This window comes from Sapajus apella, unplaced genomic scaffold (genome assembly GCF_009761245.1).
Source record: "Sapajus apella isolate SASKATOON/1434 unplaced genomic scaffold, GSC_monkey_1.0 scaffold43, whole genome shotgun sequence".
NCBI classification, from domain to species: domain Eukaryota; kingdom Metazoa; phylum Chordata; class Mammalia; order Primates; family Cebidae; genus Sapajus; species Sapajus apella.
The window spans coordinates 15,651,626-15,721,795 of record NW_022436983.1 but is presented as its reverse complement, the minus strand read 5'-3'; the positions used below and the strand labels follow the sequence as shown (position 1 = coordinate 15,721,795).

Here is a 70,170-nt window from a genome sequence, read left to right as displayed (position 1 = left end):
CTGAGGCAGGGGAATCCCTTGAACCTGGGAGGTGGAGGTTTCAGTGAGCCGAGATCATGCCATTGCACTCCAGCCTGGGCAACAAGAGTGAAACTCTGTCTCAAAAAGAAATAAAGAAAGAAAAGAAAATAAATAATAGCATTATGTCTGTTTCACACATGAGAAAACAGGCCCAGAAAGGGTGAGTGACTTGCCTAAAACCACACAGTTAAGAGCTGACTGGGTGTGGCCTGGAAACTGCACCTATCTAGCTCTGCGCCTACGTTCATTGTGCTGCTTGGGGTTAGCATTTGTGTCCTCAGATCTTGGGTCTCACTGGATCCTTCTGGCCTGGCCCTTTGAGACCCCACTATTTTTTTTATTGTGACAAAATATACATACCATACAACTGACCATTTTCACCATTTTAAGGTGCATTTCAGTGGCACTAAAAACATTCACATTGTTGTGCATCCATCATCACCATCCATCTCCAGAATCGCTATCATTTCATACTGAAACTCTATACCCTTTAAACTATAAGCCCTCCCACCACCCTGATAGCCACCATCTCATTCTATTCTAGGCACCTTTTTTTTCCCCTTCAGTTGTGTTCAGTGACATGATCTCAGCTCACTGCAAGCTATGCCTCCTGAGTTTAAGCGGTCCTCCTGCCTCAGTCTCTGGAGTAGCTGGGATTACAGGCACTCACCACCACACCCAGCTAATTTTTTATGTTTTTGGTTTCACCATGTTGGCCAGGCTGTTGAACTTTTGACCTCAAGTGACCCACCTGCCTTGGCCTCCCAAAGTGCTGGGATTACAGGTGTGAGCCACCGAGCCCGGTGGTACTTTGTATAAGTGAAATTATGCATCCTTTTGTGACTGGCTTACTTCACTTAGCATAAAGCCCTCAGGGCTCATCCATAGTACAGCATAGATTAGAATATCCTTCCTTTATAAAGCGGACTAATATTTCATTTTATGGACAGATCACATTTTATTCATCCATCCAGTGATGAACAGTTGGATTATTTCTACCTTTAGCCATTGTGAATAATGCTGCAATGTACATGGGTATACAAAGTCACTTCTTGAGACCTCCTTGGGGGCCACTCCCCAAGAGCTTTGCCAGGATCCACAGGTTCCAAACTGCCCATGATCCAGGAACCAGGGCCCGCCCAGCCCATCACCTGCCCAGCCCATCAGTGGCCGCCTTGCTTCCCCCGAGCTCTGTGCCTTTGCTTTCCCTGCCTGGTGTGTCTTTCCCCAGCATCATCCATCATCAAAGTTATTCACTCATCAAGGCTCATCTTGAATGTCCCCTGCCCCCACCCATAGCCTTCTCTTCCTTCCTGGTGCTGTCCCTACCCCTAGCCCCCACGTTCTGTCTCTGATTATTACCTCACTTAGGTGTCTGATTATTTTAAACCTTAGACTAGTGTTACCTGTGCCTGTCCCCTCTTCCAGAATAGGGAATTTCCTTCAGAATATTTTTGGGAGGACCGGGCCAGTGGCTCATGCCTGTAATCTCAGCATTTTGGGAGGCTGTGGTGGGAGGATCCCTTGAGGACAGAAATTTGAGACCAGCCTGAGCAACATAGCAAGACACCTGTCTCTTAAATAAGAATTAGCTGGGCCAGGAATGGTGGCTTATGCCTGTAATCCCAGCACTTTGGGAGGCCAAGGCAGGTGGATCATGAGGTCAGGAGTTCGAGACCAGCCTGGCCAACATGGCGAAACCCCGTCTTTACTAAAAATTCAAGATTATCTGGGTATGGTGAAACATACCTGTAATCCCAGCTACTCAGGAGGCTGAGGCAGGAAAATCACTTGAACACAGGAGGCAGAGGTTGCAGTGAGCCAAGATTGCACCATTGCTCCCCAGCCTGGGCAAAAAGAACAAAACCCCATCTCAAAAAAAAAAAAAAAGAAGAAGAATTATTATTAGCTGGGCATGGTGACGCATGCCTGTAGTCCTAGCTGCTCAGGAGGCTGAGGTGGGAGGATTGCATCAGGCCAGGAGTTTGTGGTTATAACGAGCTATGATCATTACTGTACTCCAGCCTGGGCAACAGAGTGAGACCCTGTCACTGAAGGAAAAAAAGAATATTGCTGAGGTGGGCTTCTCTTGAATATAAGGCAAAAATGAAAAAACTGAGGGTCCTCTTTCTTTGAAATACATCTATCTTAAGTGAATAAAACCGGTCCCTTGTGCCAGTGCAATGAATTAGAGGTAGTCTGGCTTCCTGAGTCTTGTTACACTTTCTTTTTCAAGTTAGATAAGACAGTCACTTGCTTCAGAGAAGCATCCTGAACAGGCTGGTTTCAAATCCCGGCCCTGCCCCTTCCTGGCTGTGTGGTACCAAGCAAGTTACTTTATTTCTCGGCACCTCAGTGTGCCCATCTATGAAATGGGCATAGTAATATAATCCACCTCACATGATTGTGACAAGAAGAATTGTTTGAACTTGGGAGGTAGAGGTTGCAGTGAGCTCAGTTCGCACCACTGCCCTCGAGCCTGGGCAACAGAGCGAGACTCCGTCTCATAAAAAAAAAAAAAAAAAAAAAATTGTAAAGAAGCTTCTCCAAATCAAGGCAAATCTAAGGGCACCAAAGTCCTGCTGGTGGGTGACTCACTCAAAGGTCCCTCCCACCATCCCGCAGACAGTGAAGTGGGTCTGAACATAGAGAGAGATGTTTATGGAGCAGGAAGAGGGCTGGCTAGGAGTTCCCTGCTCCCTCTGCAGCTCACATGCTGGCCTTGAGTGAGCCACCCCATCTTGGAGCCTCTGTTTCCCCATCATGGATGGCGCCATGCAGGGCCAGGCAGTTTTTTTAAAAAATTGCATCTTAATATTCACAACTTCCCTGCATGGTAAAGATCTCATTCCTGGTTAGGTAACATTGTTTGCCCTAGGCATTAGCATATGTGCTGTGTGGCCTTGAGCTGGTACCATTGCCTCTCTGAGCACCGGTTTCCACATCTGTAAAAGGGGAATGACACTCTCTCCCTCAAAGGCACTAAGTATCAGTAAACAATAAAAATCCAAGGAAGGGCCAGACGTGGTGGCTCACGCTTGTAATCCCAGCACTTTGGGAGGCAGAGGCGGGTGGAGGCACCATAGGTCAGGGGTTCGAGACCAGTCTGGCCAACATGGTGAAACCCATCTCTACTAACAAGACAAAAATTAGCCGGGCATGGTGGTACACGCCTGTAGTCCCAGTTACTTGGGAGGCTGAGGCAGGAGAATCCCTTGAACTAGGGAGGTAGAGGTTGCAATGAGCTGAGATCACACCACTGCACTCCAGCCTGGGTGACAGAGCAAGACTTTGTCTCAAATAAATATATAAAGTAAAAATCCAAGGAAGCCCTGTTGAGGTTTGAACCAAGGGCTGTCACACCTTCCCCTGCTACACACCAGGCTGCCCCTGTGGGTGGGGGGCTGGACAAAGCGATCTTCAAGAGTCTTTGCAGCCTGACTTGGACACTCCCAGGCCTTTGTCCAAGCCTCTGGATTCCTTGGAGCCCTCTGTCTGATTTCATTTGGACTGCTGCCTGATTTTACCTGAGGGCTGGTTTTGATGACACAGCAGCCCTTGATCCCCCAGTCCCATTTCCCAGAACCCAGGTGTGTGTGTGGGAGGTCTTCCTTGGCAATGAGGCAGCGGCCATGACTTCTTGTGGCTCTCAGCATCCGTGAGGGGGTAACTGGGGGCGCCACTCCGGAGCACCCTCCTTTGCTCCTCAGCAGGAGGGAGTGACCAGGTTATTTTTGTGATAAAAGTTTAATAAATCGAAAGACACGGTTTTCATTCAGTGGGTGATTAGCTGCTGCGGCTGCACTCCCTCCTAATTGTCTCTCTCACTCCAGACGGGCGGAGATCAATAGGAAGCGGCCGCTGTGCGGTGAAAGTCACAATTAATTAATTGCCGGGCGTGCGTGTGTCTCCATCTCTGTCACATCAAAGGGCCTGGGGCGGCAGCTGCCCAAGTCTCGGCTCTGCTGGGCCGGCCCAGCCCAGAGCCCCAGATGCGTGTGACCACGAGCCACAAAGCATGCTTCCTGCCTCTCTCTCTGGCAGCAGGAGGCTTCTAGAGAAGGGGCCCCCTGAGACCTCAAGCTCATCATCATCCCGCCACCCGCAAATGCCCACCATAGCATCCCTCCCTTGGATACCCATCCCTGGTCCTCTGGCTTCCCTTTGCCTGCTCAGTCTATTCTCTTCCCTGCAACTTGGGCTGAATCCTGGTCAGAATAGTGGTTACCTCTGCTAGCAGAAGGGAGGTAGTGACTGGGACGGGGAACGTTGTAGGGTGCTGGAGATGCTGGACACTTTTTATTCAGGTGATGGTTTCATGGGTGTATACCTGTGTCATAAGCCATTTTGCTGTACACTCAAGATGAATGCAAAGAATCACACATACATGCAGCACCCCTCCCCATTCCACAGTAACCACTTCCGTTCATGTGCCAGGCATGGAGGCATCAGGATGACGAGGATTGCATGGCCAGTGAGTGATGAAACCACCGCCCATCCTTAAATGTCTCTTCCCTAATCTTCACCATCAGCCTTGGAGATAGGTAGCATTATTTCCATTTTACAGATGGAAAAACAGAGACACAGAGAGGGGCTGGGAAGGAACAAAGATGGGGAGAGGGGAGAAGAGGGTGGAGGGTGATGGGGAAAGCGGGAGGGAAGGGCTTGTGTATGTCGAGGACTCGTGCACCAGGCGTGAACCTGAAGCTCTGCATACCTCCACCTCTCCACGAAGGTGGAGCCATGCGTCCCATTTCACAGACGGGGAAGCTGAGGCTCAAAGAGGTGCAGTCCCTTGTCTAAGGCCACACTGTCCGGGAGAGAGGGGCCGCGTCTGGGGTTGCCTCACTCCAACGTCCATCTGAGGGGAGAAGGAGGAAGAGTGGGAGGACAGAGAGAAGACAGAAAAAGATGCTGGGGGTGAGAGGAGGCCCAAGGTGGAATGAGCGAGCCTAGCAAGGTGTGAGCATGAAGCAGGTGCTGCTGCGAGGCACCAGCATGTGGGTGCCCACACACGTGCACACACACTTCAACACTTTCGCTCCTTTCCAACCTTTGCAGAGGGCTTCCTGCTGCCTCACGGGGGGCCGCATGTTCAGCTTCTCCTCACCTGCCTCCAAGGTTTGCTGTGCCCCACATACTGCCTGGCACAGAGATGGGGCTTGGCACATGGACTGGGAGCTGGGCAGGGCCATGCTGGACTCCAGCCACTCGGCCCCCTGCTCAAGGCCCCTGGCTGTGCAGGTGAAGCCTGCTTTAGGAAGGATCAGGCTGGCCTGTCCCGGACCCCAGCCAATGCTCCATTGCCCTCCCTTGGCTCCCCTAAGCGGGCTCCTTTGCCCCATTGGAGCTCACAGGTTGACAAATATTGTAACAGCTTCCTGCTGGTGGGGGAGGCGGTACCCGTCCTTCGGTCTGCTGTTTCTCAGTGAGAACACCGCAGTGAGTCCAGCCTCCCGCTCCTGGCTGGTCGTCAGGGGAGGCCACCTCCATGCTCCCACCAGCGTTGCCGCCTGTCACTGTGCCTTTGAAGTGGTGCCTGATTTTCCAGTCTGTCTGAAGTTGCTTGCTGTTTATGCAGCAGCTGGTCCAGCAAGTCTCCCCGCCGGGCCTTTCCATGACGGTGCCAGCCGCTGGGGACTCGGGGAGACAGCCACCGGGCCTCCGGGGGGATAATGGGAAGAAGCCGAGATGCCATTTCTGTCTTCAGGGTCTTCTAGACCGAGTTTGCTTATTTTTTGCTTAAAAGGATAAAAAAAAAAAGAGTTTCTACGAACCCCAATGTGCTATTTCTCTTCAAAGAAAAAGGAAAAAAGATTTAAAACAAAATAAAAACACACACAAAAAACCAGGAGTCAAAGGTAAAACTCTTACATTTCTTTGAACATTTTTATGGCTGTGACTGCTGCTTGGCAGAAGGCGCTAGACTGGGAATGCTTCTGCAGATGCTAATGTGCTGTGTGACCTTGGGCGAGTCACTGCGCTCTCTGACTCTCTGCTTGTCAGATCCCCGGATGAGGGTTCAGCAGGTTCTGCCCCACGCCACACCGTGGGACTTTCTCACAGGCTGTGCTGTGTGCTTCTCCCGAGACTCAAGCCCAGAAAATCAGAGTTGGGAGGTGGAGGGGCCTCTGGGAATCAGTGAGCAGGATGGTCCCTTTCAGACATGGATGCGTGAAATCTCCATTGTGAGGATGTCACAGCTGAGGGTCAGAGGGGTTAAGTGAGTAGCCTAGGGTCACACAGCAAGAGAGGCCATGATAGAAGCAGGATTGTTGAATCTGTGTCTTCTGCCTCTGCAGCCAGGGCTTCTTCTGCCTCATTAAGCTGCAGGAGGAAGTTCCCAGAAAGCAGGGGCCACCTTTACATAACTTACATTTTTCAATAGAGACGTTGAGGAGCGGAGTTTAAGGGTGAAGCCTCAGAGGTCAGAGAGAACTCGGTCCTGCAGCTGCTACTCGGTTCACGTGACTGCAGGCACTTGATTTCACGTCCCTGAGCCTCAGTTTCCCTAACTGTAAAATGGGGCAGTTCCTCCTGCCTCCCCCATGCATAGCTGTGAGGATGAAGGAGAGGACACAGGTGAGGCGCTCAGCTCACAGTCTGGCACCTGTGAGCCTTCCATCAATGCCAGCAGCCCCTCCTGCACGCCTTCAGCCTGGGGCAGGAGCCTTATCTGTTTCCTTTGTCAAACTCTTGGGGTAGGAGAGCACCCTGGACTGTTCTCCCAGGCCTGGCTGTCACATCACCACTGTCACCCCACAGCCCCTCCCACCAGCCCCTTCCTGGGAAAGACAGGCAGCCTCCAGCAGGATGTGCAGGCAATGTCAACCTCATCTCGCCCAGAGGCCACTGCTGATGCTGATGAGACCCCCGGCGGGCAGGGCAGGCAGCCAGCAGCTCGGGGCTTGGCCTTGTGCCCACTGGGCCTGGCCTTTCTTGGTCTCCCTGTCACAACACTGGGTCCAGCCTGGGGAGGTGACCCCACAGGTTGCTTGGGTCACCTGCCTGGCTGGGAAGCTGTCAGTCTAGGGGCTGGCCTTAGAGGGAGCTGGCGGGCAGGCAGGTGCGGGGCCAGGTTCCAGCTAGCAGTGCAGAGGGCAGGTGCCTCGTGGGCATGGGCTCAGGCCTCGGATGCAGATTGAACTGGGCTGGAAGCCTGGCTCTGGCTCTCTGTGTGACCTGGGGCAATTTAAGTTGCCTCTCTAGAGGAACGTTCTTCAGCTGGAAACGTTCCCAGGGTAAATGCTCTCCCAACAGAATCGCTGGAAAAACTGGAACAATGGCAGTTGGTGACACACAGAGTAGAAGCTTAATGAATGGGAGATGCTACTTATTGTGTTGTGTCCCCGCCCTCTCAGGTGGGCAAGAGATTCATTCACTCAGTCAGTCATTCATTTATTCAACAAGACAGTTTTGCACACTGACTATAGTTTGCCAGACCAGTTCTAGGCACTGGGGAGAAAACTGTGAACAAAGAGACAAGGATCCTTGCCTTCGTGGAGTTGACATTCTAGTGCGGGAGGAATGGGGGGATGGAAGGGGAGGCTGCTGGAAATCAGAGGTCCAAGGAGGACAAAGAATGTGGTGGGGGCACAGTAGAAAGAACACAGAAGACCTGCGTTCAAAGCCTGGCTCAACCGCTAACATGCTGTGTGACCTTGGGCAAGCACTTCCCCTCTCTGGCCTTCAGTTTTCACATTTGCAAAAGGGGGTTCATCATCCTGCCCCACATCACCGAGAAGCAAGTCTCCAATGAGGGCAGTCTTGGAAAGCCATCAGGAGGATGGGTTCCTCAGCCTGCCCTGCTCCCCTCCCCTGATAATCGCAGCTAGGCACCTAGTTAAGGAGCAGGGTGTGACCCTCAGCTTTTCTTCAGGCCATGGGCCCCAGCCCAGCATACCCTGAAGCCACAAACCTGAAAGTGGCCACTCCACCATTTGAAGTCTGGCGCTCACCTGAGGTGAATGCAGGAGCTCTGCCAGCTTCTCCAGCTTTATGCCCTCTGGACTAAGACCCCCTCCTTGAGATCCTGTTTCTCCCAGTCACCCCCTAGGTGGAATTCTGGGGATCTGGGTAGCTTTACAGCTGGAGAAGACCAGCGTTCATTCATTCATTCATTCATCCATCGTCAATCAGTTGGTCAGTCAACAAACACTCGCCTAACATTTACCAGATGGCAATGCCATGCTAGGCACAGGGTATCGGAGTGTGTCAATTTCTTCAGCAAACACTGAGCACCTCCTCTGTTCTGGGTTCCATACCTGGCACTGGGGATAAAGTGATTAATTGATTTATTAAATGTTTAGAGGCACCTACCACATACACTGTGCTGAGTGTCAAAGAAATATGGAGGCCTTACTCTGTGCCAAGCACTATGAAGGGCGCAGGGAACAGAGTCACCGGCTCCCTGAGTGCGATGGCTGAGCCAGGCACCATGCCTGGAGAGCAGTGGCTGGCATTTTGTATGCGGACATGAAACCCGGAGTCTCCCTGTGGCTAATGAATCATCGAGCTTCACAAGAGAAGCATGAACGGACCCCCTCGTCCATGAATTTACTAATTGAGCTCCTCGAACTCAGACATTAACCTGCATTACCATAAATACTGCAGAGAACAGCCGCTCTCAACTGCTGCTCGGTGGTAATGGAGAAAATCAGTCGAGGGATAAAACTGAAATGGAAACAGAAAACCTGATTTTCACCATTAATTTAAACCTTGTCTCCCCCAAATATCTTCAGCTAACTCTTTCTCTAACGCTCCAGGGCTGGAGAGAGGAGCATGGGGATGGCGGCTGGGAGAAGGGAGAGGCTTGGCCATGGAGGCTGGGGAGTGTGAACTGGGACAGGGGCTGGGGGTAGGAATGGACCTGCTCTGCCTCACTGGGGGCAGCCAGCCCTGGCCCATGGCCTAAAGGATTGGCCTTGGTGATGAATGAACTCAGTGCCATACATAGAGAGAAATGGGCAGAGAGCTGGGGATAGCAAGGGCCAAGAGTGGGGACAGAGAGACGAGGACGCAAGAAGTGGTTGGACAGGCAGACAGGGAGCTAAAGGGACTGACCGACTGCCAGATAGACAGAGGAAAACAGACAGACAAACAGAATGACAGATGGACAGCCAGCCTGACCCACAAGAAGCCCGATGACCCATGGGCGGACTGACAGAATAATGGGCAGACAGATGGGCCCAGTGACAATCCAAGCAGCAGGTCCAGGGAGAGGCAGGCAGCCAGACTGTCCATTGAGAGGAGTATTGCATGGGCTAACACCAGGCAGCAGGGACTGGAGGCCGGAGCTGGGGACAGAGGCTGAGGTCACCGAGCCCTCCCTAGGTAGGTTACCGGGAGGAGACCCGGCAGATGGCTTCACGTTTCATGTTAAGCTCCTTGCGTGACGAGACTGGCATGCGGGGTGCTCCCCTGGGCTCCAGGCTTCCTGGCTTCTTCCCCCTCCTCCTCCTCCCCCTCATAGCCACGTGCATGATCTGGCACGCAAAGCAAGGAGGCTTGGAGCAGCCGTAACGTCTGCTCCATGGTTGGGCAGTTGGGGCACTGCCTGAATCTCTATGCAGGCCCAGTTGTCTGTTGGGGGCTCAGACCCAGTTCAGGGTCCTAGCCCTGAGGACTTGGACTTGGGGGGTTGGGAAGGCCTAAAGGGAGCCTGCTGGGCTCCTGCCACATCCCTCTGCCTCATTCATCTGTTCCATCTGTCCCTGGCCACAACGCTGCGTGGTAGACTATGTTATTGCCCCATTTAACAGAGCAGCAAACTGAGGCTCAGGGAGAGGATGCAGTTGGGGCAAGAACTCTCAGCATCAGGGAGGTAGAATCTTTCTGCTTGGGGGCCGGGCTGCTCACAGGAAGCTCACGTGTGCTCTGCCCTTCCGTAGCTGATGTGGCTGCTAAGTCCAGTGTTGTTTGGCAGGGCAGTGACTATGCCGGACCCTGGAATTCCCTGTAGGAAACCTACCAGCTCTCAGATGACAGTGCCAGCTTATTCAGTGGTCCAGGTGCCTCTGGCCTCCATCGGGAACTGTCATCTGTCTCTTATTTGGTCACAAAGTCAGGTGAGGCAAACCCCCAACAGCTGAAGCTCGAATCCCTATGGCTGACTGCCCCCTCCCAGCCCTGACACCAACTTGACAGGTGGGGAGGAATTTGGGGCTTCCCTGAGGAGTAAATGGGGCCTCAGGGCCAATCACCTTGATTTTCATCAATTTCTCTCTTTGGTTGTGAGTCATCAAAACTCAGGACAAGAAATACTTCCATTCGTCAAGATAACCACAGCTCTGGTGGGAGTGGCAGCAGCAGCGGTCATTTATTGGGTATTAACCAGGAAGAGGTAAATGCGTTTCAAGCCCCAGACACATCAGCTCACAGCTCACAGAGACTCTGTGAAGCAGGCATCTGCCCCATTTTACTGGAGTGGAAGCTGAAGCCTCCCTGGCTTCTCTAAAGTATCTTGGTGAGAGGCAGAGCCGGGATCTAGACTCCAGTCTGATTCTAAAGCCTGGGCTCATTCTGTTGCCCCAGGCTGTCTCAGAAATGGTTCAGGAGCTTAGCGGGGCTTCTGAGAGCTGTGGCTGGGCCATGGGGAGGGAGGGAGGAGGGGAAGGTGGTGGCAGATGGTGGATGGGGCGGGTCAGAGAACCCACAGAGCCAGGAGGCAGGTGGCCTTAGTGACTTACAGGCAGCGGATTCCAAGCCCTGGACTGCTGCAGGTGAGAGACACCATCCCATCCCTCATGAAAGAAACATCAGTGTTAATCGGATCAGGCCCCACACCCTGAGCTGGGTGCCTCATTCATTTTTCATTTATTTCTTCCTTAAAACTCAACCCAAGGGGAGAAGGAGGGGAGGGAGCTGAGAGAAGGCTGTGGGGGAGGCGTAGAAATGCTCTGCCTTCCGAATTGGCTCAGGGAGTCTTTGTAGCACAGAGGTTAACAGCACAGGTGTGGAGCCAGACACACCTGAATATGATCCCGGCCCAATTACCTCCTAACTTTGTGATCTTGAACAAGTTGCCTTTCTTCTCCGAGCCTCAGTTTCCTCATTTGTATCATAGGGCTAATAATACATATGCCTGTGGGTTATGGCTGGCACTTAATACGTGTTTAATAAAAGGCAGTCATTGTGCCTAAGAGCTGGTCTGCTGCCACGAGAACCCTAGAAAAATAATGTTTTGTCTTTCTCACTGTCAGGAAGCTCACTTCTTTCAGAGGCAAAAATGATTGCTTGTTGAAGAACTATGAGGGGAAGAAAGGTTTTCTTACATGGAGCTGAAATCTGTCTTCCTGAAGCATCCACCATCTGGTTCTGCAAAGAACTAGCCTGGGTTCCTTTCTCAGGAGAGGTTCCAAGGGACCTGAGGACAGACAGTGTTTACTGATGCTCCTGCATCCTTACCAGGGTCTTGCCACCATCTCCCCATGCCATGGAGTCCAGACCCTCCTCCACCATGGTTTCCTCCCCTGGACACACCCAAGGCCCTGTTCTTTCCCTTCAGCTCAGGCCAGTAAATATCACAGCCAATTCCTGGGTTACATCAGCCTCACCCTGCTCCTGAGAAGCTGTGTAAGAGGTGTTCAGACCACAAGAGAGGCAAGGCTCTAGATGTGCTGGGCCAGCATAGAACATGGTGGGAAAATTGTGACTCTCTGCTCCAAATAATCCAGCCCCAGGCCGTGGGTACTCCTTGGGAACAATGTTCGCAGCCTCTCCAAGTCAAGAAGTAGCCGATCCCAGACCAGGACCCAGAGGCAAGAGCCAGCGGATGCAGCTTCAGCACCAAGGACAGTTCAGCCATGCTCTGCGTCTGCGTGTGTTCTGCAGGGTTGGAGGCTAAGGGAGGTCAAGGAAGATGGTGGCCGCATCCTCAGAGAGTTGATGATGAGCTGGCAGCCCAGGTTTTGTGGTTACAGAATGGGAGTGCCGGCTAACTGCTAAATGAGTGACTGATGGTTTCAGCCAGGACAAAACTAAGGAAAAATTATGGCACAAAACTCAGAAAATTAGGGAATCTTCAGAGAAAGCAATTTGGACTTGAAGTTGATGGCAAAGTCTTAACTTATCTGAGCCTCAGTTTCCCCAGCTGTGAAATGGGGAGAGAGATATACAGTGTATATATAGTATATCTAACGTGCCTGGTGCATAATGCTTCTGAGAGTTGGCTTTTCCTGAGGATATAGCCAGGAGTGTCTGCTTGGCTGGGAGGGACACTGGGAAGCTCCTAAAGGAAACCTATGAAGCAGGACTCTGGGGCTCTGCTGAGTGTCTGCAACTGGACACCCCATGTCCAGTCTGTCCTGGAGAAGATTCTTGCATGGAGGCAAAATGATTCCTATTCTGAGCATCTCAACAGACATAAAATTCTCCTGGGAACAAGACGGGTGTGGGGAGGGAGGAATCAGAGGTGACCATGCTGGCTTGGCATGTACACACACACACACACACACACACAGATCCCTGTACACACAGGCATACCACTCACACACCCAGTCACACCCTGCCCCATGTCACAGTCACGGAAACACATGTACGCCAAGCACACACACACACAATCATGTATATAATACTATACCTATACCAATCACACACACACACTTGTGTGGTTTCTTTTTTCTTTTCTTTTCTTTTTTTTTTTTTGAGGCAGGGTATCATCCAGGCTGGTCATTTTTTAAATTATTTTTTTGTAGAGACTGGCTAGGTCTCACCATGTTGTCCAGGCTGGTTTTGAACTCCTAGGCCCAAGTGGCCTTCCTGCCTGAGCCTCCTGAGTGGCTGGGATTACAAGCATATGCCACCACACCCAGCCCATTTGTATATTTTACATACTTTAGTCACTGGATTTTACACACAGACACACCCATGATCAACCACTCTGATGCTCACAGCATACACTTAACCATCACAGCCATACTCATATGGACACATGCATACATGGTGGTACACCCACAGTCATATACACACGTAGAGATAATCCCACATGTACCCCTTGCACAGTCACCACGACATGCACAAAAACGTCACAACCCCTCCTAGTCATCTACTCACATCTAAGCACAAATCCATAACAGTGAGATGGGGTTTGGTGACTCACACCTGTAATTGCAGCACTTTGGGAGGCTGAGGCAGGAGGATCACTTGAAGCCAGGAGTTTGAGACCAGACTGGACAATGTGGTGAGACACAGTTTCTACAAAAAATAATTTAAAAAAAGTAGCCAGGCATGGTAGTGTGTTCCTGTAGTCCTGACTACCTAGGAAGCTGAGGCAAGAGGATGGCTTGAGACAAGGAGTTTGAGGCTGCAGTGAGCTGTGATGGCACCACTGCACTTCAGCCTGAGTGATAGAGCAAAATGCTGTCTGAAAAAAAAGAAAAAGAAAGAAGGAAGGAAGGAAAAGAGAGAGAGAAGTGAGAGAGAGAGAAAAGAAGAAGGAAGGGAGGAAAGAAAAGAGAGACAGAGAGAGGGAGGCAGGGAGGAAGGAAGGAAGGAAGGAAGGAAGGAAGGAAGGAAGAAAAGCTGGCCTAGGATGCCCTCCCCCAGGAGAAACTGGAAGACAGAGTCGAGTGTGACCTGCTGGTTGACTGGGTGACTCCTGAACTTAGGACAGGGCTCACATCCTCAAGCCTCCTCCCAGCCCCAGTACACACCAGCACTGCCCCTCCCTGAGGGAGTCATGCTAACCTGGGTTTAGATTCTGATTCTCACTCACCTGCTGTGAGACATGGAGCAAGTTACATAACCTCTCTGTGCCTCAGTTTCCTTCCTGGTGAGAAAGGGATGGTAATAGAAACACCCTCCTAAAGTTGCTATGAGGACTGAAAAGCACAGCGCACAGAAAGCCCTTGGCACTGTGTCTGGCACAGGATAAAAGCTCAGTGAATAGCAACTCCCTATCATTAGTGACAATCAGGGCAATCAGCCGCCCACAGAGGCTCCTGCTGGAGCCCATGAACACAGCCTTCCCTCTGAAGCCCCTCTCATGTGAGTGTGTGGGGGGGATTATTACTTTTAGCATCTGAAGGAGGTGTCTGCTTGGGAGGGAAGGGGCTGCATCTGAGCACCCCTCTGATCTCCACCCTGGCCTCACCCGTGGGTCACCTTGGCTGTGTGTCTACGAACTTCTCTCCTGATCCTTTCAACTTCCTTCACCTGAGTCTGTGTTCCCCAGCCACACCCATTCCCCACCGAAGGCCCCGGGGCACCTTCTCCTTCCTTGGGTTCTGCCACCTCAAAGCAGAAAGGTGGCTTTCTGGTTGATTTTGGTTGATTTTTCACTGGATGCTGAAACCTGCATTCTTGGTATTCAGAGAGAAGTTTCGCACTAATCTCCCCACTCTGAATGCTCATCACATATCTCTTAAAGCCACAGGAGCTCCCCCCGTCCCCATCTTTTATTCATCACCTTCCACCATCCCCAACACCGAAGACATGGAAATGCAAACCCTCTGAGGACTGCAAATTCCATGCCAGCCGCTGACCCTTCCCCAGCCACACAGCGTGGGGGAGCTGGAGGGTCCTACGGAGGTGCTTGGGCCTTGGGGATGGAGTGAGAGGGGTGGCCAGCCCTGGGTCATGGCCACCACCCCCGGGTGGAGTGAGCGACAGAGGAGCCACGCTGGGGCTGGGACTCAACTACTTGGGCTGCCCGCCTCCTATTCGCAGACTCCTCCATGCTTGCCAGCAGCTTTGCTCTCAGCCCCTTCATAGAGAAAGCCAATCACCCCCCTCCAGAAATAGTGACAAACACCAGGCCCTGTCCCCTGCGTGCTGTCCTCACATTATCCTTTAATCCTCATGGTGAGGCTGTGGTGTTGATGGAAGCGGTGGTCCCATGTTACAGAGGACGAAATGGGGCTCAAAGACTTCCTCAAGGTCACACAAAAGGGAAGGATGAGGAAACTGGCCCTGCTTTAGGGCAGATCCTTGGGGCCCCAGAAAGGGCAATTTGCCTGTGCATGTATCATTCACTGAAATCGTACCATGTGGCCCTCCCCCTGGGCTAGGAACTGGGGTTCTCTAACTAAGTGGAGACAGTTCTGGCCTTAATCCATTCAAAATGAAAGTGAGAGATCAATTGCAGTGGAACGTAAGTGCTTCAGTGGGGGCAGCCCCAGAATCTGTGGGATCTCAGAGAAGGGAGGTGTCTAACCTCAATTTAGGAGAAGGGAGCCAGAGCACGAGATCATCAATGTGAGTTGAAATTGGCCAGGGGCAGAAGAGAGAGGAAGAACATTCCTCTGGTAGAAAACAGACACGACACAGCCATGGGAGAGGAATGAGAGTAATGCTGGGCCTGCAGGTGTTTTCTCCCGGCTGGAGGTTTTCTGTGGGCTTGCTGGAGAGTAAGGACAGGAGGCAAAGCCAGAGATATGGGTGGGGCCAGATTAAAAAAAAAAAAAAGGTATGCTGGGGCCAGACACCCTGGCTCATACCTGTAATCCCCAAACTTTGGGAGGCTGAGGTGGGTGGATCGCTTGAGCTCAGGAGTTCACGGACAGCCTGGGCAACATAGTGAAACCCCATCTCTACAAAAAAATACAAAATTAGCCAGGTGTGGTGGCATGTGCCTGTGGTCCCGGCTACTTGAGAGGCTGAGGGGGAAAGATTGATTGGGCTTGGGAGGTCCGTTCAGACTGCAGTGAGTTGAGATCATGCCACGCTGGGTGACAGAGATCTTGTCTCTAAATAAAGAAAAGAAGGATGCTAGTGAGGGGGAGGATGGTTGGAGATTGGAGAGGCTGGCAGTACAGATGACAGCGGGATTGGAGGCTGGAGGAGGATTCTCAATGTTATTATAAACTTTATAGGAAGCTTTTGCAGGATTGTAATCCAGAATGTAGCAAGATTTGGTTTATGTTTTTAAAAGATCCCTTTGGCTGCTTGTGGAGAACTGATTATGGGGGCCAGAGAGGAAGTGGAGAGGATATTGATGAGGCTTCTCGGTCGCTGAGGGAAGAGGAGGTGGCAGCAGGGCCAGGGGCAGGTGAAGATGGCTAAGCTCGGTGTACATTTGGGGGAGAGAGCTGACCAGATCTTCTGGTCTGTTGCAGCACAACAAGCCCCTGCCACCGGGGTCCAGGACCCTGGACAGCGCCAGCCCTCGCCACAGCCCAAAAGGGCCGGTTCTTCGAACCTCCCCATCCCACCATCTCCCCACTTCTCCACCCTCATTTATGAGACCCCAAGTTTCCTGAGGGCAGTCTGCAGAACTCCTCCCTCCCTTGTAGGTGTTTAAAAATCATTTATTTTTAAGAGAAGTTTTAGGTTCACTGCAAAATTTACCAGAAAGTACAGAGACTTTTCATATACCCCTGCCCCATTTGTGCCTTTTAAACACTCTTATTTAAAACTACAGGCCATTTTGGCTGGACACAGTGGCTTATACCTGTAATCCCAGCACTTTGGGAGGCCAAGGTGGGCGGATCACGAGGTCAGGAGTTTGAGACCAGTCTTGCCAACATAGTGAAACCCCATCTCTACTAAAACAAACAAACAAACAAACAAACAAATTAGCTGGGTGTGGTGGTGGGCACCTGTAATCCCAGCCACTCGGGAGGCTGAGGCAGGAGAATTGCTTGAACCCAGGAGGCGAAGGTTGCAGTGAGCCGAGATCATACCACTGTACTCCAGCCCAGGTGACAGTGAGAGACTCTGTCTCAAAAATAAAAATAAAAATAAAATTATAGGCCATTTCAACCTATGAGATAATTGGGAAATAAAGTAACAGACACACATTAAAATTAAATGGATATTAACATTTTGCCATATTTGCTTCAGTGTCCTCTATTTTTACAAAAGAACTACCAATGAAAGACAGATACAGTTGTGCTGGCCTGGTGTTTACCCACTTTGTGCATATTTTTGTGCTGTCATTACCCAGCTATGCATTCAAAACCTGTGTTTTCAATTCTTACACATAGTTTTTAAAGTTTACATAAATGGTGTAAACCTGTGGAGATTCCTTTGCCATTTATTTTTTCACTCCATGCTGTTTGGAAACTTATCCCTATTGATGGATGCTGATCCAGTTTGTTCATTTGAACTGTGGTCGATTATTTTATTGTACTTTTAAAGTAGTTTATTTTTCTGTCTTCCTGCTGAGAGGCAGTTAGCCTCCTCTCTGACTTTCTATTACATACTAAGGTGCAATAAATATCCGTGGACATGTATGCTTCTGCATATGAGGGTGCTTCTCTGGGATATGGTGGGAAACACTGCTGGTGTCCCACTCGGATGCCTTTTGCTTGTAGGTGTTCCCACCCCCCAGCTGTGAGTATTGATGCTAAGGGCTCAGAGCTGCTCCCTTCTTAGGAACTTCCTTACCCACACTTGCACCCCTTCCCCATCCTCCCCATGGGGTGGTCATCGCTGGGGACTGAGTGACATGGGGGTAAAAAATAATGGCTCCCAGCTGGGCACAGTGGCTCACGCCTGTAATCCCAGCACTTTGGGAGGCCGAGGCAGGTGGATCACCTGAGGTCAGGAGTTCAAGACCAACCTGGCTAACATGGTGAAACCCCGTTTCTACTAAAAATACAAAAAATTAGCTGGGCATGGTGGCGCGCTCCTGTAGCACCTGTAATCCCAGCTACTTGGGAGGCTGAAGCAGGAGCACTGCTTGAACCCGGGAGACGGAGGTTGCAGTGAGCCAGGATTGTGCCACTGCACCCCACCTTGGGCAACAAGAGCAAAAGTCCTTCTCAAAAAAAAAGAAAATATATATATATATTTATTTATATATACATATATATATTGGCTCCCTTGTCTTGAGGTAGACCAACTCGGTGCTGTCACTCATGCCCCAGAGCTCCCATGAGATCAGATTGAAGCTAATCTCCAACCGAGAACATATCACTGCCTAGCGCTTCCGCCCTATCTGCCATCCCATCTCCCTTTCACCTAAGAGCTCTGCCTCAATAAATCACTGCACAAGAATCCCTGACTCAGGCCCCGATTAGGAAACTTAAGAGGCATACATTAGTGGCGGAGTTGGCTGGATCACAGATTTGCTCATCTTCAAGTTTATCAAGCATTTTCAAATTGCTCTCCAAAGTAGCTATGCAAATTTAAATTTCCACCAGCAGTTTATAAACATTGGTATTTCCCCCATATCATCATCGATACTCACGTGACACACTCATTTTGCCAATCAGATTGGTGTAATGAGTCATCTCATTATTGTTTCAATTTGCATTTCCAGGTTTGCTAGTGATGTTGAGACTCTTTTATATCATGTTTGGCCTTTCAGATTTCTTCCTCTGGTATTTGTTTACATCTTTTGTCCATTTTCCTATCGCTCTGGAATGTTTTGGTAGATTGACTCTCTGGAACTTTTTATTTTTTTAATTTAATTAAATTAATTTATTTATTTTGAGATGGAGTCTTGCTCTTGTCGCCCAGGCTGGAGTGCAATGGCATAATCTCGACTTACCGCAACCTCTGCCTCCCAGGTTCAAGTGATTCTCCTGACAGCTTCCCGAGTAGCTGGGATTACAGGCATCCATCACCACGCCCAGCTAATTTTTGTATTTTTAGTAGAGACAGGGTTTTGCCATTTTGGCCGGGCTGGTCTCAAACTCCTGACCTCATGATCCACCTGCCTCGGCCTCCCAAAGTGCTGGGATTACAGGCATGAGCCACAATGCCTGGCCTGGAGTTTTTTAAACAAATTCTTTTGGAAACGAATTGTCCCTTGGTTATATGGGTTGCCTTCTCCCAGCCAGTGGCTTTAACAAATCTATTCCTCATTTGTCACACAGAAGTTCTTGATTGTAATACGATTTATCATTAAAAAAGTCATTTATGCTTTTGTGTTTTGTTTAGTTTCTACTCTAAGATCATAAAGTTACTTTCCTCTGTTTTCTTTTGAAATGTTTTATAGTGTGCTTTTCACATTTAGGACTTTAACCAACCTGGAACTTATTTTGTGAGTGGTGTGAGCAGGGATTCAATGTTATATTTTCCAATAGGGGCACACTTGTCCAACATCATCTGTTAGCTAGACCATTTTACCCTTTGCCGTGTTTCACACTCTCCTATATATTTGGATCTGTCCCTAAGCATTATTCTCTGCTCTATTATCTGTAGATCTATTCCTGGGATCAAATCACACTATTTTAATTATTAGAGCTTCATAGTACCTATTGACATCAGCTAGGGTGAGGTTCCCTGTCTCTTCCTCTTCGTTTTTCAAAACTGTCTTGGCTATTCTGGGTTCTTTGTTATTCCATGTTCATTTGGGGATGACTCTGTCAAGTTGCTGGGAGAACCCCATTGCAATTTTTATTGGAAATAAAATGTATAGGTTAAACTGGAAGGGCAGAGCCAGCATTGTGGAAGTGAGGCTTCCCATCCATGAACACGGTTTGTTTCTGCTCTGGCTGTGTTCTTCCTCTCCTCTGCATTCCATGCCTTGCACAAAGGGCTGCTTAGGAAATCAGCCTCGAAAGCCTTCTCATTCTTCAGTTCTCAACTGAAATGCTTCCTCCTCCAGTAAGTCCTCCATGACAGACCTGCCTGTCGCGGCTCTCTCTGACTCTCAGGAACCCTTTGGTGTGCTTCATTTTTTGGACACTTAGCATGTTGGATCTAACTGAGGGAGCCCCTTTTGGGCAGTCTGTAGCTCCCCCCCATTTCTGAGCTTCTGAGGACAAGGGCTGCATCTCATTGTCTTTGTACCCTCAGTGGCACCCAGCATAGAGCATGTGTTGATTAGGATCGGATGATTGGATCCTATCATCCAATAGGATGTTAGGAAACAACTGTTTCCTATGAGTTGATTCCTCATAGGAAACAACTGTTTTTGTGGGGAGAGGGCCTGGAGCTTAGTTTGGAGTGTCAGGGGAAACATAGTTGGCTTGAAATCAGGCAAATTTAGCTCTATGTGGTGGCTCTGCCATGTGGGACATTGGCCGCTCCAAGCAAGCTTTTGCCCAAGTGGCAGATAATACTCTCAATCTCACAGGGCTGTTGTGATTTTGAGTGGGACAATTCAGGAAATGCAGGGTAGGTATTTTCTGCCTGTTCCCACTTCCCCGTTTGAGGACAGTTTAGGAGTGAAGGCCTTCTCTGAGCTGGAGATCATGTACCCCTCATCGCTAAGACCCTGGGGGCAGCTTCCCTAAATGTCTGAGCCATTGGTGCAAAGGGATGCTGTCGGCATCTGCTCTGCCTCTGTTTGTCTCCTGCCCAGAACCCCGGCTGCTGTTCCCCCTCCCCATGAGCAAAGAGAGTCCTCAGCTCCCTGTCCCACTATGGAAGAAGCTCGCACCCTGTTTTCCCTGTTCTACCTCCCCGCACCCAGCTCTCCCAGTGGCCCCCCTTGGTCCTGAGGAAGTTGTTCCCAGGAATGTCCCTTCCCTGTGTACTCCTCTTCTGGGGCTGGGGATCCTTCTCCCCCAAGAGAACTCAAGGGCAATGCCAACTGGGAGGGACTGGACTCTAGGGTTAAGTGCCACATGCGCCTCTTGGAGGAGAGAATTTGGAGCCTCTGGGGTGTTTCCTAGCTGAGCCTGGGCTTTGGGGAGCGAAAAATCTAGGTTCTGATTCATCCCCCTGTCTGTCCTTGGCTTCAGGCAGGTTGGCTGAACCAGGACTCAGCGTCCCCATATGTACAATGCATGCACTAATCCTGCCTCCCCAGACAGATGAGAAAACCGGAGGGGAGAAACATGGATGGATGCAAACAGTAGGTACTCAGTATGAGGTTGGTCCTTCCCCAGTAGGAGAAGTCAAGGTTGTAGAGATGGAGAAAAACTGGGGAACACAGGCAAAGATGAGGCAGAATTTATTCTCATTGTGGGTTAGGTCAAGAGTCAGGATGGAGACCACAGAGAGGCCGATCCCTGGGACCCTGAGAGGGACTCCATGCTGGAGGCAGGGGCCACACTTTTGTAAGTGCCAGGCCCACAGTGCCCCCATGACTGTGAGGATCCAGAGCCCAGAAACCGGGTAAGAGTGGGGTGGGGTGGGGGTGGGGAGGAAGACAGGATCCCCCCCCAGATCGTGTTCTGACCATGTTTCCGACTTCCATAGGAAGGAAGAACAGCTCGGCTATATAGTAATATAATATATAGAGGTGTAGCGAGCTGGCCACGGCACCTGGACGGGGCTGAGGCTCCCCGAATTATTGCAGGAGGGAGAGGGGGCTCAGTGCTGGTGTCCCCGCAGGATAGCTGTGCTGGCTATGGGGAGGGGGGACAGGGCTGGGGAGCTGGGCTCGCCCCTCCCTCTGGGGCTGGCAGGGGGCACACAGTGGGGTTCCTGCTACCCTGCCTGCTAAACGGCCCCTGGGATGGGGCTTTCTCACCCTGGTGCTTTTTATGTGCTTTGAAGACCATTTTTGCATTGTCAGGAGTGAGGAAAAAATATTCTGACATGGTAGAAAAGAGATATTTACATACCCTGGTGGGCCGTAAGGGGAGGTCAGTGTGAGGGGAGGGGCTTCCAGGGCACCTCCACCCCCAGCACCCATGTGGAATGGTGCATGGGGACAAGAGCCTTGGTGGGAGGTGGAGCCCCAACTCTGACACTTGGTTGCTGTGTGACCTGGGACAGGGCATCCCCCCCTCTCTCCAGGCCTCGATCTCCCCACATGCTACAGGAAGGGGTGGACTGGGGGCTGAGAAGCTACGATCCTCTGGTCCCTGATCCTAGGCCTGGGGACAAGGGGCAGGTGTCAGGGCTGGGAAGTGAAAGGTTCGAGAAAGGACTTCGAGTGAGGAGACCTGGGCCGTGGAGGAAAGGCATCAGAGGCTAGAGGGGGCTGCTGAGTCCCTGACCCTGGCCAGGCAGCCAAGCCCAGCTGCGGGCCTCTTGTGTGTTCTGCCATGATGCGTCCATGAAGGCAGCCCATGGGACTGGCTGGGGACCCTGTTTTCCTGTTGAAGCAGTGGTGGGAGCTGAGTGGAGGCTGCAGGTGGCCTCCTCAGCTGGAGGGAGGACCCAGACCTGAGATACAGCCAGGGTGGGCTCACCCAGGCGGAGACAAGGGTGGGCCTGGTGCTGGTGCAGTTCAGAAGGGGCTCCTGGCTCCAGCCTCCAGGCATAAGGGGATGTAGGGATGAGCCTCTCCCCCGTTCCTGTGGGTGCTGGACCTGGCGGTGTCACACTGAGTTCCCTGCTCACAAACTTGTGACACACCTCCTCATTCATGACACATCATCCACTGTCACCCACATGTGCCTGCAGCCCTCACAGAGAAGCACACGCTCCTAACATGCACATGTCCATGTGGAGACTCGAGGCAGACACACATGATCACACATTGTTCACATGGGCCCCTATGACCTTGTGAGAACACCACACACACACACACACACACACACACACACACACACACGCACGCAGGCCAGTGATGTCCCTGTTGGTCTCTGTGGCATGGGGGCCCCCGGCTCTGGAAAAGACAAGGCACCTGCCCTGGGGGACAGGTGTCCTGGCCAGGCTGGCCACCAAAGACCCCTTTCCAGGCGCCTGACCCCTGATAACTCCAGGTCCTGCGGCAGAGCCTTCAGCCCCGCTAGCGCCCAAGAGGAGGGCAGAGGCCTGGGGCCGACCTGCCTGCTGCCAGCCCTGCACATCCTCTGCCACTGGCATGACCTGGGGCGGGCTTGGTGGCTGCCTGGGCCCTGCCGGCTGCATGTCAGAGGTGCCGGCGGGGCCCCTGGGTGCTGGTTAGCTGGGCCCGCATCGTCTGAATGCTGCCCAGGATCTTCTTCTGGTGGCCCATGAGGGTGATGCCCAGGGCACGCACGTCCCTGTGAAGGAAGGGTGCTGCTGGCCAGCTGGGTCTGGGACGCCAGGAGCTGCGCATGCAACCAGGGCTATGACTGTCCCTGCAGCCTCCCTGGCAGCCCTGCCTCTGGCTCCCCGACCCTGCACCCACCCACCCGCATGGGCCCCCAGTCCCACCCATCACTCACTGGGCGTTCATGCGTAGCACCATGCCCAGAGAGGAGTAGCCGCCCGCAGCAAAGTGGTCTCGGTACCGGCCCATGCGGATGGAGTCCAGCCAGTCCCCCACGGTGAGGCCTCCACCGCCACCACCACTGCCACCTCGGAGGTCAAAGCAGCTCCGGGCAAAGGCAGGGGGTGGGCACCTGAGGCACAGGGGCCTGTGGTAAGTGGCCTGCTGGGTCTGCAGTCACCCTCAGCCTCCATATTGGCTCAGCAGTGGGCAGAGGGTTCAGGAGGCTGGACCCCTGGAAGAAGCAGGCTGAGGAAGGGACCAGGCAGGGCAGGGGTTGGGGACCCAGGCTGGGTCTGCTCCAGGGGTCAGGGATGAACTGTCCCTGAGACGGGCCTGCGGCGATGCTGGGAGGCAGCCAGGCCTCAATGGAGCTGGGTGGGCGCCAGGCACCTGCTGACAGTGGCGGTGGCTCTGAGGCTCTCGGGGCTGCGGATCAGCGCGTCGAGGACACTGACGATCTGGGAGAAGCGAGGCCGCTGCGCCCGGTCCTTGTGCCAGCAGTCAAGCATGAGCTGGTGCAGGGCCCGGGGACAGCCCATGGGCGCAGGCAGGCGGTACCCCTCCTCTACAGAGCTGATGACCTGCAGGGGATGCGGCGCTGGGCTCAGCTGTTCCTCCCCCAACCCTGAGACCCCACCGTCTGAGGCCATTCCCACCGGGGCCCCGCACTCACATCCCGGTTGGTCATGTTCCAGTAGGGCCGCTCCCCGTAGGCCAGCACCTCCCACATGACCACGCCGAAGCTCCACACGTCGCTGGCTGAGGAGAAGGTGCGGAAGGCAATGGCCTCTGGGGCCGTCCAGCGGATGGGGATCTTCCCGCCCTGCGATGGACACACAAGCGTCCAGGGGCTGCCCAGGCCTGGCAGGGAGTCCCCCGAGCCCTCCAAGTCAGAGAGCAGAAGCCCGGGGTCCCATTTCCCAGTCCAGAGGGGCAACACAGCCCCTACCTTCCCAGAGCGCCTGTCCTGAGGGAGGGCCCTTGAGAGCCGCTGTGAAGAGGGAGGAAGGAGCGAGGGCGCCGGACACAGCAGGTACTCTGCCAGCACCAGTCACATGCCGAGGGGCCTCAGGGACACGGCCTCGTCACTTTCCAACTCTTCCTCTTCCTTCTCTTCCCCCGCTTCCTTCTCCTTTCTCCTCCCTGCCCTTCTTTTCTTCCTCCCTTCTTTCCCTCCTTCCTTCTGCCCTTCTTTCCTCCCTTCCCTTCTTCCTCCCTTTCTTCCTTTCCTCCCTCCTTCCTTCCTTTTCTCCTTCCTTTCTTCCTTTCTCCCTCCCTCTCTCCCTCCCTTCCTCCCCCACTTCTTCCCTCCTTCTTCCCCTTCCCTCCTTCCTTCCCTGTCCCTCATTTCCTCCTTCCTTTCCTTTTCCTTCCTTCCTTCCTCCTTCCCTTCCTCCTCTCTCCCTTTCTTCCTCCTTCCTTCCTTTTTCCCTCCTTCCTTCCCTCCCTTTTTCCCTCCTTCCTTCCCTCCCTTTTTCCCTCTGTCTTTCCTTCCCTTCCTTCCTTCCCTTCCTTCCTCTCCTCTCTCCTCCCCTCCCCTCTTCTTTCCTCCTTTCCTCTTTCCCTCCCCCTCCCTCCCTCCCTTCCTCTCCCCTTTCCCTCCCTCCTTCCATCCTTCCCTAGCTCCATCCTTCCTTCTCTCCTATCTACTTCCCTCCTTCCTTCTTCCCTCCCTCTCTCCTCCCTTCCTTCTTCCCGCCCTCCTTCCCTCCTTCCCTTCCTTCCTTCCTGCCTTCCTTCCCCCCGCCTCCTTTCTTCCCTCCCTCTCTGCACTCAATCCCTCACTCCCTTCCTTCCTTCTTTCATTGTCACAGGACCTTCCTCTATTCAAAACCTTACTCAGAGGCTATGGGACAGAGGCTAAGGGAGGGGTCCTGTTGGAGCTGGGGTGGAAATTGCCCCCCTGCGCACTCAGCTCCTGCCTTTAAGGCTGCTCCTAAGGCACCTCTAGAGAAGCCCAAATCTCCACAGAACACATTTGAAAACAGCTGGTGTTCAGGCAAACTCTAGAGACAGATGTGGAGTCTGGCTGCGATTCAGGTAGATTCCCACCCTCCTGAAGTCTCCTGGTGAGCGAGTAAGTGGCCGTGGGGACCAGCCCTGGGGTCTCCCTGGTCCTCTCAGTGACAGAGGAAAGGCAGGCAAGGCTGTTCCCATTTCCCAGGAAAAGGAACTGGCGTGAAGAGGAGAAACAGGGTGTGCCCCAGGTTGGGGGCCACCCGGAAACCGCCAACTTCATTCAACTACGTGCAGAAGAGCTGTCGGGCCCTGGGTGCCCCTGGCGCCCCTCCCCGCCCCTCCATCTAGCGGGAAAGAGTGTGGGCTACGCACCGTGGTGGTGTAGGCAGCATCGGGGTCGTCCTCCAGCACCCGTGAGAGCCCGAAGTCTGACACCTTGCAGACCAGGTTGCTGTCCACCAGGACATTGCGGGCGGCCAGGTCTCGGTGGACGTAGCCCAGGTCTGAGAGGTAATGCATGCCGGCACCCACGCCTCTGAGCATGCCCAGCAGCTGCATGATGCTGAACTGCCCGTCGTGGGTCTGCAGGGGGACATGGCTTGGGTTTCAGGAAGGCCCCGCGAGGCGCCTGGTCCGTGAACAGGAACCCCTCCCATCTGCATGATGCTCTCGAGTTGAGACGCAAGTTGCAATTTACCAAGAGCTTCACTGCTTCTGAAGTACCTTGCAGTTAAGGGTAAGTCTCACGGTCTCATTTACCCTCACAGCGACCCTGCCAGGTAGGTGGGGCTGCAATGACTGCTTAACCATTTTGCGGAATGAGAGATGGAGGCCCAGAGAGGTTAAGCTCTGTGCCTAAGGGCACCCAGCAAAGAAACAGCAGGGTAGGAGCTGGGAATCCAGCTGTCTCCCCCACAGCCAGCATGCCCCCCAACTGGGTGGGGCCTGGATTCCCACAGGAGCACCCCCTCAGCTTGTGTGCAGGGCAGCAGGACCCCGTGGAACAAAGGGACTTTCATGAGATTGGGGCGGAAAGGCAGTTTGATTGGCCGATCTTAAAGACCTCCTCCCTACACCTGCCTCTGGTCCCCCAGGCCTGCTGTGATGTCCAAGCCAGGGAGAGGGGCTAGAGGGCTTCGCACTATCTCCCAGCACCCAAACTGGACCCCCTCCCCAAGCCATGCAAGAGGTGGGGGCAGGACACACCCTCAGGAAGGCATCCAGAGAACCGTTCTCCATGTACTCCGTCACGATCATCGCCAGGCGGCCTGGGGCAGGCGGTGGGGAGAGGGTGGCTCTTGGTTTGGGGCTCAGGGTTGCTGACCAGAGACCCCAGAAGCATACCGCCATCCCAGGGCCTGTGCCGGCACTGGAAGCCCCAGGGTGCCTCGGGTTTCCACTGGGGTCTCAGGCTCTGAGCACCCCGAGTCATTTGGGGACCTGAGCCAACAGGACAGGGTCAGGCGGGGCAGAGCAGGATGGATGAGGGGACAGACGCAGAGGCCTGTCCAGGCAGGAGGGGCACTGCAGGGTGAGGCTGTCCCTGCCTGGCACCTACCTCGGGTGACGACACCCTCGAGGCGGATGATGTTGGGGTGGTCGAATTGCCCCATGATGGATGCCTCGCTCAGGAAGTCCCGCCGCTGTCTCTCGGTGTAGCCGGCTTTGAGGGCCTTAATTGCCACGGGCACATCCCGCTGCCCTGGCACCCGCAGCCTCCCATAGCAGACTTCCCCCGACTCTCCTGCAGACCCCCGAGAGGGGCAGGCGGGGGAGGTCAGTGGGACCCTCAGACTCCCCCAGCCTCCCAGGCTCTTGTACCCCCTGGGCCTGCCAGGCCCCTGGGTCACACTCTTCCTTTGCCCTGGGTAACCCCGCCACCACCTTGCCCGTGCTGTCTCTGCCCTCACAACCCCCGAGACTTACCAGAGCCGATGATTTTCTCAATGTGGATCCTGGAGGCCTCGATCTCCCGGGTGAAACTGCGGCCCGCCCGGCCTGGCTCCTCGTAGGTGTGGGGTTCCGCATAGAACTGGGGCTCTGGGAGCTTTCCCGGGGGGTGGTGCAGGGGCAGGAAGACAGGTGGGGGTGCTGAGGGGCGGGAGAAGAGCCTTCAGTGGGGTCCAGGAGGGATTTCTCTCTGCCGGCATTCCCTGGGCCTGGGATGGGTCTGAGGTGGGGGGAAGGGTGTCTCTGGCAATCTCTGGATGTGGTAGCAAACAGCATGCACCCCATGAGTGCTTCCCAAGTGGAAGTGGGGTCTCCATGGAGTCGCTCTGGAGTTTCTATGGGATTTTGGAGTCTCCAGTGAGTTCTGGGCATGTCTGTCCTTTTCTGGGGTCACTGTTACAGTCCTTGAGATCTTTCTAAATTGTTCTGGGGTAGGGGTGTAGCTAAAATAAGTTTTTGCCACAAGGGTCAACTTTGATTCATTGAAAATAGTTTCTGGCCGGACACAGTGGCTCATGCCTAGAATCCCAGCATTTTGGGAGGCCGAGGCGGGCAGATCACTTGAGGTCAGAAGTTGGAGACCAGCCTGGCCAACATGGTGAAACCCCATCTGTACTGAAAATACAAAAATCAGCTGGGCATGGAGGCGCATGCCTGTAGTCCCAGCTACTGGGGAGGCTGAGGCAGGAGAATTTCTTGAACTCCGGAGGCAGAGGTTGCAGTGAGCTGATACTGAGCCACTGCACTCCAGCCTGGGTGACAGAGTGAGACTCCATCTCAGGAAAAATAAATAAATAAATTTTAAAAAATAGTTAAGGAGGAATCCCAGGCTGCACCCGGGCCTGGTGTGAATCAGCAACATGCTTGAAGCTGCTGTCTGCCATGGGCACAGGAGTGGGGCGTGGAGGAAGGTGGCCCCAGATGTGCCTTGTTTCCTGGGATCTCTACAGGATCCTGAAAATCCCTCCATAGTAGGGGCTCTTGTCCGAGAGTGTATGAACCTTCCCGCCAAAATCATATACAGATGTGCGCCCTTCCTCGGAGAGAGGGTCTCTAGCATCCTGAATGGAGTCTGACAGTCCCAGACGGGTGAGCGGCACTGCCCTCTGGGGCACCAGGTCTCTGTGACATCCTGGAGTCTGTGTCTGGGGCTCTGGTCTCTTCAATGGGCACCTTCCTCCTTCCCACCTGCGACACCCCAGTCTCACACTGGGTCCCCCTGCGACCCTCCCTCTGCCCCAGGCCTCTGGGCCCTGCACTCACCCTGTCCATTCTGATAGTGCATCTTCTCCTCGTCCGAGTCCTGGAAGGCCTTGCTGTAGCCACAGTGCCTGCGGAGGAGGGCACCGCCCTCCCTGAGGTCAGGCCATCCCTAGCCCGGACCTGACCCCAACCAGGGGACAAGTCATGGCATCTCTTTTCATGCCCCTTCTCCTGACAAGTCAGTTCCTGCTCCTTACAAAGTCTGCAGGGGAGAGTCCTTGAGCTCAGGCTCTCCACTCAACTAACTGTGACAGCTATGATGGTCACAAGCACGGTGGGATCCTCAAAATGTTCTCAAGTCCACCTGATCCTCTTGGCAAAGTCTACGATGCTGCTAGCCCCGTGTTATGTGAAAGCACCCTGGGTGGGGGCGTTGGGAGATGAGGCTTCTGCAACCAACTCCACTGGGAGACCTTGGCAAGCCCCTCCCTTTCTCTCCATCAGTTAATGATCCTTACAATTCTCAGTGTCTGGGATCGGAAGCCCACAGACTATCCTGCCTCCACCTCCCTCCGGAAGGGAGTGGAGAGGAGAAGGTAACTGAGAGTATGAGCTTTAGTTTGACAGACCAAGGCTCACGTCCCAGCTCCGGCAACTATCAGCTGTGTGATTTTGGCAAGAAGCCTAACCTCTCTGATCCCCAATTTACTCACCTGCAAAGTGAGGTCAGTATCTCTACATCACTGGCATGTCATTGGGTTAAATGAGATGATGTGTTTGTAAGTGAGCCAGCCCCAGACACATGGGGACCACTGGTTCGGTGGGGCCGGGAGCAGGCGGGAGGCACGGTGCTTGAGAGGAGGGGCTGGGGGCGGCTAGGCCAGACCACCCACCTCTTCTTGCAGATGAGCAGGAGCAGAAGCACCACCAGTCCCGTGATGAGCGTCAGGCAGATCCAGACAATGGTCCTGGTGTCATAGCGGGGCCCTGCAGGGAAAGCCAAAGTCAGGGGACCAGACTCTCAGCCCCGACCTTGGGCCCAGGGCTCTGGCAGCCTGTGGAGCCTCCCTGGCTGGGACCCTGGGGCCAGTGGGGAGGCAGCCCAGAGTCAGTCAGGGTGTAGGCCAGCTCCTCCTCTGCTCCCACCCCACCCTCTGCTAAGCTTCCTCTTCAAGCCCTTGAGACCTGGCTGCCGGCTTCCTAATGCTGGTGCTGCTGCTTCCTGGGACTGCGGGACAGGGGGAGAGTCGCATGTCCTCTGAGCCAATAAACCCTTGTCCTTCCTGCTACCCTGACAGTGATTTACCCCTCAGTAAACCCTGCCCTCGTCCCTTCCAGGGAGACCCCAGCACTATCTTCAGTTTTCAGAGGGAAAGCTGAGGCTCAGAGAACTCGAGGAATTGACTTGAGGCCACACAGTAAATAGGATGGAGGGCTCAGGATTCCCATCCGGGTGGTCTCGAGGGGGTGCCAGGCCTATGAGCACCAGAGGCACTCAGACGCCAGGGAGTCAGACGCCCAGGGAGTGCCAGGTGGGCGGTCACGAGCTCTGCCCTAGCTCCCCCTCGCGGCAGTTGCTCAGATGGGAGACCTGACTCAGGCTGGAGATTGGCGCAGGAGGAGAGTGAAAGGGACAGCCTCAAAGTCAGAGGGTCCCAAATGTGGCAGTGCCTGGGGATCACCGAGGGCGTGTGAAAACTCAAATGGCTGGGCCCCACCGCAGGGTTTCTGAAGGGCTGGGGTAAGGATTGGGAATTCGAATTTTTGTTAAGTGCCCAGGTGAGGCTGATGCTGCTTGTCCCAGACCCTGACACTGATCTCAGTACCAGCCCGTGTGTGTGTGTGTGTGTGTGTGTGTGTGTGTGCGCGCGCGTGTGAGAAGCGGGGCTATCACCAGCTCTGCCACCTTAGGCAAGCAACCATCCTTCTCTGAGCCTGTTTTTCACCTGTGAAAATGCCGACAGAGGCCAGGTGCGGTGGTTCATGCCTATAATCCCAGCACGTTGGGAGGCCAAGGCAGGCAGATCACCTGAGGTCAGGAGTTCAAAACCAGCCTGCTCAACATGGTGAAACCCCATTTCTATTAAATACACAAAAATCAGGCAACGCGCAGTGGCTCACGCCTGTAATCCTAGCACTTTGGGAGGCTGAGGCGAGTGGATCACAAGGTCAGGAGAGTGGATCACAAGGTCAGGGGTTCGAGACCAGCCTGGCCAAGATGGTGAAACCCCATCTCTACTAAAAATACAAAAATTAGCCAGCCACAGTGGCAGGTGCCTGTAATCCCAGCTATTCAGGAGGCTGAGTCAGGAAAATCGCTTGAACCCAGGAGGCAGAGGTTGCAGTGAGCAGAGATTATGCCACTACACTCCAGCCTGGGCAACGGAGCAAGACTCTATCTAAAAAAAAAATTAGTCAGGTGTGGTGTTTTGAACCTGTCATCCCAGCTACTCTGGAGGCTGAGGCAGAAGGAATCCCTTGAACCCGGGAGGCAGAAGCTACAGTGAGCCAAGATCACACCACTGCACTCCAGCCAGAGTGGCAGAGTGAAACTCCACCTCAAAAAAAAATAAGAAAGAAAGAAAGAAAAAGAAAAAACTCCAACGGCACCACTCGGCAGGGCAAGGAAACAGAAGCCCTGCATTGGCACCAGCTCAGCCTGCACTAGCTTTCTCCTCGGCCACCTCCCCCTCCAGCCCGGAGTCCTGGTGCCTGGGCTACTCTGCGCCCAAACCCTCCCACTCCCTGCACTCACGGGGTTTCCCAGTCTCCACCTCCATGGCCTGGCTGAAGCGGCCGCAGCCCGCCGAGGTGCGAGCTCGGACCTGGAACACGTAGCGCGTGCCCGGCTTCAGGCCGGAGACGGTGGCTCTGGTGGTGACGGCCTTGAGGGTGGAGTAGCTCTGCATCTCCTTGTCCTGCCACGGGATGCTGGTCAGTGGGCCCTGCCCCGCTGGCCCAGCCCCTCCCGCCGCGTCCTGCCCTCGGTACCTTCTCGTAGTACTTGATCTCATACTCCAGGATGATGCCGTTGGGCTGCTCGGGCTCCTGCCACAGCAGCGAGACGCTGGTCTGCCCCGCCCGCTCCTGTCGGATCACCACCACCTGGGACGGGGCTGGGGCGGCCGAACCCGTCAGAAGCGCCAACGGGAGACAAGGCATGGCCTCTCTCCCACCCCTGCCCAGGCTCCACCCTGGGATCCTGGTTCCAGCCCTGCTCAGCTTCCACACGGCCCTGCCCCAGCCCCAAGACAGCCAGCATCCTCCAGTTCTCCCCAACAAATCGCTGGTGGCCACTTGGGGTCAGTCCCCTGGGGTCAGCGTGGCCTGGCTTGGTCTGGGATGCTGGGGATGGCTTGGCCAAGAAGAGGTCTGAGCCTCCTTCCCCAACCCAGGACCCAGTGTGGACCAGCTGCCTGGGAGAGCTTGAGGAAGGTGGAAAGGTCAGGAGAAATAAGTGTGGGAAGAATGGAGGAACTGGCCCCTCACTGCCTGGGTTTGGGGGGCGTAGCTGGGACAGCTCTGGATGCTGAGGGAAGGGGATGAGCTGCGCTCCAAGTATTCTCCCAGTCACACTTGGTCGCCCACCCATCCCACCCACTTCTGACGGAGTCACCCACGCCTTTCTTCATGCAGCCCTCTCTCCTGGCTCAGGTGCCGTCAGCCCGGAGGGGAGTGTGCTGGGAGCCGTCAGACACAGCCAAAGCCAAACAGAGGGAACTGCCCTGTCCCCCCTGCCCCTCCAGCCCTCAGGCCTCCTCCTCCCCTCTGCTCACCCTGAGTTCTGACTCTCTGCCCCACGTGACCAAGTCTCCCGTCATGTCTGGGCATCCCCAGCACAACTGGATCTCCCTGAGGGCAGGGACTGCACACACTAGGTGCCCAATAAATGCTACTGAGTCTGGCATGAGAAATTAAGCAGCAGCTCCAGAGTTGAACTGGAAGGGTGTGGTCCGGAGAAAACCCGTCAGTCTGGGAGCCAGGCGTGGGTTCGGGACTCGGCCCCCTCCCTTGCTAGCTGGGACCCTGGGTAAGTCACGTGCTGTCTGTGGACACCAGATCCCCTTTTATTAAGTGAAGCTAGTAAGCACTACCTGCCAGGGAGAGGGAAGGATGCGATGAGGCCACTGTTTGCAAGGGACACACATGTTGTGTCTCTTAAAAACCAAGGCAGGAGGTGCTGTGGGATGGGGGCAGACAGAGTGAGACCAGGGCTCACAGCGGGAGGAGAATGGGCTTTGCGTCCAGAAGGGCTCCAGGGAGGAGTTGGTTATAGAGGAGAGGCGATGGTAAGGGAGAAGGGCTGAGGCGCAGGCAGGAGCGGGTGGTCTTTGAGCACAGTCCTCATTTTCTCAGAGCTGTTGCTTAATCCTCTAGGCTCCTGAGGGCCTATCATATGCTGGGCACTGGACTAGGAGCCAGGAACACTGCAGTGCCCAAGGCAGCCCTCTAGGAGCTTCTGTCCCAGGGAGGAAGACAGGGAGTCCAATAAACAGGAGAACGGGGGCTTTTCTGATGCTGGGAAAGGCAGGAAGAGGGTGCTGTGATGGAGAAGGGCTCCGCAGGGCCTGGAAGGCACTGGGCTGTTTCAGTGGGGGTGGTTGGGGGAGCTTCCAGGACACAGGAGCCAGGCATGGGAATGTCAGGGGAAGAGCGAGTCATTCCGAAGAAGCCAGGCCACCGCCTAGCAGCAGGGAAGGACCCAGCGTGTTCGAGAAGGAGCACCAGAGGCCAGCGTGGCCAGAAGAGAGTGAGCCAGGGAGAGAGGTGCTCTGGAGAGCCGGGCAGTGGCGAAGCCATGTGGGTCCACACTGGGCCTGAGAGTGTCTGAATTGCATGTCACTCCACCTGGGCTGTGAAGGGCTTTGAGGATATCTTGATCTCACATATTTTCATTAAAAAAGTTTTTGGGGGGCTGAGCACAGTGGCTCATGCCTGTAATCCCAGGACTTTGGGAGGCTGAGGCAGGAGGGTCACTTGAGCCCAGAAATTTCAGATCAGCCTGGGCAATATAGGGAGACCCCATTTCTACAAAAATGAAAAAATCAGCTGGGCATGGGGGTGTGTGCCTTAGGTCGGCTACTTGGGGGGCTGAGGTGGGAGGATCACTTGGACTCTGGAGGTCAAGACTGCAGCAAGCCGTGATTGTGCCACTGCACTCCAGCATGGGTGACAGAGTGAGACATCAACTCAAAAAAAAAAAGGTTTTTTTGTAGAGATGGGTCTTGCCATGTTGCCTAAGCTGGTCTCAAACTCCTGGCCTCAAGCGATCCTCCTGCCTTGGCCTCCCAAAATGCTGGGATTATAGGCATGAGACACCGCGCCAGGCCCTCACTTCTATCTGTAAAGCTCACTCAGGAGTGCTTCGAGACCATCTCATGGGGGTTAGGCAATAGGGGCTCCCAGGTGCATGGATGTGACATGCACGAGCATCAAGAATGACAGCTTGGGTTTGGGAGCACCATGTCCTAGGGTGGGGCAGGGTTGTTTGTTTTTCACACGTCAGCATGGAGACGGGAGTGGGCAGCTGGGTCCCAGGGGAGAGGTCTGCGCTGGTGACGCGAGTTGGGGGTTGTCAGCACTAAGGTGGAATTCAAAGTTGTGACCCCTGATATAGCCCCCCAGAAAAGATGGACCTGGGTACACAGGACATTCCCAGGGACCCATGACCTTTAGAGTCCATTTAGAGGAGGTGAGGCTACAAAGATGGAGAGGAACAGGCCACGCAGGTCCATGGGAAGTGGGGTGGGCTGGGACACAGAAGCAAGAGAAAAGTGTTCCCAGGAGGAGGAAATGAAAGGGCGAGAGGCGCTCATGGATGTGGCCACATGAGGGTGCTGATTTCTGGGGAGAGGCAAGGAAAGACACGGAGAAGGCCCAGAGCAGAGAGAAAGTAGATCTGCCAGGCTCGGGCAGAAAGGTTCTTGTAGGAAGAGAAACGGTCTGGTGGCCGGAAGGGAAGTTCTAGGGAGGGGTTTAGTTTGCTCTTTGTCCTGCCAGGGCCCTCAGGTGGCTAGAGACTGGTGGGCCAGGGCTGGGCTCTACCACGGGGCACGTAGGTCACTCTCTGTGTTGCCAGCACCTGGTGCCTTGCTTGGCATTTAGTGGGTGCTCTATGAGGGCTGTGGAATGAGGGAATCTTCTGAAGGGATGAATGGCCGGCAGCAGGGAGCGGTGTGCCCAGAATTAAGAGTTGGGGCAACCTGCTCCTCTTGGGAATGACACAGACCTGGGTTTGAGCCCTGCCTCTGCCACTTCCTTTGTCAGGTGGCTCTGGGTGGGTCTCCCCGCCGCCGTTTTTTTTTTTTTTTTTTTTTTTTTTTTTTCTTTTTTGAGATGGAGTCTCTCTCTGTCACCAGGCTGGAGTGCAGTGGTACGATCTTGGTTCACTGTAACCTCCACCTCCCGGGTTCAAGCGATTCTCCTACTTCAGCCTCCCGAGTAGCTGGGACTACAGGTGCCTGCCACCACACCCAGCTAATTTTTATATTTTTAGTAGAGACAGGATTTCACCATGTTGGCCAGGACGGTCTCGATCTCTTGACCTCGTGATCTGCCAGCCTCAGCCTCCCAAAGTGCTGGGATTACAGGCGTGAGCCACCGTGCCTGGCCTCAGACCTGTCTCTTCCTCTGTAACATGGTAGGGGTGGTGTCTGTGGGACCAGGGCTGCATGGTTTGGGGAGGAGACGGTGGGTGGGGGCCGAGGATCCTGGGCACAGGTGAGGGTGGCTGCTAACAGGATGGGCTCTTGGGTCAGGCTGTTACTTGACAGGCAGGATCCTCCAGAGTTTGGGAAGAAAGAGGTTCCAGGGGGTGAATTCAGCCCACCAACTGGCCAGAAACAGAGAGAGAAATGACTGTGGTCCAAGCCAGTGCAGCCAAGTCTATCCCAGGGGCAGCTGTAGCAGCTGTTCTGGAAAATGATCATCAGAGTGATTTTGTTTTTTAATGACATTTATTGAGCATTTACCACGGGCCAGGTGCTGGGCTAAGCAATTTCATTCCTCTCATTTAAGCCTCCTGAGAGGACCTCAGGCAGGTACTATTATTCCCATTGCACCAGGGAGGAAACAGAGGCGCAGAGAGGGAAAGTTCTGGAACCCAGGCTTACGACGGCCACACCAGCCTGCCTCTGAGCTTTTGGGATTTCTCTTACTTATAGAACGTGTTCCACTTTTCTAAGGGCCTGAAGAGCCTCCAGCTCTGGGTCCTGGTGAGGAGGAGGGCAGGGCCAGAGAGGCAGGCACTTGCCTAAAGTTCCACAGCACGTCCCTGGCAGAGCTCTGATCCCTGGATGGGCCTGGGGCAGGGAAAGCTGGGGGACTGGGAAGCTGTGGGATGGAGCTTCTCCGCCTACCTGCCTGGTTCGTGGTGATGTTGACCACGGCGGCCCGGCGGGGCTCAGGGCTCAGGTCAGACACGCCATTGACGGCCTCGATCCAGAAGGAGTAGTTCATGTGGGCCAGCAGGTTGGCCACCAGCAGGCTGGCCTGCACCAGGCTTGTCTGCTGGGGCACAAAGCGGGTGCCGCTCCCGCACGCCTCGCAGCGGCTGAGTGCCCAGGGGCAGCGGCGGCACACGGCGTTGTAGGTGATGTCACTGCGGCCACCTGGGTCCAGGGGAGGGGCCCACTCCAGAGTCACTGATGTCCCATTCACACTGGAGATGAGGTTCACGGGTGCCGAGGGTGGCCCTGAGGGCAGAGGATGACAGATGGGGCAGAGGCTGTTTATTTGGGCTGTCCTGTCTTCCTATCATCAGACCTGGGGAAGGGAAGGTCTCCCCATCATATTTAGGGCTCCTTAAGGATAAGGTCATATCTATTCCATCCTCTGGAGCCTCCCCGAGGGCAGAGGTTATGCCTCTGCCATCAGACTGGGACCACAGTGTCAGGGTCTGGGCACAGAACCCTGGGACCCTGTCCTACCAGCCCATCAGGACCACCGTAATCCCAGGGTCTGGGTGTCCCAGAGCTCACCTGGAGCCAGAGAGACTGCACAGTCCCAGGGGCACCCACAGCAGCCACCCCATGTGTAAGCAACCCAGGTATTTGCAGCCACATCCATTCCTTGACCCCTTGGTGCCGGATCTGATGTAAAATGCCACTGAGCACGCACGGTGGAACTAAGTGGAGGCCTCCGGAAGCCCACCATGTATCCCCATGGCTGTGTGCGCCGAGCAACCCCTCCCCCACCCCTGGCATGGGAGCCTCTGTCCCAGCAACACAGACTTTGGAGAGAGAGGGGTGACCCCTTGGTTGAGTAGACCATGATGTGGGGCTGGTGGCCAGGGGTCTGGGATGGAGATTTGAGCCAGGAGGGCATGGGGGTCTGTGGGGACTCCTGGCCTCAAAATTCCAGCTCTCGGAATCCTAGGCAGAGAATCTTAGATTTTCAGAAAATAGAATTGTAAGATCTTGGAACAGAATCGTACAATCTGAAGAGAAGAGAGCTTTAACATTTGAAGGGTACAGAATACTAAAGGCTTAGTCTTTATGATCTTAAGCTTTCCAGAACCTAAAGTGAGCTATGGGGTTGGAAAGAAACCAGGGTTCAGCTAGCTTCACGCCGAGTGTCCGTGACCTGGAGCCGGACTCGCCTTGCCTGAGGAGCCCACGCTGGTACCACGTCACATCCGGCCACCTTTTCTGCCCCAACAGGTCCCACATGGGGAACATGCTCAGATCTGGGTGGGGCAGTGGAGGAGGGTGGACACGTGCGTGTCTGTGCAGAAGCATGTAGGCATGGTGTATCTGGGCCCTCACCTGCCATGTGCAGCGAGGCTGGGGCTGGGTGGTGATGGATGCATGGGAGTGGGAGGCGGGGGCGAGGCTTGGGCAGATTCAGAGCAAAATCAGGACAGTCTGAAGTGCCTTTTGCCCCACCATATGAGCCCAGGGTTGTTAACTGGCTGGGCTGAGCGGGCTGTGGTCTCTGCCCAGGCCTGGGATGGGAGTGTGAGTGGCCCATCGGGACAGATGAGAGGAGAGAACCCAGGCGCTGCATCAGCAGAAGGTAGGACAGTCACGCAGCCCTGCAGTCACAAGCGCAGAATCCCTCACCTACCTTCAGGTACGTAGGGCACGTGCACGCGCGGCCGCACCCTCTCCAGGCACATGCATCCCTGCAGGGCCAGGTGTGCACATGGGCACACACATGTGCTAAGCTCACAAGACACCCTCGTTCAAGCTTTACAAGGACTTCTGAGTCCCCTTCAGGTACCCAGATGTACACACACACCCACACACACACACCCCTCCTCCTAAGAATCCTTAATATATGTGACGAATCCTTTATATACGTGAGCTCAAGTACACATCGCACATTTACACGAAGGCATCCAAACATGATACAGGCATCGTCTGTAAGAGCAGCTGCCCACACAGACACACGAAGCCACACACTCACTGCAGGGGTCCCATGGCACACACAGAATCAGACATGCCAACTCCATGTGCACACACACACACCATACACACTGAAGGCAGCTCCCAGTATTCAGCAGTTCCAGCAAGTTCATCAAAGATGATGGTGACGGAGGGGTGGCTGCTCTAACCCCCACCCTCTCTGCACAAGTGAGCACCCTAACCTGCCCACCTGGTGAAGACATCGGCATCACCGCTAGATCAGATGATGATGAAAACTGCCCACTATGGAGAGGGATGTGAGGCCAGCTCCATTCTGCCCTCCAGGGCAGGTGACACATGACAGAGACCGTGAGCCCAGAGAGGTCTAGATCTCACCATGGAGGGGTTGGAGTCACCCCCCGCCGACCCAAGACTGACCTCAGGTGGCTCTGCTGGTCCACCTACCCCTGCTCCACCAGCAGAAAACTGGCTCTCTGAGTCCTGCAGGACAAAGCACAGGGGACTGGCCCAGTCTTGGGCTCAAGGGTGCTGCCATCTGGGAGTGGTACTTACGGGTGCAGGCTGAGGACGGCGGGTCCAGGGCTGCGCGGTAGTAGCTGAGGTCACAGCGGCAGGCTTGGGCGGCTGGGGCTGCAGAGTGGCTGTGGGGAGGACAGCGGGCACATAGCTGGTCCCCAGGGGCTGACTTGTAGAAGCCCAGCTCGCAGGCTGTGGAGGAGAAGCGGCTGCACGTGAGCCAGCGGGAACACCCTGGCAGGCCTTGGGGACAGCTCACACTGTGGCCCTCAGCTTCCTGGGTGGTCCCCTGGAGGGACAGAGGTGCATATCTTTAGCTGTCCAGTGCCGCCCTCATTTGCAGGTGGCAGAACTGAAGTGTACAGGGGGACTGCATCTCACAGCGTTGCATAGCGGGTCTAGGCTGAGCTGAACTTAAGACCCTGACGTGGGAGTCCCAGCCTCAAAGTCAGCCCCACCCCCGAGCTTCTCCAAATTTCCTGCCCTCCTCCCAGGCCCTGTCTCCAGCTTTAGGGGTGGAGATGCTGTCTTTCTTCTGCCCTTCATGGGACACTGGTCCTTAGGCAGGACACCAGCCTAGGGGACAGGGCCCTGGGGCTGAGGATCAAATGCCCAGGAGTGACTTGGGTGGGATTAGGAAGCAGGCCAGGGATGGGGATGCTAGGAAGGCAACTGGAAAGGGGGCCCAGGTGGTAAGACCCTGGCTTCCTAAACACGGGCAGACACGGAGTCACCTCCATAAAAGCACAGATTCCTGGCCCCACCTCAGACAGCTGGGTTAGAAGAGCCAGGGCCAGTACCTTGGGATCTGTTTTACAAGCTCCCTGAGGGAGGCGGACTATCCAAGAAGTGCAGGCTCCTCCCCTCCTGGGCCCACGCTGTCACTGTCACTGTCACTGTGGCTGAGACTGCCCCTCTCCAGCCTCTGCCACATCCTATCTCGCCTGTCACCCACAGCAGCCTTCAGACTCAGCCTTCAGCTCTGCCTCCCCACCCCAGCTGCCTGCGTGATCGTGCCTTCAGTCAACCACTGGTCATGAGTGGGACTCCAGACCAGGGCTGTTTGGGCCTCGGAGGGCTGCGAACCAGAGCCTCTGGCTCATAGCTGTGATCACCATTAGGAGAGAGGGACAGAATAAGGGGGCTAAGGTGGTGGAAGGGTAAATGGTGGGAGGAGCTACTTCCCGGAAGAGGGGATATTTGAGTTATGGCCTGAAGAATAAGAATGGGTCGGCCAGGCATGGTGGCTCACACATGTAATCCCAGCACTTTGGGAGACCGAGGCGGGTGGATCACGAGGTCAAGAGATCGAGACCATCCTGGCCAACATGGTGAAACCCCGTCTCTACTAAAAAATACAAAAATTAGCTGGGCATGGTGGTGCACGCCTGTAGTTCCAGCTACTCGGGAGGCTGAGGCAGGAGAATTGCTTGAACCTGGGAGGCAGAGGTTGCAGTGAGCCGAGATCGCACCACTGCACTCCAGCCTGGTGCCTGGCGACAGAGCAAAAGAAAAAAAAAGAACAGGTCAACTGTGCAGGGAGGGGAATATCCTAGCTTAAGGGAATCTCTCAAACGCACATCTCACTCAGTCACTGCCTGTTTCACGCCTCACAGGCTCCCGAGGGCTTAGACAATGCAACCTGGCATTCAAATCCCTCCCTGCCCAATCAAAACCCACTGGCAGCCTCCTTTAGTGCTGCCCCTCACTCCCATCCTTAGGCCAAAGTAAAGCACCGCCCGATGACCACCCCAGCAGGCTGATTCCTGCCTCGGGGCCTTTGCACATGCTGCACCCTCTTCCTGGGATGCCTTTTCTCCTTTGTCCACCTAAGGAACTCCTTTTTTAAGGTTCATTTTGACTGTCCCTTCTGGACCTCGAGACACACACACACACACAAACACACACACACACACACACACACACACACACACACACACACACATACAGAAACGACCATTCCCCGCCAGGCTTCTGCAGCCCCTGCTTGGCCTTACCACCTGCAACGCTATGGCTGTACTGGCTTATCTGTGTCTGACTCTCCTTCCAGACTGGCAGGCCCTTGTAGGCAGATCCTGTGAACAGAGTAGGGCTGCCTTCCTCATCTCAACATCCCAGAACCTGTCCAGTGCCGGCCTCGGCAAATGCTGTTAAACCCCAGGCAGCAGTTTTCCAGTTGAGTGGATCCCACCATTATCTGCTCTGGGCAGAGACCCCAGAGGTTTGAGTGGACCAAATGCCACCCTGCCAGGCAGCTCCCGGCTCTGTCCGTGGAACTGAAGTCCTTTGCAACAGGGGCCACCGGGAAGCTCACTGCGGTTCTCTCGCCACTAAATCCTGTTCTGGAAAACTCGGTGCCTGAGAGAAGCTTCATTTACAAAGACATCACGCCACTGCAGAGCATTTCTTCTCTAGATGTTGATCATATCTCTATTATAAAAGCTAAAACCGGGTTGATTTGTAAAATTCTACAAACTTGAGAGAAAACCTGGAGTCAGGAGACATGGTAACACCCTGAAGTTGCTTCATATTCTAGAAGGCTGCAGAACCAGAAAGGGCTTGTAAGTTGCATGGTTGGGGGAAACACACCCCAGTCTTGCAACATCTTTCCTTCCCCTCCAGAGGACCCCAAGAGGGCTCAGGCCTGCCCGGGGGCTGAGCTCAGGGCTCGGAGCCTGGCATCATTGGGAGTCTTGATTGACACACTGTGATATTGCCTCCTCTTCCCAGAAGCCTCCCAGGAGGCTCAGTCCTGGGGCACAGCCTGGGGCTCAGGCTCCTTCTGAGCCCCGGGGGCCGCCGGGGGTGGCATCATCAGAAGAGGGCTTTGCATTTTGTCAGCAGATATTTGTTGAACCTGTTGTTAAACCGAATGGCAGTAATCCTCCCTGTAATGATCCGATCCACAGCGATTAGCATCTCGGAGACCGTGTGCTTCTTCCCTCTCTCATTTATTCCTTTCTCCAACATTTATTGAGCTTCTACTATGGACCCAAGAGAAGTAAGAGCTGGGCCTGCGCTCAGGGAGCTTCCAGGGCATTGGGAGACAGACAGGCAAGGTCTCACGGTGTGATGCGGGGCCTGAGGGAAGCCCGCATGGTGGCCTGCCCTGCAAGTCTCTGAGCCGCTCCAGCCAGGGCTCACCTGGTCCTCATCAGGCCTGAGCAGCAGCTTGACTGCGGTGCCTGGGTTCCTGTCCTCACCTAACCGTCTTTGTCTGAGCTCGGTGACATCAGGCAAGTTGCTGGAAGTCAGTTTCCTCATCTGTAAGGTGGAGATCATAATTCTACCTGCCTTAGAGGGCGATGGAGAGGATGACATGAGCGAAGACGCGTAAATCCAGGCCAGGGCAGTGCCCTGCACTTATAACAATTCGATGTAGTTGGAATTCTTATAATTGTCGCCAGAAGAGGAAACAGAGGCTCAGGGAGGCTGAGTGCCTTGCCCCAGGTTCCCAGTGGAGCTGGGACATGTGGCCAGGCTGGGGAGCCCCCGGAGCTGTGGCCTTCCCCGTCCCCATCAGCACTGTCCCAGAGCTGAGAGATGGCGGTGCCACTGTGGCTCACCCGTTGGCAGTTCTCACACGCTCGGCTAATACCCATATGGCTATAACGTGTCAAGGCCAGATTAATCCATGCAATGAAAATAAAATAATCTTTAATAAGAATACTAATCACCAGGCCTCAGGGAGCCCCGAGACCTGGAGGCTGGGCCGGGAATTAATGGCTAAGACAGATGGAGCGGCTCTGGGCTGGGGCCCGGCCCTGCCTGTCGACCCAGGGTGCTTCCGGAGCCTGCGTCCGCCTGGGTATCGGGCCTCGAGCCAGGAAGGGCTCCTGCCCCTGCCGAGGGCACCTTGCCCAGGCCGCCTGTCAGGCCAGCAGCTTCCTGCGGCCCTGGCCACCTCTCTGCTCTCCCCCGAAAGGAGCTGGAGATTTGACAAATAAGGTGCCCACCGTGGAAAGCCAAAGGAAATTAATTCTAAATCAGATTTTAAACACAGTCAGGAAGGCAGAAGAGCTCCCGTTCCTGCTCCCCTCCAAAATGAGACTGATATTTATAGAAAGATGATTAGGGCTTCAAAGCGTGATTTATACGCTGCGTCCAGGTGACAAGAAGGACAGCAACCAGGACTTCAGGCTCTGGGCTGCTGCTCCACTGGGTGGTGCACTGAGAGGCCCTTTGCCTTTCTGGGGTGAACCGGGGTGTGTTGGGTATGCTGGGAAGTGCAGCCTGGCGTGGGGAGGTCACTGGGTCAGGAGCTGTGGAGTGTGGGAGCTTTCTCTGGGCAGGGAGTCAGGAGATGTGAGATTCTATCAACCACCCCTCGCTATGTGCCCTGGGGTTAGTCGCTTCACTTCTCGGAGCCTCCAGTTCCCCAATGGTAAACTGGACAAGCCCCACATGGCTCTGACATTTTTCCATGGGTCTCTGAGGCCTAAGTACAATCTAAGCAAGGCCTCTAAAGAGCCATGTGACCTGGTGGGTCCCTTTTCCTGGGCTATGCTGTCTTCTGCAAAATCAGATGCTGCCCGGCCACCTTCTGAGAGCAAAACCCAAGGCAGGAAGGGCGGCTGTCGAAAGGGGTCTGACCCATGCTGTGGGTCTCAGGCTCCCGGCCCCTGCTCCTGTCACTAGAAGGACAAGGCTCAGGGCTAGGTGAGCTGGGCCTACCCACCCCCCGCCCCGCCAACTCTGTGCCTTTCCTCTCTTTAACTGCTTGCTGAGAGAATAGCCCAAAAGGGATCAGGATGTCCTCAAACCAGGCAGGGGCCCCTGGACCTCAGCAGGTCTCCTGAAGACCCCCTCAGGCTGGGCAGGGGCAGCCCTATTGCAGAAAACATCTGAGAGGTAGAGCAGGAAAGGCACCCCACTTTACTCCCAGCCCCTCCTTTGCCCCAGGCCATCCACCAAGGGGCCGGGCAGCTCCAAAGAGGTCAAGGGCTTCTCCAGGGGTGGGAAGGGGGCCAGGCGGGGCTCTTGGGGCTGGCTCCCATTTGTGAAGGGCCTTAGTTTGGGACCCATGCTGCCCTTCCCAAATAAGGTTACACAGCGACAGAAGCCACCAACGGGGCTGAGAAAAGTCTTTCCTTGTGCAACTTAAAAAGGGCTTTCCAATCCCAAATCTCACTGCCTGCAGCGCACTATGAATTAATATTTTTTATAAAACCTGTAATTATCTTGCAACTGGCATAATTATGTTGTATTACGATTTAAATGTAAAATTCAAAATATGCTGCAATTCCCTAACCCTGCTTTGGCATTTCTTTGTATTTGTTATTAACGTGGCAGCAGTGCCAGGAAATGGGTGGGTCCTTGGCCTCTCCCAGCCCCGTAAGGTCCTGCCACTCAGGGCCTGGGGTTTCCACTCAGAGCCCTGCCCCTGACGTGCTGTGGAAGGTGGGCAAGACACATTCCCCCTCTGGGCTCCGCTTCCCTCTTCTGCCACACAAGGAGACTGCAGCATTACTTGAGACCTCCAAACGAGGACCTGACCCCAAAGACAGGGGGGCGGGTCTCCTTCCTACAGACAGATGTGGCTCAGTGCACTCAGGACAAATGATTGCCGTACTTGTACCCGCTGGCTAAATCCAGAGTTGGGGACGGTGGCGGACCCTGAGTGCATATGCACCTGCCAACCAGCCAGACTCTTAGGACTTAAGCTGCACCAGTTACTAACCATCCATCTAAATGCCACCCCAGGGAGGAGGGAAGCAGGGCTTCGCAAAGGGCTTTGTGCACGGAGGAAGCAATTGAAGGTGCCAGAGTCAGGCAACCTGGGATCAGATCACTACCCTGCTACTTAAGTTGAGGGGCTTCAGTTTTTCTTACCTGTGAAATGGGACTATAATACTTAGCTTAGAGGACTGTTGAAAGGATAAGAAACTGCAAAGTCCCCAGAGGCAGAGACTCCCTGTACCTGTATCCCCAGTGCCAGGACACAGTAGACGCTCAGCAGAATGGACAACTGATATAACATTGAAGATGAAAAATCATCACTAAGGTCCTTCATTATCCCCATTAGAATGAGGGGATGTTTGGAGCAGATCTGGCAGGGCAAGCAGCCTGGGGCAGGCCAGGGAGAGGCGAAAAGCCTGTACATGGCTCAAAGCAACACAGATCTGCCTTCAGGCTCCAGGAGCAACTCTCACCAGCTGTGAGGCCTAAGCAGGTAATACTACCTCTTACGCCTCAGCTTCCCCATCTGTAAAATGGGATTGTGAGACCTGCCTTGCTGTAATGAGCAAATGAGCTGGGATGTGATGTGCCCGCTGTAAACTGTGCAGGCAGTACCGGTGTGGGAGGTTTTTCTTCCCCAGTGCAAAGCTGAGACATACAGGGCTGTCTGTGACAGGAACCATGAAAGGCCGGTGGCCTGGGAGCCTGGCAAACCTGACTGCAGAGGGCAGAACAGACCCAGAAATGGGCAAATGCCACAGAAGTTGCTTTGGGGTTTAGAGTTCAGGACAGGAGAAGACTCATAGAAATTGGGGATGTGAAACAAGATTTCTTAAGAAAACCAGAGATCGGGCCAGACGTGGTGGCTCATGCCTGTAATCCCAGCACTTTGGGAGACCAAGGCAGGCGAATCACTTGAGGTCAGGAGTTCGAGGCCAGCCTGGCCAACATGGTGAAATCTTGTCTCTACTAAAAACACAAAAATTAGCTGGGCATGGTGGTGGGCACCTGTAATCCCAGATACTCGGGAGGCTGAGGCAGGAGAATCGCTTGAACCCGGGAGGAGGAGGTTACAGTGAGCTGAGCTGAGATCATGCCATTGCACTCCAGCCTGGGCAACAAGAGTGAAAACTCTGTCTCAAAAGAAAAGAAAAGAAAAGAAAAGAAAAGAAAAGAAAAGAAAAGAAAAAGAAAACCAGAGAGTATCTGGGAAGGGCTGGAAAGGGCCTGGTGGCTGCAGGGGAGATCCTGGCCCCAGAGATCTCTGGGCAAGACAGCTCCTAAGTAGGGCCAGCTGGACTGCATACCCACCTGTTACCACCTGAGGCTGTCAGCCTATGTCATGCCCAGTCCTGTTAGCACTCAGAGGCCTTTCCTGCCCACCTGCTGGGGGTGGAGGGATGGGTGATGAGGACTAAAGGTCCCTCTTACTGTGGCCCTGGGGCCTGTGATGTAGCAGCAAAAGGCTAGGAGCATATTCCTGGTGGCTGACAAGGGCCCTGTTCCAGTTTTCACTCAGGGTGTCTGGGGACAGGCTCTCGACTCTCTGATCCCTGCATGGGAACATCCCCCTCCCTTCCACCCCTCAGTCCAGGGGATCCAATGATCTCAGCAGCCAGGCTTCACTGTGCCCCGGGGCTGAGCCACCATATGCCCAGCCACTAGGAAGACCAAAGAAGGACAGAGAGAAACTGAAAGATCAGGAACAGCTGGGCACCTGATATTTGTCCACACAAGCTCACTTAGTGTTCCCTGCTCTTGGGGTGCCTGGCTGCACAGACCTCCCCCAACATGCACACACATATGCACATACCATGTATGCACACATGCATGTGCACACATGCACACACCATGCATACACACATGCACGCACACACGCCATGCATACACACGTGTATGCACACACATACCTTGCATACACACATACATGCATGCACACACACGCCATGCATACACACATGCATGCACACACACCACGCATACACACATACATGCATGCACGCACATGCCATGCATACACACATGCATGCACACACATGCCATGCATACACACATACATGCATGCACACACACACACCATGCATACACACATACATGCATGCACACACGCACAAACCATGCATGCATACAGCTATGAGTGCCACCTGGGCCTAGGCTCCCCCATCTGTGTGACCTGCTCCTGCTCTGGCACAGGAACCCAGCAGTGCACCTATGGGCACAGGTGCCACCCTAAGTCATGACCCAAGGGCTCTCTGCTCACTGTACTCCTCCACAACCCTGCCTGTCTTCTCCCACAGGTCCCTGCTGATTAGCTCCCCCTGAACAGAGGCAGCCTGTCCTTGGGCAGGGCACCAAGGATGGGCCCAACACAGACTGTACTCCCTGGGTGCTCCTGACTTCATATCCCTCACTGTGCTCATTCAGGGCCCCACTGTGCTCATTCAGGGCCCCGGCCCCACCTCCCTCCACCCTACAGGTTAGAAGTTCATTGGTTTCGAGCACCAATTCTGAAGCCAGACTCTGAGTTCAAATCACAGCTCTGCCATTCCTAGCTACATGACCTTGGGCAAGACGCTTTGCCTTGCTGTGTCTCAGTCTCCTCATCTATAAAACCAGGATAACAGTAGTTCCTAGGTCATAGGTAGTGGCGAGGATTCAATGAGTCAATACTTGGAAAGTGCTTAGAACAATGTCTGACCTGAGTTAGCCCATGGGATCATTCCCTAATCCAGGTAGGAACCCATAGCATACCCAACTGCACAGGTGCCTTTAGCTGTACCCCCTACAGAAGGCACCACCTGGCCAGAGTCTGTTCCTCTCCCCCTCACTCCAACTTCTTGTTCCCACATCCTTCGCCAACACAGGGACACAGGTGGCCCGGCGTATTTGCTGACGCAGGCACACTGGAGGTTTATCCATCTTCCCAGGAGCTGTGGGGGCTACCCAGGTGCCTGTGGGCTCTAATGTCCCCCCTACACCCACCCTGGCAGCCCTGCCCAGACCAAGTGGCGCTGCCAGCTGACCCTTGCCCAGGCCACGGCGCACTCACCCACACAGGCATCCCGCCGCTCCTCATAGCCCGCGCTGCACACGCACTTGCCGATGGGCACCAGCCACTCGCCCTCTGCGCTGCAGTACATCTTGGGCGTGTCCCGCTCCTCGGAGTGCCGCACGCACTGGCCCCGCACCTCCACCAGTGAGGACGAGTCAGCCCCCGTCACCGCCTCCGAGAAGGCAGCCAGATTACGCACCATGGCAGGGCACTTCTTATAGTAGATGCGGAGAGAGAGGATGGCCAGGCAGGCACCGATGTCCTGGAAGGCCAGGTAGAAGCCACGCTTGCTGAGGGGACCCACGCCGCGCACCTCCGTGTTGAGCTTGAGGCGCCGCACACCAAGGTCAGCACCTGTGAAGCTCTCATCGGCCGCAATGGTGTCGATCTTGAGGAACTGGCTTTCTTGCGTGCTGGCCCCCAGGTCACGGTCCGACTCCAGGTAGTAGAGGTTGAAGGTCTCCTTGCAGGTGCCCAGCACACCGGGCATGCTGTTGCAGTCACGCAGGGTAAACTTGATCTCGGCGTAGACGCGGCGGGCGCCGTCGCGGGGCACCCAGCTCGTGCGCAGCCAGTTGTTCTGGTTGGGGCTCATGACGTTGCACACCTGGTACGTGTGGATGGGCTGGAAGGACTCATCCACCTCGTTGATGGAGTCCCACTGTGGGCAGAGAGAACACAGCCACTAATGCAGAGCCAGCACCTCGCCGCCCTTTGCCAATGACCCTGTGTATTGTGTTGGAAAAATAAACAAAGGAGCTGTCCTCCTGGTGGACTGTCATCGCTACCAGGTGCCCCTGCAGAAGTGATCTTGCAGAGGGCCACCATCTTCTGGAGAAGTGTTATTTACTAACCCTGGGGATGAGGAAATAAAGGCTCTGACCTGTGAGCCACTCCTCTGAGGTCATGCAGTTATCAAGTAATGGCTGTATGGGAATCAGGCCTGCCTGATGCCAAAGCCCTGCCCTCATTTCTCTGTGGCTCCTCATATCTTTCCTAGAGTGGCGGGATTTGCCTGGGGAAGTCAGTCAGTCCAGTTTCCACATCAGCTGCCAGGGGGATCTTTCTAATATATGAACCTCACTTCAGATCCTTCAGCAGCCTCTCCTGCACTGCTGCTTGTTGAGTGACTGCCTAATCCACGGACTCTCTCCCCACTGTTCTTGCTGTTACCCTGGGCTGGCCTGGGTCCCACTGAAGGGAATCCCAGGATGTGAGAAAGCTGAGTGGAATTGCTTCTGTGCCGCCTGCTGGCTGGGCATCAGTGATTCAGAAACAAACCAGACACTCTCAATAGAGCGAAAAGGTAACCCATGAAATGGGGGAAAATATGTGCAAATCATGTAGCTGATAAGGGATTAATATCCAGCATACATAAAGAATTCCCACAACTCAACAACAGCAGAAAAGAAACAGTTCAGTTAGAAAATGGGCAAAGGACTTGGGCAGACATTTCTCTAAAACAAAAAATTCAGATAGCCAAATGGCACATGAAAAGATGTTCAATGTCACTAATCATTAGGGAAACACAAATCAAAACCACGAGATACCACTTCATACCCATTAGGATGGCTGTTATAAATAATAATAATAATAATGAGTCCGTGTGCGGTGGCTCACCTGTAATCCCAGCACTTTGGGAAGCCGAGGTGAGTGAATCACCTGAGATCAGGAGTTCGAGACCAGACTGGCCAACATGGTGAAACTCCATCTCTTAAAAATACAAAAAATAGGGGGGTGTGGTGGTGTACACCTGCAATCCCAGCAACTCGGGAGGCTTAGGCAGGAGAATCCCTTGAACTTGGAAATCGGAGGTTGAAGTGAGCCAAGGTCATGCTACTACACTCCAGGTGGGGCAACAGAGTGAGACTCCATCTCAAATAATAATGATAACAATAATAATAATATGTTGGCAAGGATGTGGCAAAATTAGAACCCTGTGCATTGCAGGTGAGACTGTGAAATGGTGCAGCTGCTGTGGAAAACAGTATGGCAGCTTCTCAAAATGTTTAAGATAGAATTACCATATGATTCAGCAATCCCATTTCTGGGTATAGATCCAAAAGAATTGAAAGGAAGGTCTCAAAAAGATATTTGTACAGCCCTATTCATGGCAGCATTATTCACAACAGCCAGAGTGTAGAAGGAACCCAAGTGTACATCAATGAACGAACCGATAAGTAAAATGGTAAAATGTGGTATATACCTACGATGGAGTATTAGCCTTAAAAAGGAAGGAAATTCTGCCACATGCTACAACACAGATACACCTTAAAGACAAGCCAAATGAAATCAGCTAGAAACGAAAGAACAACTATCGTTAGGATTCCACTTATACACAGTACCTAGTCAGATTCAGAGAGACAGAAAGAATGGGGGCTACCAGGGTGGCAGGGAGGGGGAGGGGGCAGTTCTGTTTAAGGGTGCAGAGTTTCCATTTTGCAGGATGAAAGGAATCTTGGAAGTAGCAGTGGTGACGGCCACACAGCAATGCGAATGCACTACATGTCACCAATCTGTGCTCTTAAAAAGGGTTAAGACAATAAACTTTACGGTGATGTGTATTTTACCAGAATAAAAAAAGAAAGAAATATGTCAGAAACACTCCCTGTGCTCAAGTGCCCCAGTCCACCAGATTTGGCAGTGTGGGGTGATGAGCTGAGGGAATCCAGGTGGGCGAGACTCCCAGGCCCCTCCCCAGCTCTCCTAGGTGTGGGCATCTGTAATTTACACTGCAATGAAGCAGGGCCCTCTTGCAAGGGGTGGGGGTCTGCAGAAGACGGGAGGGGAGAGCCCGAGCTTCCACCGCTGCTGAGCACCAGCTGGCCAGGAGCAGTCCTTGCTGAGCTGACTTCAAGGACTCATGAGGGCTCCGAGGAGGAGCTGGAGGAGGAGGGCAGAGGGAGGGGTTGGTTCTGGGGCCCTGTCCTGGTTCCTCCACACATGCAACACCTTGATTTTCTTCAATTGTCCTTGAACTAGAGATCCTGTTGCTTAAAGGGGAAGGGGGGCTTCGTGACCAGATGCTCTGAGAACCCATGGGTGCCACAAGTGCTAGAGAGAAGGCCATGCATATCTTAAGTCTTTTCCTGCCCATCCCAAGCCCCTCTGTCTAACCTCGTCCTGATCCTCAGTGCCCACATCTGTAAGATGGGACTCAAATAGTCCCCACTTCAGCGAGGCTTGAGAGGATGCAGTGGGAAAATGCCTGCAAAGTGCTTAGCTCAGGCCTGGCACGGGAAGGCACTTGACGAATGGGCCTAATATGATACTGAGCTGGTAGCATCTTCACAGCCCACCTGCCTGCCTCCAGGGACCATGTGGGAAGATTCCCTGCTTCCAAAGGGGCCCCAGGGAGTGCCAGCCTCACCTGAAAGAGTTTATGCTTCCGAGTCCCTCCGACCCAAGAAGGACCCCTGATCCCCACCCCGCTCTGCTGCCAGAGGCTCCAGGCAGTGCGGCATCACATCTGGGGTTAAAGTCATTGTCACAATTAATGGAGCACCAAAGAGCCAGCCAGCTGCTCCCTGTGTATCTCCTGCCAGGGACCCGGATAAATTAATCAGCTCAATCTGAGTCTACTCCAGCTGCCCCACTGGGGCCAAGGGCCTGGCCTAGCCCTGCCAGCCCCAGGAGCTGTTTCAGATGCCCAAAGTGGCATGGACTCCTGGAGGTCTAATGCAAGGGCAGAATCAGCCCTGTTCCCTGCCTGGGCACCCCCACCCCACCTGAAACTGCCAGTGTGAGCATCCAAAACACAAGGCTGGCCATGCTCCCCACCTGCTGAAAACTCGGACAATTCCTCGTTACCCTAAACATCAAGTCTGATGCTCTGAGTGGGATAAAGACACCCTGGAGCCAGCCAGGGCCCAGGCGTGCCCTCCTGGCTGCCGGCACTTAGGGGAATGCCATCTCAGCCAACAGCCGTGCAGTGAGGGTGGGACCAGACCCACCTCCTCATAGGTGGGCCCCTGCCACAGGGGGGTCCAGCTCACTGCACCAAAGCCCTTGCATAGCATGCTCGATGCCACTGCCATCTCCACTGCTTCTCAAGCCCAGACACTGGCTCGGCACGCTGCTCCCCCAACTCTGTCCCCCTCCCAGACCAGAATGCAGTGAGCCAGCTGCGCAGTGTTTGGTGAGGCGTATTCTCTCTCTGAAGCTTCGGCTTCTCTTCTGTAAAATGGGGTAGCAAATGCGTGCTCCTTCCATCTGCTGCAGGGGGTGGTGAGAATTACATGAAACAATGAAAATGAACCTGCCCGCTTACCTAAAGCAGCGTTTGTGAGTAGATGCTAATTCGCCAGAGCAGACGGAGCACATCCCAGCGTGCGTGCGGGAGTTCCCGGGAGCAGAGAGAAGGACGCAGCCTGATGAAGAGCAGGGGGTCTGAGCCAGACCTCCCCCAGTCTTCGTAGAATTGCTTCGCCTCTGAGAGCTTTCAGTTTCTTGTTGGTAAAATGGCCTTTTCATGTATCATCCCATTGATGGCACTGCATGGAACAGTTCTAAGATTGTCCCCGTGTTATAAATGAGGGGGTGGAGGCGAAGTAAGTGATCTGCCTGAATCACACTGACTACCAGCGGCAGAGCCCCTGTTCATCAGGACCCGGCGCCCTAGCCCTTCAGGCTCTGCCACCTGCCTGACAATCGGGGTAATGTTTCTGAGCCTGGAGACCACCCTGGGTGACTCTGTCCTCAAGCTGGTGAATGGACTCCAGAATCCGAGAGGTGGAGAGAACCTGAAGGACCGTCTCCAGAGGTCCCTCCCCGAGCTGGGCAGGAGAATCACCTGGAAAGCTTATTTTATTTTATTTTTGAGACAAGATCTCTCTCTCTCACCCAGGCTGGAGTACAGTGACTCAATGCAGCCTCAACCTCCCAGGCTCAAGCAGTCCTCCCACCTCAGCCTCCTAAGTAGCTGGGACCACAAGAATGCACCACCACGCCCAGCTAATTTTAAAATTTTTTTGTAGAGAAAGTGTCTCACTATATGTTGCCCAGGCTGGTCTCAAACTCCTAGTCGCAAGCAAGCCTCCCACTTCAGCCTCCTAAAATGCTACTATTACAGGAATGAGCCACCATGCCCGGCTCCCTGGAAAGCTGATTAAACAGAAGATTCCCAGGCCCCTCCTCAGACCTCCTGGATGTGGGACTCCGCATGCTTCGCCTGCTAGCCTGAACCTGGCACAGGTTCAAGGTCTAGAGTTTGGGAATCAGATCTGATTCCAGCCTTCCCTTCTCTCTGAGAAACCCCTGTCTGCAGGCCCCCTGGAGATGGCAGGCAGTCCCTGGCTCAGCAGAGAGTGAAGATTTCCCTTTCCATCTCATGCGATGGTCACAGAATGGGCCTCACTGCCTCAGTTCAAAGGTGGCATAAGGGACTCCCCACAGGCTCTAGGCTCAGAGAGACCCAAGTTTGAGCCCAGCTTGCCATCAGCTGGTACCCGTCTGATGATGGACAAGTTACTTCTCACTGCTCTGAGCCTCAGCTTCCTCATCTGGGAAGTGCGGTGGCCACGCCCACCTCACAGGATTGGGGAGTAATGAGCTGATGCCTGTGACCTGCTCAGAGGTGAGTGAATCTAAGTTGCCTGATTTGTTCTAACTCTCAAAATGCAATGCCAGATGCTGAGCTATGCTTTAGAGCGTCCTACACGAAACCCACCTGAGACTGGCAGCGCCAGCATCCAAAACACGAGGCCGGCCATGCTCCCCACCTGCTGAAAACTCGGACAATTCCTCATTACCCTAAACATCAAGTCCGATGCTCTGAGTGGGATAAAGACACCCCGGAGCCAGCCAGGGCCCAGGCGTGCCCTCCTGGCTGCCAGGACTCAGGGGAATACCATCTCAGCCAACAGCCGTGCAGTGAGGGTGGGACCAGGACCTACCTCCTCATGGGTGGGTCCCAGCTCACTGCACCAAAGCCGTTGCATAGCATGCTCATACTGGGAAGAATGGCCACACCAAGGAGTGTTTTACAGAGGGGGAGACTGACGCGCCGGGAGGTAAAGGGACGCCCCAAGAGCCTGGCTTCCGTCCCAGGCAGTGGTGCTGTCAGGTGATGAGGGCTCCCTCCAGGCTTGGGGACTGAGAAGCAGAGCCATGTGGCCTGCCCCCAGTTCCCGGGAGCCCAGTGCATGAGGACTGATGACAGGCTGAGCTCACTACTGCCTAGTGACAAGACCCCCAGAGAGAGAGGAGTGGGGCGGTGTCCAGACTTCCAACCACAGGCCACAAAAGGCCCAGACGAAAACTCTACCCAAAGTCCAGAAAGGCCCTTCATAAACATGAACTGTTGGTGTCAGTATCATCATCCTTATTAATCTTATTATCCCTCTGTCTCCAGAGCCATAGGAGCTGAACGTGGACATGAAAGAAGTCAGGTCTGCATGATGTGCTCGTGTCCGTTGCAGGGATGTGTGCAGGTGTGTGTGTGTTTCTGAGCACGCTGGCGAGAGAGAGTTCATGTGAGACAGTAACTCTGTGAGATAACACGTGAGTAACAATGCTAATGGTCACCATAAAAGCCTCCATTCATGAGGTCTCACCCTGTGCCAGACTCGGTGCCAAGACTGTGTCATCCGCCCTCACCCTGGCACATACCTGGGAGGTCATCACAGGCTTTTCCCTTTCTACAGATGGGGAAACTGAGACACAGAAAGGTGAAGCAGTGACCCACCATAGTACCTAAGGGGGGGATGAGGGCCACCTGCTTGTCAGCGGCAGGGCCGGGATTCCACCGGGCTTGTAAGCTCATCCTACTCTACTGCCTTGCCCCCGCGGGATTGAGAGAAGAGAAGCAGGGGATAGGGCAGTGCGGCCTTGTCACTGCAGCCCCTTCCGGAAGGATGGGGGCACAATCTGTGAGCACATTACCCACAGGGACCTGAAGGCTGAGGCCAGAGTCACCATGGAGCCCTGGGAGCTTGGCCACAGTGGGGAGAGAGACAAGCAGAGACTCCAGGACTCGGAGTGGCTCCTGGTGAGGCCAGGGCAGCTGGGAGGGAGGGACTGAGCCAGAGGGCAGGAAGGCCTGGCTAGCCTCCTCTGTCCTGGCCTGCACCTCATGATTCTGTAGGATACAGCCATGGGGACGCCCAGACCTGGGGCCTCAGACTTGAAGAGTCAGGGCTTTGGTGCCCGAGTTGCTTCTGTAATTTCAAATATCTGTATGCACTAAACTGTTAGGTGATCAGCAGCACTGACTGCTGTGTGCCCTTGGGTAAGTCCCTTGACCTCTCTGGGCCTCTGCTTCTTTTTGATCTATCTAATGCCAACTCTGAGTGGCAGCCTCTCTCTGCTCACAGAGGGATGACGTTGTCCCCACCGCCCATCACTCACCCCGTGAGCCGGATACGTGAGCCAGCCCCAGTCCCCGTGGATGGTCGACGTGTCCAGCAAATTCACTGCAAAACAGGAGACAATAAGGCATCAGGCCCCTGTGACCTCTCTCCACCCCTCAAGAGCAGCCTGACCCAACTACACTGGTGCATGCTCAGCCCCCAGCACACAGCTCCCATGGGTCCCTCTGCCTCAATGTCCTTTCTTTCCTCCCCTCTCTTTGAAGGCTCAGTTTAAGTTCTCTCTCTTCTTGAAGGCTTCCTCCACTCCTTTGGCCAAACAGTAATATTCTGAACTCCCAGAATACAAGTGGTTCTAGGTGCCAGGCGTCTCTGGTTGGTGGCGCAGTGAGACAGGTGGGCTCGAGGCTGGCAGGCCTCGGATCCCAGTTCTGCCACTTAGGAGCTGTGCATCCTGGGCAATCCCTTCACCTTCCTGAGCCTCAGTTTCCTCCTCTGTAAAATGGAGTGATAATGATTCTGGTCCCATGGCGCTTTTGTGACGATGACCTGGCCCTTGTCTCATGTAAGAGCCATGGTGACATTCAAGTGTCCATGCTGCAAAGTCATACCTCCCATCTAGGACTGGCCCCAGCTTCATCATTACTGTGTTCCCTGCATGGTGCCCGGCATCTAGCACCTCCTCTGTACACATCTGGTGTGGAGGGGCTTCAGGGTTAAGAGCTGCCTCTTAGTGAACACCTACTATGTGCTGATACCTGTAAGGGGAGCTTGAGATGCCTCATCTGCGCCCCACACAACAACCAGAGAGGTGGCCATCATTATCTCCATTTTATTGATGAAAGAGCTGCGCCTCAGGGAGGTCCCAGAATGTGCCAGTAGCCCCATAGATTTAGCTGGCAGGGCTGGCATTCCGGGCACCTGCCGTAGCAACCGTGGGCCATCCACCATCCCTGGATGCTCAGGCCGAGAAGCAGAACCTCTGAGCGGTCCCCACAGCGGGGAAGGAGCACTGGTCCAAAGGGCAAGTCACTCTAAGTCAGGCCCTCTGCAGAGGGGACCCTGCAGCTCAACGTGGTAGGAAAAAGAGCCCGTCTTGGAAGTCAGACATTCCTGGGCCCATGTCTCCAGGCAGCTACTTATTAGCAGGTGACCTTCACTTTTTTGACCCTCAATTTTCTCATCTGTAAAATGGGTTCATAGTACCTAAGGGTGGGATGAGGATCAGGAAAGCACGTAGAGCCTGGAGCCAGTGCTGGTCCTTACCAACACTAGTTCCCCTTCTCTAAGTCCCGCCGTCCTGCCTCTCTCCGCTTGTGGCCACACCCTCGCTTATGGAGATACAGATGCAGTACGCTGTTTAGAAATCAGGGCTCAACAGGCTCTAACTGCTGTGTGTCCTTGTTTAAATCCCTTCGCCTCTCTGCTCGCTTTTGATCTAGCTGGTGATTGTTGTATGAGAGGGCTTTTGGCTCCAGAGTCCCACAGCTTTCCTTTTCACTCTGCCTTCCGTGAACCTCATCTTCCGGCCAACAGCCAGGCGCTTTCAACCACCCCAGTCAGTGGGCTGGTGCAGGTGACAGGGGGGTTAGCCCTCCTGGAACTTTCCAACCGGGAGGCTGGGTGTCCTTCTGCCTGAGATTTGTACAGCTCTAAGCCTGCCCCTCAAAGACAAGACAAGTGTCCTCAGGAAACGCTGGAGTGAGGATGCTCTTATTTGCTGATTTTCTCCTGCCGCTCACCCGCCCCGCCCCACTGTCAGGGACCCTGGAGGAGGCTGGCTGAAAGGAGCTGGCAGAACTAGAGAGGGGGTCTCCGTGCTCCTCCCTGCGTTCCTCCCTGGGTCCCCAGGGGCCACCTGGGATCAGGGGACAGAGCGAATGTCCACAGAGGGACCTCCCCCTCCCCAAGCTGGCCCCACACCAGGGGCAGAGGCAGAGAGAAGGAGGCTTCCCGCCTCCCTCCCTCCCTCCCTCTCAGGCAATGTAGAGAAAACTGGGTCAGGCAATCTCTCCTCCTGCTGGCTGGTGGGAGGGGGAGGGGGCCGCACTGCAGTTTCCCCCAGACCAGCAAGGCTGAGTTTGGGGAGAGGGTGAGAGAAGGACCCCTCACCTTCCGTCCCAACCCACATCCCTGACGCAGGTCTCGGAGTGGCTGGACCCCTTCTCTGATCCGGCCTGGATGCAGTCCAGACCAGCCCCTACCCGGGAGCCACCGGAGTGATGTCCACCACTCAGGATTCTCCCCCTGGAGCGTGCGGGCTTCAGGGCTTGCAGACACCGCTCTCCAGGCCCTGCCCTCCTCGAGGAAGCTCCACCTCATCTGCAGCTGATTCTTGATCAACCAGCCAGGGGACTCAGATAATCCAAAGATAAGTCAAAAGTCGATTCTATCGGACTCAGGAAGGGCTATAGGATTCCAGGGCTGTTTGTTCCAATTCCTTCCAGACCCTTCTCTGTCCCTCCCCTCCCTCCCCTTCCTCTGTCTCCATCTGCACCTTCCCTAGCCATGTCCCCTTGAATGGGTGAGAATGCAGAGTGTCCTTCGAGGGGAGCCCCAAGTCCATAGGAGGTTTGATCAGGGCTGGGTCCCCTTGGAAATTCAGACCCTCTGGTCCCCACAGCTGGCCTCTCTCCTGCCTCTTGCACTGTGGGACAGTGAAGCCAATTCTCCCCGCTGGGCCTGTCTCCCTGCTTACAAAACAGGAGGACTGGACTACATGGTCTCTCAGGGGCCTTCGGTGAAGCAAGGCACTTAACCCCTCTGCCTCAGTTTCCTTATCTGAAAGATGTCCATGGGATCCCTCCTAGGCCTCTCTGCTCCGGCTGTTCTAGGGCGATGAAATGGGTCCCTCTCCTGCTCTGGGAAGCACAGATAACTCCTAAGCCGCTCCTGTCGGACTGTGGAAGGCATTATGCGATTTCTTTTTTTCTCCAGCTCTGTCGCCTTTCCCCATTCCATTTCGCTGAGACTAATACTTAAATTGATTTACATTCCCTGAGGACGCAGCGCATGATGGTGAGGCTGGAGCATTCGGGGTGGCCAGGGGACGTCAGCCAGGATTCTGAATGCCTTAGAGATCACCTCAAAGTGGAGGATAAGCCACACCAGAGAGTGACAAGCGGCCTTGGGCCTGGCAGGGATGGGGGCATCTCTGCAGGTGCAGAGCCCTTCCTGGGCCCATGGACGCCCCAGCAAGGGCCCTGAGAGTGACCTTGTGCAGGGGTGTTGGCCAGGTTAAGGCCCTGTCACCTCTGCTAGACCCAGCTGGGAGCAGAGCCCCCTCCCTCAGTTCCAGCAGTTCCCTCGGCTGGCCCTGGTTGTTCTAGGCCAGCCCAGGGCCAGGGCTGGAGAGGACTCCCAGATGCTCCACATGGAACTCAGGCCCCAGGTCTCCACCCCATGGCTGTCTGACTCGAGTGGGGAACCCACGCCTGGCTGTGGGTATCCTGCTGCATTGACTCTGGCCCTTGGACTCTGCCTCCCTTCACCCTGTACACAAACTTCCCCACCTGCCTCTTCCTCAGCTGCTGGCCCCCAAACGCTGCACAGGCCCCTTCCCCAGACCCATGGTTCGTCTCAGCACATGAGCCTGATCCAAGCCCCCTCTTTGAGGGGCTCAGGAGCCTCCAGCCTGTGATTCCAGAGGGTGCTGGCTCCTCCCCAGAGAAGAGTTGAGGCAGGGGGTTGGGGTGCACCACCCAACTCCCAGAGCCTTGAAGAGGGGCTCCTCAGAGCCTGCTGGGCAAACAAACTGTCCCCTTCCCTCCGCCCACCCTCAGAAAGCCATCTTCTCCGGCACAGCCCCCAGGGTCCAAGGCCTCTCAGATTCCCATCCTGCCTCCTTTCCTGCTCCCCGCATCCCCCAGCTCCAGGCCTCTCCTGGTGCCCCGGGAACCTGCTCCTTGTTACACCCACCCCGTCCTGCTCTGCCGGCCACCTCATCTCTCAGCCACCCTGCCTGGCCCCGCTCCAGGCTGTGCCCTGGGCTCATGGGAGACTGATTTTGTCTGTGTCTGTTTGTTGGTGCTCATGCAATTCCGTGGGCATAAATGCAAGTGAGAGGCTCCTTATTATATATGTGGTGTGATGTATATGTGTAGACACAGAGTTGCATATTTTCATGTGTGTGCATCTGTACATGCATGTATGTGTGTGTGTCTGCATTTCTGTGTATGTGGCTGTGTATGTTACATGGGGTGGACAGACTGACCACACATGTGAGTCTCTGCAGGCCCGGGGCCACAAGTGTGAATCCCAAGTGTGTGTGTCTGCATTTCTGTGTATGTGGCCGTGTATGTTACATGGGGTGGACAGGCTGACCACACATGTGAGTCTCTGCAGGCCCGGGGCCACAAGTGTGAATCCCATGTGTGTGTGTCTGTGTGTAGGGTGGGACCTTGGTGAGCTGCGTGTGAAGGGCAGATCTGGTCTGTCTGGGCGTGGAAGAGCAGCACGGGCTCCGGAGTTCGCTCACACCTGGAGGTTCATCCTGGCAGGTGAGAATCCAGCTCTGGCCCCTGGACATCAGCCCCAGAAACCTGCAAGGGAGACGCTCTGGCTTCCTTAGGGTAGAGCTGTGGGAACAGAGGAGGGCCAGGGCCTGGGATGGGGTGTGAGGAGTGGGACCAGGGAAGCCTCCTAAGCTGGGTGGAGCTGGGGTCCCCAGGGGGCTAAGGGGTGTGTGGGTGGGATGCTTAGGTGCTCCCTCTCGGCTCTTCTTTCCCCCCACAACTAGAAGTCATCTCCCAGGCGTTTTTGGTCTCAGTGGCTCAGTGCACCTCCACACCCGGATCCTTCCTCCCCCACGGGGCCCTCGAGTGACCCTGCCCTCCCAGCCTTCCCTGACAAGATTTTGATCTCCTGGACCTGCCTGCCTCAGTCTCTCTGTGGGCTCCCCATCCTCCAGCCCTCTCCACCCCAAGCCCGCTCCTGCTGTCCCCAAAGCTGCCTGGCCTCCATCTGGAACTCCCCTGCCCTGGATTCTTCTCCCCCGCCCCATGTTGCCAACCTGTGGCCCTCAGGCCCTGACCCCTCTCCCAGACTCTCATTCCCTGCCTCTCCTTCCTGCCTCCCCTCAAAGCTGGTCCTGCTCTCCGGGTCGGTTTCTCAGCGCCTGGCTCCCACCTCTCCATGCCATCCCCACCCCCTTCTCCTTCCACCATCTGAACCTCCTCTCCCATTCTCCTGCCCCTCCATCCCCAGTGCCTGCCCCTCTGTCCTCTGTCCCCAACCCTGTTCCTTGCCCTACCTCGCTGTCCCCTCGCCTCCTTACCTCTTGTCTTCTGTCCGATCTGTCCCCTTGTCCCCGGCGTCTGACCCTCAGTTTTCTGTCCCCAGCTGCACATCCCTCAGTCCTGTCTCCTGTCCTTTCCCACTGTCCCCCAGTCCCGCTACCTGTCCCTCTTCCTCAAGCTCGCGGGTTCCTATCGTCACTGCTCCGTCCCTTCATCCCGGGTCTCTTCCGTGGTGGCACCCCCGGGGGGCCGAGGGATCCCGGCTGCCTCGGAGCTCAGGGTCAAGGCAAAGGAAGTTGAGCCGCAGGCAGCGCGCGCCGCACCCCGCGCCCCTCGGCCGCCCCCGCCCCGCTGCCGCCGCCGCTCACCTTCGCCGCGCGCCGCGGACACGCAGGTGGCCGCCGCCGCCGCGGCCGTGACGACCCAGAGCGCGGGGGGCAGGCGGCCCCGGGCGGGGGCCATGGCCGGGCCGGGCGGGCGGGGGCGCCGCGCACCCTCTGGCTCGGCCGCGGCGGCCCGCGCGTCGGGAGGGAGCGCGCTCCCTCGCTCTCTGCACACCCGGCCGGGCGCACACCCCGGCGCACACGCGGCTCCCAGCGCACACGCGGGCACCCGCGCCCGCCGCCGCCGCCGCCCCGGGCGGGGGCCGGCCAGTCACGGCGCCGAGCCAATCAGCACCGAGGCGGGGGGGTGGGGGACACGGAGCCCGCACCGCGGCCACCCGGCCAGCGGCCACGGCCGCCGCACGTGCGCACGCCCACACTCCCCCGCCGGGCACCTTCGGGGACGCGCCCCGCGAGGCGCACGTGGACCCAGGGCCCCCGAGCGCAGAACCACCATCGGGACGTCCCGGCACCCCGGGACCAGACCCACCCGGGGATTCCCCCTGTAGGCACGCGCGCGCGGGCCGCACATCCACTGCACTCTCGCTCCTGCACGCATGACCCCGGACACCGAGTGCCTCACGCGGTGATACCCTCGGATATACACACACGAGTTCATCGGCAGAGGCTGGGAGACCGGCTCAGCAGCAAACTCGGAGGCACTTTTAGGGGAAAAACAAAAAAAACCCAAAACCAAAACTCTCTCCCTTTCCCCACTCCAATGACCCCGGGTTTAGGGACCACGGCAGGCATTTAGGGAGGCCTCAGATTGCAGTGGTCAGTAGTGCCGGCTGAGGAACCAGGAAGACAACTGTCCTGCTGTGTGGCCTTAGGCAAGTTTCTTAACCTCCCTGAGTCTACATTTCCATGTCTGTAAAGCAGGGATACCAGTATGGATATCCTAGGGTGGCTGTAAGAAGTGAAAGAGCCCAAGTGGAACTCCTGGGAGACAGCCGGGCACAGAGCCAGATGGCCAGTTTGGCAGCTGTTCTCCAGTGAGGGGGACTGTTATTCCCTGCTTTTTCCTCCCCTGACCTTCTCTGCCTCCAGTTCCATCCCCCAGGACTACGGGGCTCATCCTGGGATGGCCTCAGGCTGTGAGGGGAGGACAGGGATGTAGGGCTCTATCCTGGGGCCTGCTCTGCCACCCTCCGTCCCTCACGCACCTGGTGGGCCAAGCAGCCCGGGATGCAAGTAAGAGACCTGCAGCTTCCTGGTGGTGGGGGCTGGGGGGGGGGAGTGCCCGCTGGGGGCAAGTCCCTGACCGCTTCCCGCTGCCGTCTGGCACAGATCATTGTCCAGTCCCCTCTTCCTCCGCTCCCAGCTCCTGTGGTCACTGGGGTGAACTGGAACCATGGCTGGAAGTTCCATAGGATGAGAAAGGCCATTTGGGGACCATGTGCCCTGATGCTCTAGGCTTTATAAACTCGCTTCAGTAAGCCTCACACAGCCCTGCAGGACTGGCACACCTCAGGAAACAGAAGCTCAGAAAGGCCATTGTTTGCCTTGGATCACACAGCTGGTTAAATGCTAGAGAGGTACTCAGATCCAGAGCTGCTTAGCGCCAACGCCTATTTCTTTCCTCTCTGTCTTTTTTTCTTACCGAAAGGGGGAAGGCAGTTCCATAGGAGCCCCTTCCTCGAAGCTCAGCCACCTGCCTCACCAATGTAGTGAGCCTCCGGTTATCAGAGGCATCCAAGCAGACGCTAGCTAGAAATTGTTCCGAGATGCTGTAAGAGGACAGAGCCAAATGGACTAGACCCAGAGTGGTAAACTCAAATTCCTGCATGAGATAGGCAGGCACCCTCACAGAGCCTGCTAGGAGAGTGTACCCAGATCCAGCCAACATTGCCAGTGGAGGTGTGTGCCCAGTTTTCTGCATTTTCAATAAAAAGTTGTCTATCTGGAACTTTTATGTGACATCTCTTGATTTTTAATGTTGGCAGCTAACTAATGTAAACATTTTAATAACACCATGGTGCGGGCAAACCTGTGGGTGGAGTGGCCATAGCCCACACGCCTCCAGGCTGTGCTTCAAGGCTCATCAGATGGAAAGATCCATGGCTGGGAACTAACTCCTGGGATGTCAGAGAAGTAGGCAGAGGATGGGCAGAAAAATGCAGGCAAGGTGAGGCACGGTGGCTCACACCTGTAATCCCAGCACTTTGGGAGGCAGAGGCGGGAGGATCGCTTGAGCCTATGAGTTTGAGACCAACCTGGGCAACATGGCAAGACCTCACCTCAACAAGAAATTTTAAAAAATTAGCTGGGTGTGGTGGTGCACACCTGTGGCCCCAGCTACTCAGGAGGCTGGCAGGAGGATTGCTTGGGAGGCTGAGGCTAAAGTGAGCCGTGCTTGTGCCATTGTATTCCTGCCTGGGAGATAGAGCAAGGCCGTATCTCAAAAAAGAAAAGAAAAGAAAAAGAAAAAGAAAATGCAGACGGTATGCAGAACACAGTCGCAAGCACTCCTGGGCAGCCCCTACTCCATCCCAGGTGCAGAAAGATTTGTTGGTGGAGAGAGGCTTTGCTGGGGTTTGGGTTTCTGCATCCCCAGGTGTGTGTGAAGGCAACCAAATTTGGGGCTTGCCCGTTTTGTAGTTGAGGAAGTTGAAGAAAGCCAAGTCTTCTGGAATCCTTGAAGGACTAGGTGGGCATGGGGGATGGTTCTGAGTCAGGAGTCTGCTCTACATTCCAAAGCTCTTAAGCAAAATAAGGAATTCATTTTGCCAATGTTCTGTGGAGTGCCAAGAGCAGCATGCTTCAGCTGTCTCCCTGCCCACTGCGAAACTCGCAGGATGCCCCAGCCCAGGCGTGCCCTCTCCCGGGGCTCTCTGCCTCCCACCCCTCCCCTTTGCTGTCCTGGGTTTCAAAGGGGCAGCTTGAAGTATCTCTCCCCATTTCACCTGAGCCTCAGTTTCTCCAGTGGTAAAATGAGGTTAATGCCAACAACTCGCAGGGCTGCTGTGAAGCGTGAGTTCACAGGTGCAAACGTGCTTAGAAACCTATAAAGAGATCTAAGATTGGAAGGCAGGGTTATGCACTAGAGGAGGGGTTGGAAGGCACAATTACGTGCCAGAGGAGGGGGCTGAAGCCCAGCGGCTCTGTGCTCTGCAGGCCAACTAGGCTGGGTGCCATTGTAGGCCCAGGTGGAAAAGATGTTCTGGCAGAAGACGGATGTGTAGGAGTGTGAGGGTCCGGATGGGGGTAGTGGTGAGTGGTTAAATCGTCACTTGTCCTTGAGCCACCCTGCCCCTGGCCTGGACCTCTTGTTGCCCACCCCAAGCTGTCTCAAAAACCCCATGCCACATCCCAGAGCAGGCTTGGTTCACTCTGTGAGGAGTCTCAAAGTGGACAGGGCATTCTGGACATTTGCATCTAAATCTCTCCCTTTCTCCTGGCTGGAAGGTGGAGTCACTGGAGATCTTGGAAGAGCCCGGATTCCTAACACGAGGCCCGTGTTGCCTTCTCGCTTAGGACCTCTGTTTTTCCACCTGTACATCTTACTCTTGTCACCCCATTTCTACTAAAAACACAAAAATTAGCCAGGCGTGGTGGTGCACACCTGTAATCCCAGCTACTCAGGAGGCTGAGGCAGGAGAATTGCTTGAACCTGGGAGGCAGAGGTTGCAGTGAGCCGCGATCAAGCCACTGCACTCCAGCCTGGGTAGAAGAGTAAGTCTTCCAGCTGTTTTCCAGAGTTGCAAGGGGAGTGGAGCTTGGCGCTGGCACTCCACCAGGTTGCTGCTAGGGTTTCCTGCTAATAAGATCTGCCCTTGCCCTTGCAGTGTTCCCAGCCAGAAACAAGTGAGGAAGTAGCTTACGTTGTGTGGGAGTTTCACGCAGACCATGGCAATGGGTTTAAACTTTGTACTTTGCCTCTAAAGTCAGAGCAGAAGCGTCTAAGACCACCCCGTCAGACAGAAAGACAGCAGTGTGTGCCACACATGTAATTTAAAATGTGTTTAGCAGCCGGGTGCAGTGGCTCACGCCTATAATCCTAGCACTTTGGGAGGCTGAGGCGGGTGGATCAGGTGAGGTCAGGAGTTTAAGACCAGCCTGGCCAACATGGTGAAAACCCATCTCTACTAAAATTACAAAAATTTGCTGGGAATGGTGCTGGGTGTCTGTAGTCCCAGCTACTCAGGAGGCTGAGGCAGGTGAATCACTTGAACCCAAGAGGCGGAGGTTGCAGTGAGCCGAGATTGTGCCATTGCACTCCAGCCTGGTTGACAAGAGTAAGACTCCATCTCAAAAAAAAAAAGTAAAAGGAGATAGGTGAAATTAGATGTAAGAATCTATTTGTAGATTGGATGGTGCCTGGTATGTAACATTAATTTGTTACTCAATTCACTCATTCAACAAATGTGCACTGGGCACCTCCTGTGGCACTGTGCCCCTCCGGTGGCACTGGGCACCTCCTGTGGCACTGTGCCAGGGGCTGGAAGAGGACGACGGACCACACAGACACAGGCCTTGTGCTCACAGCATTTCTGTCGAGCAGGATAATTAAAGAGACAATTACAAAACCCCCTTCCACATAAGGGAATGCTTCAGAAGCCATAAAGCACCAAAACTTAAAATGTACAATTTAAAATATTTTCTCCAAAAAAGTCCCTTTTTTTTTTTTTGAAACAGAGTTTTGCTTTTGTTGCCCAGGCTGGAGTGCAGTGGCATGATCTTGGCTCACAGCAACCTCCACCTCCTGGGTTTAAACGATTCTCCTGCCTCAGCCTCCCGAGTAGCTGGGATTATAGGTGTGTGTCACCACACCCAGCTAATTTTCTATATTTTTGGTAGAGATGGGGTTTCACCATACTGACCACCAGGCTGGTCTCCAACTCCTGACCTCAAGTGATCCGCCCGCCTCGGCCTCCTAAAGAGCTGGGATTAAAGGCATGAGCCACTGCACCCGGCCCAAAAATGTCCTTTTTAAGCTTCAGATACTGAATATAATTGACCCTTTTCTTAGTGGTTGAGAGTCATCACTATGAACCAAGAATCAATGAATCTCATTGTGGAAAAAGACCTAGAGATGAGTCCGTCCAAGCCCTTGCTTGTGGAATATAAGACAGAGATGCCTGCAGGGCCATGGGGCTGGGTGGACTTACTTGCTCTGGCACAAAATGCCCAGGCTTGAATGTGTTTCTGTCTCTCCCTTCTCCCTCAGGCTGTCAGCTGCCTCTTCTGTCTGCTGCAGGCCTCCTGCCTCTGACAGTTTCTAACTGCCTCCTACAGTGTGCTTTCTAATCTCTTGTGGACTTAAATAAAAAGAAACGCTTGTTAGAATTGTTTGTAGAGTAAGAGTCAATGGGCTGTAAGCCAGTGACTGCCTTACCGGTAGAGTGTGAGTTTAGGGTCGATGGTTCGGCTGCCCAGAGGTCTCTTCTGCATATTCCTGGCGGTTCTCCAGACATTCGTTCTCAGGTTGAAAGGTAAGGGAGGTGTTGTTCTAAATATATAAGAGGCTTATTAATGGCCAGGCATGCACAGACTAATTGCTTCCTGCTGTTTACACATAATCAATCACGTCCACAGTTTGGAACCACTAGGCAAGCGGCAGAGTGGAGTGGAAAGATGACTGGATGGGGAGGGGCCTCAGCGGTCTGGGCGGATCCATCCTTCGTGTTCAAGTCCATTCTGTCCTAACAAACCAGGACGAAAGCCTCCCGTGCTCCCCTGTGTCCCTGGCCCCGCTGCCTTCTCCCTCTCGCCTCCCCTTCCAGCAAACTGCTGTTCTCATGGCCTCCCCATTCCTTCTCTCCCGGTCTCCCCTCCACTCCATTCATCTCACAGTCCCTGCACGCCCATGTCACCTCCCCAGCCCCTCAAACACCAGCGGACCCTGCCCCACACGATGCCCGGGGCCTCTCCCAGCACCACAGGCCACCCAGTAGCAGAAGTCAGGAAACTGCCCTTTGTCCCTGTACCTCAGGGACAGCCCAGGTCCTACTGTTGATGCCACCTGGACACATGTGGACTGTGTCTGTGCTTCCAGCCTGATCGCCATCTCCACTGCCACCAGGCTGCCCTGAGCCCCCTCACCTCTCACGGGGACAGCCTCAGTGGCCTTGTCCCTGATGGCTGCAACACTGGCCTCTGTGTACACCCTCTGGGCCTTTCCAGCGCTCGCCACACTGCATCCAGGAAGACATTGAGTGCACGAGGTCATGGTCAGCACTGCCCCTGCTCTCCCCTCCTCTGCCCTTATTAAAGCTTTTCCATTGCTCTCTCTGGATAAAAACCAGAGATCAATCTTTGTCACACCTGCTAGTGCAGGGAGGAAGGGGCGGGGTCTGGCCTCTATCACCTCTCCAGTCCCCGCCTCTCCCTCCCAAGCTTTCTGGAAGGCACTGCGCCCCTTCCCACACAGCCTTTGTCTCTGCAGCTCCCCCTTTCAGCCTCTCCTCCCCGCCACCCCTCGCTCCACCTTCAGCTTGGCTCAGACAGTGGTCCTCAGTGAAGCCACCAGCCCCCGACCCCCCGGCCAGGGCCAGCTCTGTCACAGAGCCTCCTTCGTCCACAGCAGCACTTTCGGCTGGGGCTAGAATCCTACCTGGATTCCTAGGGTGGTTCCTTGATCCTCACCACCCTCCTGGGGAGCAGGGGTCCCTCTGCTCTCGCTGGACACCAGTTTGTCAGCGCCCGGCCGGCAGGCTGCCCTCCACAATGGAGGCCCCGGCTCCTCCTTGAGGCCTGGCCCAGTCCTGGAACGGAGGCTGGATTGCTTTGCCACTGCCTGCCTGTGTGACTTTAGGCAAATCACGTTACCTCTCTGGGGTGCTGCTCAGCGTGGGGGAGGGCCTCCAAGGGCTCTTGGCATCTAGAGAAATATGACAGAAAAGTCACTATTCTCATTAGTCTTAATAACAATCCTTTGAAGCGAGTTCTATTATCATCGACATTGTCTCTATGTAAATGGGAATCAGGTGGGTGGGGGGATGTGACATGTCCAAGACGCCACAGCTACGAAGTGGCAGAGTCAGGACTCACACTCAGATCTGTTTGGCCCCAAAGCCCAAGCACATAGACATGAGAGCTGGGGACAGGCAGCTCAGTGATGACTCCGAGCGTGGAGGAGGCCTCGGCCAGGACCTTGGTCAGCAGTGAGGATGGAGCTGGTGCCACATGGGTGCTGGGTTATTGATTTGTAGGTTACCAGGTGGGTTAGCTGACCCTTTTCTGACCTCCCCCGACTTCTGTGGGGAAGGTCAAGGAGCTCCTGGCCCCAAGGAGAGGCTGAAATCTCAGTGGGTGGGGCAGGGAGGTTCTGCCAAGTCCACGGGTCAAAACTGGGCTTGGCCTCTAAGTGTGAGCATGGGGCGGAGCAGGGGCCCTCCCTGGGGACAGCCAGGTTGACAGGGCTCCCAGGAAGTGGCTGAGGAAAGTCTGTAGATTTGTTGGGAGGCAGCAAAGAGCTCTGGAGTCAGACCTGGTTTAATAAAACCCTGGACCTGACCCTTCCTGTGTGCTGTGTGGCTTTGGGAGCTCACTCTACCCCTCTGAGCCTCAATCTGAATCAGTAAAATGGGGACACCATCCCTTGTCCTTTAAGGTGGTGAAGATTAAAAGGATGCCTGGCACAAAGTAGGCACTTGTGCTTCAAAGGCCCTTTGCCCACCTCTCCCTGCCCAGCCCCAAGGCTGCCCCCAGGGAGCAGGAGGGAGCAAGTGTTGGCTCTACATCAGAGAGAGAAGTGTTAATATCCCTGATTTTAAAAAATAACCGTATCTCCATTCTGCCTTGTGGCAGGGACAATCCATCGGCGTTCTCACATACGGGAGGAACTCTGTCCATGCGGGTGTTTTCTACAGAGACAGACAGAACGAGAGGGAGGAGGAGCTCCTGTGGAGGGTGTGTGTGTGTGTGTGTGTGTGTGTGTGTGTGAGAGAGAGAGAGAGAGAGAGAAAAGAGAGCAAGCAAGCCAGTGCCTGGGTGACAGTGACTTGTGTGTGGGGGCAGGGTTGCGTGGGTGTGAGCGGGTGGGTGGTGGTGAGGGCACCTCCCTGGAGCAGGGGAATGGTTCAAGGAGAGTGACTTGGTGATACCCAATACTGAACGTATTGAGATGCTAAGCAGCTCTGAAGATCTGTGTGTGATTTTCATTCAAGCTGCCAAGGCAGAGGGTGTGATGGGAGGGGCAATGGCTCCATCACTGCAGGGAAGATCTGATTTCGGGAGCCAGAGCCAGGGTCATGGCCAGCGCTGAAGCCACCCCCACGCACACCACGGCGGCCACCTTCCCAGCCACTGCCACCATTGTCATCACCATAGCCAGGGCCACACAACGGACGCTCTGGCCCCTGTGTTAGGCCATCTTAGTTGCTGGACATCAAGGCCTAGTCTCCACTGCTACAATCCAACAGAGGGGGCCGGGCATGGTGGCTCAAGCCTGTAATCCCAGCACTTTGGGAGGCCGAGGCGGGTGGATCACGAAGTCGAGAGATCAAGACCATCCTGGTCAACATGGTGAAACCCCATCTCTACTAAAAATACAAAAATTAGCTGGGCATGGGGGCACAGCCTGTAGTCCCAGCTACTTGGGAGGCTGAGGCAAGATAATTGCTTGAACCCAGGAGGTGGAGGCTGCAGTGAGCTGAGATTGTGCCATTGCACTCCAACCTGGACAACAAGAGGGCAACTCTGTCTCAAAAAAAACCAAAAACAAAAACAAAAAAAAAAACGGAGAGAATGCCAGCCCAGTGCTCTGCATTTGGAAACCCCCCTCCCCTGCCTCTAGGGCCCCTGTGCTCATCTGTCACATGGGCAAAGAAGACCCCTGTCCTACCTCCATCCCATTCTATCCACCCACATTTTCTGAGGCCTGAGAGTGTGGGGGACCTGTGCTGGGTGCTAGGTACTGGTGACATCACCCGCCCTGGGGACACTCCTAATCTGATGGTACAGACAGACTAGCACAGACCATTTCATGGCAATGAACAAGCGACTGTAGGCTCCAAAGGAGGGACAGCTGAATAGTGGTGTGGGAGTGGTGTGCACGATGAAGGGAATAACTGCCAGGCCCAGAGAGGGAAGGTGACTTCTCCTGCGTTGCACAGCCAGCAGCAAATCTGAGACCAGAGCCTGATTTCCTGGCTCCTCATCCAGCACTCTGACCCCACCTTGGGCCACCTCACCGTGGAGCAAGCAGATCATGGAGAAGGAGCCAGGCTGTGGGTTCATTCACCTGCCAGCCTCGGGGGAAGGTGGGGTGGGGGAGTCTGTGTGCTGATCCCCAGCAGGGCAGGTGGAAAGCAGCAGCTGGAAGGGGCCATCATGGATGCGGTGCCCATCTATGACATCTGGGTGCTTTGCAGTTCCCTCCCCACTCATGTCACACCAAGGCTGCTGGGGCATCACATCATTGGGCTCCCCACAGTCTCAGAGCAGGGGAGCAACCTGTCCAAGGTCACCTGGCCAGGAAGCAGCCAAACTAAGATGTGAACCCTCCAGTACTTGTGTGTCCCCTCGGCCAGAGAACTCCCTGGGGCAGGTTTCTTAGGAGGGAGATAGAGGGTAACTTGGACACTGGAGACCCGTTCGTGGTTGAGGGATCACCCAGGAGGAGGTGTTCTCAAGGGTCCAGTTTAATTTGGGTTTGTTCTGAATGCAGGGTTACTCCCTCAGATGCGAGTGGTAGAGGGGACGAGAGCCCATTTCTGCCCCCACTGCAGTGCCCAGGGCCACGGGGGCCCAGGCTGTCTGAACCCCAGCTATGTTGTTGCTGGCCCTGGCCCAAGGTCATTTGTTTCAGGAAGAAAGGCAGCTTCTCAGTCCAGCGTGTCCCGCCTTCCCTGGCTCTAAGCTGGGAGCTGGGGCGAGGCTGAAGGACGTTTCTGGTGAAAGAAGATTCCCTGGTAAGGGGCCGGCTGGGTGGGATGGCGCTGTTGGGGCAGGTCCATCAGGCGGATCTCCACGGGGATGTTTCCCAGGGCTGCTGGTGACAGGCCCCCGTCTCGGGCTGTGGAGGGACTGCTGTTGACGTGGAAACAATCTGTTCCCACGCCTGGGCTCAGCCGACCTTCCCCGTGGCCTCAAGGGCAGGGGCCCAGCCTCTCTGATGCCTCTGCCCAGTAAACCCCAGAAATCACCCAGGCACCAGCCTAGTTCTAGCTCCATCCCGTCTATTGAACCCATCCCCTCTTTAACTCCGTCATCCTCCTCTGTCCTGGCCACTGCCTCTGCGGGGGTCTTCCTGCCTCCAGGTCCCCCACTCCAATTTTGCCTCCACCCACAGCCAGGGTCGTCTTTGTAAAGCAAAATACCTGCCTTCGCATCACCTGCGGCCAGCCCACTGGCTTAGGAGGAACCCCCGGCCTGAGAAACAAAGCCCCTCGTGGTCTGGCTTCTGCTTCGCTCTGTACAGTGTCTCGCACTCTGGTCCTCTCCTCTCTGCTCTGGGCTTGGCATGGGCTGCTCCTTCTGCCTGGCGCTCTCCCCTCACCCTGCCACCTCCCACAGAGCCTGACTTCTACTTCTGCAGATCGCAGCTTGGACATCACCTCCTCCTTGAAGCCTTCCCT

The 70,170-nt window shown here is 54.9% G+C and overlaps 1 protein-coding gene across 1 annotated transcript; it reads right to left on the bottom strand.

Annotated features, from left to right (window-relative positions):
* Positions 1-20,792: 20,792 nt before the first annotated feature.
* EPHA8 (EPH receptor A8) lies at positions 20,793-59,517 on the bottom strand. Its single transcript, XM_032300733.1, has 17 exons — positions 59,303-59,517; positions 54,068-54,132; positions 46,718-47,381; positions 38,026-38,181; positions 35,464-35,799; positions 31,097-31,221; positions 30,861-31,023; positions 28,999-29,092; positions 28,166-28,233; positions 26,879-27,043; positions 26,511-26,696; positions 26,159-26,220; positions 25,325-25,534; positions 23,667-23,816; positions 23,384-23,574; positions 22,947-23,123; positions 20,793-22,781 (listed from the first exon to the last, which is right to left on the bottom strand). Exons 1-17 carry the CDS (start codon positions 59,373-59,375, stop codon positions 22,667-22,669), a joined length of 3,000 nt encoding a protein of 999 aa, XP_032156624.1. The 5' UTR covers positions 59,376-59,517; the 3' UTR covers positions 20,793-22,666.
* Positions 59,518-70,170: the final 10,653 nt, after the last annotated feature.

Coding starts and splice junctions, on each gene's coding strand:
- EPHA8 (XM_032300733.1), bottom strand. CDS start 59,375: ATGTGCAGCTGGGGACAGAAAACTGAGGGTCAGACGCCGGGGACAAGG. Junction 23,817..25,324: donor ATGCTGCCTACACCACCACG/GTGCGTAGCCCA, acceptor TGTCCATCGCAG/GGCGGGAAGATCCCCATCCG. Junction 22,782..22,946: donor GTGCTACGCATGAACGCCCA/GTGAGTGATGGG, acceptor CTTCCTTCACAG/GGACGTGCGTGCCCTGGGCA.